Raw genomic sequence first — 72089 nt, 5'->3', positions numbered from 1 at the left:
TGTGTTTCAAGGCCTTAAAACCTCCTTTTCCTCACCTCGATTTGCGTGCATGGTCCGAACGTATATCCGGAAAGCTTTTATGTGAAAATATGAGAAATAAAAAATTTCTAGAGTTAAAATTTGAATATGGTTGACTTTGGTCAACATTTTGAGCAAACAGGCCCGGATCTGTGTCCCGACAATCCCGAGAGGTCTGCAATAAAATATGAGACTTTGGCGTATGCCCGGAAATGAATTTCGAGGTCCCAAGCCTTAGAAATCATTTTTTGAAAGAAATTATTTTTGCTGAATTATTTATGAAATAAAGAACAGAATTAATGTTTGAAACCATTGTTATCGGGCTTGTATTTTGGTTCTGGAGCCCGGTACAAACTTGTTAAACTATTTAAATGATAACTGTGAAATTTGGTGAAAATGGAGTTTATTTGATGTGATTTGGACCTCTGGTTGAAGAGTTATGAACTTTAAGTGTTCTTGATGAAAATTATGAGTTTTGAGGTTTAATTCATAGTTTTACATGTTATTTTCATGATTTGATTGCACGGGCAAGTCCGTATGATATTTTTGGGTTAGTGTGCATGTTTGGTTTGGTACCCCGATGTCACGTCCCAAACTAGGAAAGGCACGACTGGCACTCGATACTGTATTCGATCGAGTTAGCCACTAAACATACTAGCTAACTAAACTGGGGGCCCAACAGATCGGGTAGCACAACATCTAAAATACTAAGCCTGGACCATTAAGGTCATGACCTGAATAACAATAAGCCATATAAACAAAAGTAGACGAGCCAAAATAATAAAGTACTAGCTGGCCGACGAGGCCGCGATTGGAGACATACATGCCTACACACATATATGTATACATGCCAAGCCTATGGGCTGGAGACTGAAAGCTGCAAAAAGAAACCCAGAATACTGTGTCCACAATAGCCTCTAAGAGTGTCATAAGAACTGTCGGGATAAGGCCCCGGCAATACCCAAACTGTACAACAAAAGTAACCATCCTATGAAAGCTCCAGGAAGAGGTGGAGCTTACCAACTCACAGCTGAATCCCGAAATCCTAGCGGAGGGGTCGATCAGAGTCCCTACCTGGACCTGCACGTACTAAACAAAAATGCAGTGTCCCCGGGCAACGGGACATCAGTACGAATAAAAATGTACTGGTATGTAAGGCAGAAAGTAGATTCATACTTATCTGATGTAAAAAAAATAATAGAGATACCACCTGACACTGAAACTCTGATAGCCTCCATGGCCGACATCCGACCTCATAGTAATCAAATATGCATGGTATGCTCGTGTAATCGTATTTCGTGAATACATATATATTGATGCAAATGCATGACATACCCAACCAAATGCTAGCAATGGTGGTCTCTCCCTGTAGCTAACCGGTATCATATTGCCAACATGTGTCCATCTGTACAATATATAGTTTTTCGGGCAAATAGGCCTCTTACCTCCGATTATAGCTCGAAGTCCATGCATAATATGCCATGTATGATATGAACTTTGAATGCACATAATAGGCCATAACAAGAACTTAGCCAATCTTGGCTCATTGGTACTCTTATTCTCATAATCTCATAATCACCTTCGTATCGCATACAATTGTCTCGTGGAACCTTATATGTTTTTTTCTTCTATTTTTTTTTTAATAAGCTTGAAAACTTAACTCGACTTTTAGAAAGATAACTTAACTCTGAAGATGTTCATAAAAAGCTTAAGGTACTTCATTTAGTCCTTATACCTGATTTCTTAATATTTAGTAAAAGAAAGTATTTCAAAAATCAAGTATTTTAGTAGTTTAAACATAATAATTATATTTGAGATTTTTGGAAATCGACGTGTCACTTTAGAGATTTTAAAATACACTTTAACAAGGAAGAAGGACTGATCGCAAATACTAAATGCCTTTATTTTTTTAGTCACACAACCCAAAGACGAAAAGAATTCATATATATAGACATATAGTTAAGAAAGCCGACAAAATGACATATATAGATGTCGAATACCCTATTTAATCGAATGAGTGGAATATCAACCTATTAGCATCATGAAAATACTTCAGCTGATCTCAATGCCTTTCACAGAAGGTCTTTCTAGCAATAGAATAGTAAAATATCACAATTGATGTCTTAGGAATTTCCCAAAATTCGTGCTAAAAGGAAGGACGGAGCTTAGCCTTAACATACCTTTCCAATAAACGTCTGAATGCCTGTAGTTCCTTCATGAAAGTTGTTCCTTACGTCCTAATCTTTGGAAACACTATATATATACAGCTTATACACACCTATAAACAGTTCATAATTGAGTTTAAATCGGCAGATTTGCCATATGACCCTAACTTGACGAAACGTCCGTAGAACTTTGTAAAAACGATTATAAAAGAGTCCCAAGATGATTACCTTGGCAAACAAAGTATAAAGCCTGAAGAACCAGCAAGAACAACAAATTATTATCTTCCAAGAATAGCTCCAAACACAGCTAATAGAAGGGGGAAATGATTGCAAACCGTAGAGATTGTGTTTCTAGACACGGGGGCAAACTTTAACTATAGAAATCATTAAAAACACACCTTAATCACTAAAGAACACCATGAAACCTTCTCTTCAGCTTTATTACTGTTTTGGGACTAAAATAAAATATTTTGAGGTCTTAAAAGTCGAATTTGCCGACTTATACCACTTGTTTGACCCGACCCGATTTCAGCCCGGACTGTCCGCGGTAAAATAGTCATAAAGTTTTACTCCTATGTCGGTTTGATGTGAGATATTCTTAGTTGCAAACTAAACTCGTAAACCTTCGATTCAGTAGGTTGTGGGTCCCATAACTCTTTATATATTGGGAGAAATGGTCTGATACATTTGACCCAAAGTTAAGAAAATTTATTAGAGAAATTTACGATAACTTTTGCCGACCTTTATTTCGCAACTTGCTTGACTCCAAAACTTAACATGTGACCAGTGTGATATTATAATACCTCATAACACATTATTCTTAGCATATTATACACTCATAGTCTTATCCCACAGGTGCAAGTTAGCTTAAACCTTCCGAATGAGCAGGGTGCTACCCGAGCCATTTCTTTAACCACGTACCTTTGTTTAAGGGATTCCTTTGACCTAAAGCTTTAGTTTAGTTCCTTGATATTACCACACATTTTAAGTCTTATTCTCCCAATGTGCTATAACCAATCATATATACCTAATATAACCACGCCACGTTACGTATATTACGTAAGAGAAGAGAGAAAAAAACACATGGGGTCTCACACCTGAGGGATCGGGTGAGTTTTGGATAGGCCACAGAGTGAAATTTGGACTTAGGAAGTTGCAGGTTTTAGCTGGTATGTTGCAGGTCTGCAGGCTTCGCAAATCGCAAATGCGAGCTAGCAAATGTGAGAAAGCGTCGCAAATGCGATAATCGACCTGGGCTGCTTAGTCGCAAATGCGACTGTTCTATCGCAAATGTGATATATGCGAAAGGTCCCTCGCAAATGTGAAGGTGACCGAAAATTAAATTGGGTCGCAAATTCGAAGGGGTCAGTTTTCTGAGGGGTTTGCAATTGCGAACCCTAGTCGCAATTGCGACACCTGCAACCTGCAAAATCATAACTTAGACGCATTTCAGCCATTTTTCAAACCCTTTCAAAACCATAACACTCTTGGGCGATTTTTCAAAGACAAGTACTCTTCCAAATCGATTGTAAGTCATTTCTAACTTGTTTTTATTAATTTTTAACATCTTTTCTCATGATTTTAACTCAAAATCAAAGGTTTTCATGGGGGAAATTGGGTGTTTTGGGTAGAACCTAGGTTTTTCAAATTTTGGGGATTTGGACCTCGATTTGAGGTCCGATTTCAAAACAAATTGTATATTTGGGTTCGTAGGGGAATGGATAATCGGGTTTTGGTTCAAACCTCGGGTTTTGACCATGTGGGCCCGGGAGGAGATTTTTGACTTTTTGGGGAAAACTTTAGAAAACCTATTTTCATGCATTGGAATTGATTCATTTACGCATTTATTGATATAGTTAAGTAACTTGTGGCTAGATACGAGTGAATTGGTGGTGGAATCAAGAGGTAAAGCGATAGTTGAGGCTTGAATTGAGTTCGTGGCATCGAGGTAAGTATTTGGTCTAACCTTAGCGTGAGGGATTAGGAGTCGAGTCTTAATTGCTACATGTTAACTGTGGAGTACGACGTATAGGCATGGTGACGAGTATCTATACGTCGGTGTCAAGCATGCATGTGAGTCTTGTATTGTAATTTTATGACTGCGTTGTGGTTTATTCGTGCTTCATATGAGAATTATATTATTGTTCCCTTGCCGAGATGTTGTTGTGATATTATTGTACCATTGTCGAGATGTTGTTGTAATATTATTGTACCCTTGCCGGGATGTTGTTATTATATTATTATTCTCTTGCCGGGGTGTTGATGTTACATTATTGTTCCCTTGCCGGGATGTTGTTGTTATACTATTGCTCCCTTGCCGGGATTTTTTTATTATTGGTGTTGATATATGAAATGGGAGCGGGTTGCACACCTGCAATGGTAAGATATTGTGACGACCCGACCCGTCGTCTCGTGAGTTACCACCCCGTTTTCCCCATTTCCTATTTCTTTATGCTTCATTATCAGTGTTGGGTGTGAACACTTAGTCTCTTTAAGGAAGGTTTGTTTTGGAAAAGTCAACCGGACGTTGACTTATGTGTTAGAGGGCTCGGATTTGAATCTCGATGATTCGGTTAGCTTTGGGGGATGATTTGTGACTTAGGAGTGTGATCGGAAGTAATTTTGGAGGTCCGGTGTAGAATTAGGCTTGAATTGGCGAAGTTAGTATTTTGGCGAATTCCGGTTGATAGGTGAGATTTTGATACGAGAGTCGGAATAGAATTCCGAGATTTTCTGTAGCTTCGTTAGGTGATTTGGGATATGTGTGCAAAATTTCAGGTCATTCGGACGTGGTTTGGTCGGTTTTTTGATCGAAAGTGTATTTCGGAAGTTTTTAGAAAATTAGGCTTGAATTCGATGAGTTTTGGGTAATTTGATGTTGTTTGAGGTATTTTGATGATTGGAAGAGGTTTGAATAATGTTATGAATTATGTTGGCATGTTTGGTCAGGGTCCCATGAGGCTCGGATAAGTTTTGGAAGATTTTTGTCGTTTGAGCATAAGCATGTAATGATCCAAAGGTCCATTTTTAGTTCTAGAGATCAAAATTTTATTTTGAGATTTCCAGAATTTAAATAATGAATTATAGGAGTGATCTGGAAAGTTTGGTCTAATTTCATCAAGCCGCGATTGGGTTTTTTACACGAAACATGAGTTAATTGTTTAACGAGCGAAATGGGTATTGAACTGAGCAAATGAGCTCCGAATTGAGTTTCGACTGAAGGGCTATGTTCATATTATTATTTGTGACTCATACGAACAAGAATCATCAAATTCTGAGTTCGTATGATGGAGTTAGAGCCTTTTTAGTGAAACGAAAAGCTGCTGCAATTTTCTGGGCAGTTTCTGCATTTTTTGCACGTGCGAACAGTAACCGCACCTGCGTGAACAGTATCCGTGTACAGTTCCATGTACAGTAAACATGAATAGTATCTATGTATAGTACCCGTGTACAGTACATATGAACAGTACTCCGTACACAGTACCCATGAACAGTAAAATGCGTGAACAGTAACCGCAAAAATTTCTGGACAATGTATAATTCGGGCAGTCCGAGAGTTTTCTCATTTTTGGAGCTATGGAGCTCGGATTGAAGCGATTTTCACCATATGGATTGGGGTAAGTGTTCTATATCCAAAAGTGATTATATTTAATGATTTCATGGTTATTTTCATCAAGAATTAGTGAATCAAATGGAAGAAATTGGAGAAACTTTGTAAACTTTACAAAAACAAAAATTCTAGATTTGGAGGCCGAATTGTTATCGGAATTTAGTAATTTTGGTATGGTTGAACTCATGGTTGAATTGGTTGTCGGATTTTGTGAGTTTCGTCGAATTTCGAAGCGTGGGCCCGGGGGCCGTGTTTGAGCAATTTCGGGATTTCGATGTTAAATTGGATATTTTCGAGTGGGCTTCGCTCCCTTAGCATATTTTAATGATTATGTACTGATTGTGGCTAGATTTGGAGCATCCGGAGGTCGATTCGTGCGAGCGAGGCATTGCGGGCTAGATTTTGGACCGGATCGAGGTGAGTAATTGATGTAAATGATGTCCTGAGGGTTTCAAACCCCGGAATTTCACATCGTAACGCTATATTGAGGTGCCTTGTACGCCGGATAACGGGCGTGGGTTAGAGCACCATTGGGGATTGTGACTTGGTCCGTCCCGAGAGATGTTTTTACCGTATTTTCTACTTGAACTAAATTGAGAATCATCCTTACTTGGATTTAATTGTTACATTTGGGATTCTTGCAATTATTTGAATCCTTCAGGGATTGATATCACTGCTTTCGCATATTTTGCATATCATTTGACCTCAGTCCAAAGTTTTAAATACTGTTTTGCAAACTCAGCCATCTTTCAAAGATTTGAAAACTTAAATGATATTTCTAAATGATATTTCGGGCTGAGAACTACTGTTTTACAAATGCCCAAGGGGCTTATGATGATTTCTGGATTGAGCATGGATCGGGCTGCGCGCCGCAGCAGTGTTATATTGATATTGAGGCCGAGAGCCTGGTTGATTACATTGATATTGAGGTCGAGAGCCTGGTTGATTACATTGATATTGAGGCCGAGAGCCCGTGTGATTATACTGAGATTGATATGATGCCGAGGGCCTAGATTTAATGCCACGAGATGGCTTGATATTGCGCTTGGGCTGTAGGAGCCCCTCAGGAGTCTGCACACACCCCCAGTGAGCGCCGTCGACGATAAATAAATGGATGGCTCGGGCTGCACGCCGCAGTGGATACTAGAGTGTACCATCATATGCATTGCATTGCACTCATGCATTTGTTTTTATCTGTTATACCTGTCTCAGTATTTGATACTCTGACTTAATTGACTTGTTGCTTCACTATTTGTCGTTCTAAACTGCCAGTTATAGTTTACTTTGTATATTTCCATGATTTCTTATTCTCAGCCTTTATTTATGTTTATTACTCACTGGGTCGGAGTACTCACATTACTTCTTACACCTTGTGTGCAGATCTAGGTACACTACAGGCTGAGTGAGGATTTGTGTATGATTTCGGAAGGTGCAGTGTGGTTCTATGGATTATGGACTAGATGGATTGTGAAATTTCAGCTATGTTATCGGACCTATGCGAGATAGGGTAGTGTGGGATCACCCACGGGTATATTCTTGGTAAGGTCTTCTCGTGAGTTACCGCCCCGTTTTCCCCATTTCCTATTTCTTTATGCTTCATTATCAGTGTTGAGTGTGAACAAGTTGATTTGGATTGGTTTTAGTAGGAAATGAGACACTTAGTCTCTTTAAGGAAGGTTTGTTTTGGAAAAGTCAACCTGAGTGTGAACAAGTTGATTTGGATTGGTTTTAGTAGGAAATGAGACACTTAGTCTCTTTAAGGAAGGTTTGTTTTGGAAAAGTCAACCGGACGTTGACTTATGTGTTAGAGGGCTCGGATTTGAATCTCGATGATTCAATTAGCTTCGGGGGATGATTTGTGACTTAGGAGTGTGATCGGAAGTAATTTTGGAGGTCCGGTGTAGAATTAGGCTTGAATTGGCGAAGTTAGTATTTTGGCAAATTCCAGTTGATAGGTGAGATTTTGATACGAGAGTCGGAATGGAATTCCGAGAGTTGCTATAGCTTCGTTAGGTGATTTGGGATATGTGTGCAAAATTTCAGGTCATTCGGACGTGGTTTGGTCGGTTTTTTGATCGAAAGTGTATTTCGGAAGTTTTTAGAAAATTAGGGTTGAATTCGATGAGTTTTGGGTAATTTGATGTTGTTTGAGGTGTTTTGATGATTGGAAGAGGTTTTAATAATGTTATGAATTATGTTGGCATGTTTGGTCGGGGTCCCATGAGGCTCGGATAGGTTTTGGAAGAGTTTTTGGAAGATTTTTGTCGTTTGAGCATAAACATGTAATGATCCAAAGGTCCATTTTAGTTCTAGAGATCAAAATTTTATTTTGAGATTTCCAGAATTTAAATAATGAATTATAGGAGTGATCTGGAAAGTTTGGTCTAATTTCATCAAGCCGCGATTGGGTTTTTTACACGAAACATGAGTTAATTGTTTAACGAGCGAAATGGGTATTGAACTGAGCAAATGAGCTTCGAATTGAGTTTCGACTGAAGGGCTATGTTCGTATTATTATTTGTGACTCATACGAACAAGAATCATCAAATTCCGAGTTCGTATGATGGAGTTAGAGCCTTTTTAGTAAAACGAAAAGCTGCTGCAATTTTCTGGGCAGTTTCTGCATTTTTCGCACGTGCGAACAGTAACCGCACCTGCGTGAACAGTATTCGTGTACAATTCCATGTACAGTAAACATGAATAGTATCTGTGTATAGTACTCGTGTACAGTACATATGAACAGTACTCCGTACACAGTACCCATGAAAAGTAAAATGCGTGAACAGTAACCGCAAAAATGTCGGAATTCAGACTGGTTCTAGCAGAGTGGTTTATATTTCAAAGGACCAGCGGACGGTTGGGAAGGATTGCTTTCTTAATTGGGCATTCGTGATGGATGTCAGTGCAAAGGTTGCTATCATTAATTCAGTTCCGGTGTTGGGGGACTTTTTAGATGAGTTTCATATGGCTAGGCATGTCGCCGGGCGAGGTTGTTGATTTTAGTATTAATTTGGTGCCGGGCACCGGATTGTCTGGCTCCGATAGGAGTTGTAGTAGTAAAAGTCGAGCGGGATGAGTAATTGGGTGTTGCTCGGTGGATAACGTACCGGTTATGTTCTATCAGGTTTGTGTGGTGTGTGTTATTTGTTTCACCATGGGTGTAATGATTTGCTTTGGCTCCAGACATCAATCGAGCATGGTTGTCGATTTCAAGCATAGTGACTTGAGGTATTTCCTGTGGAGTAGTATTTGGATAGGAATGCGCGTTGCAGCAAAGCTGTGTGGAAACATGACATTGTGGGTCAAATTTGTGTGTCCTGTTTCTATGATGTGAGACATGGTCTCAGCCTTGTGTTGTGGCAGTACTGGTGAGTTTTAGGTACAGCTCTCTCAGTTTAGTCATTTTCATGATTTGAGTATGTTCGGACCATTTCTTATTGGTGCACGTATTATGCAAGTTGTGGCTTAGGCATGTATTGATGTGTCATGTCACCTGAGTAGTGTGTTTGGTCAGAAGAGATCGTTGAAATCATTAATGAATGCGAACAGATTCGATTTCAGTATGTGTGATGGGTAAATATTGAGGTTCAGTTCAAAATTTGCTATGGTAATTACCAGGAGAGAAATGACTTCATGAATGGCTAACATAGGAAATGGTTATGATTTATTGTGTGTTTCCTTTATCATTGGCAGTATGTGAAAGTGTTGGAATGAGGCTTTAGTTGTTAAGCAGTTTCCTATCGATATTCTATTATTATGTGCATCTACTGTGAATAGAAATTATCGTTTCGAGTGTTTGAGTTATGTGGTATATCAGATAATTGCACCTGATGTTGCAGGTATGGGTTATTACAGCTGGTTCGGGCTTATTTTGAGTATGGATGTGAAGTTCTAATCTTGTGTATGATTTCGGAAGGTACAGTGTGGTTCTATGGTTTATGGACTAGATGGATTGTGAAATTTCAGCTATGTTATCGGACCTATGCGAGATAGGGTAGTGTGGGATCACCCACGGGTATATTCTTGGTAAAGTCGTCTCGTGAGTTACCGCCCCGTTTTCCCCATTTCCTATTTCTTTATGCTTCATTATCAGTGTTGGGTGTGAACGAGTTGATTTGAATTGGTTTTAGTAGGAAATGAGACACTTAGTCTCTTTAAGGAATGTTTGTTTTGGAAAAGTCAACCGGACGTTGACTTATGTGTTAGAGGGCTCGGATTTGAATCTCGATGATTCAGTTAGCTTCGCGGGATGATTTATGACTTAGGAGTGTGATCGGAAGTAATTTTGGAGGTCCGGTGTAGAATTAGGCTTGAATTGGCGAAGTTAGTATTTTGGCAAATTCCAGTTGATAGGTGAGATTTTGATACGAGAGTCGGAATGGAATTCCGAGAGTTGCTATAGCTTCGTTAGGTGATTTGGGATATGTGTGCAAAATTTCAGGTCATTCGGACGTGGTTTGGTCGGTTTTTTGATCGAAAGTGTATTTCGGAAGTTTTTAGAAAATTAGGCTTGAATTCGATGAATTTTGGGTAATTTGATGTTGTTTAAGGTGTTTTGATGATTGGAAGAGGTTTTAATAATGTTATGAATTATGTTGGCATGTTTGGTCGGGGTCCCATGAGGCTCGGATAAGTTTTGGAAGAGTTTTTGGAAGATTTTTGTCGTTTGAGCATAAGCATGTAATGATCCAAAGGTCCATTTTTAGTTCTAGAGATCAAAATTTTATTTTGAGATTTCCAGAATTTAAATAATGAATTATAGGAGTGATCTGGAAAGTTTGGTCTAATTTCATCAAGCCGCGATTGGGTTTTTTACACGAAACATGAGTTAATTGTTTAACGAGCGAAATGGGTATTGAACTGAGCAAATGAGCTCCGAATTGAGTTTTGACTGAAGGGCTATGTTCGTATTATTATTTGTGACTCATACAAACAAGAATCATCAAATTCCGAGTTCGTATGATGGAGTTAGAGCCTTTTTAGTGAAACGAAAAGCTGCTGCAATTTTCTGGGCAGTTTCTGCATTTTTCGCACGTGCGAACAGTAACCGCACCTGCGTGAACAGTATCCGTGTACAGTTCCATGTACAGTAAACATGAATAGTATCTATGTATAGTACCCGTGTACAGTACATATGAACAGTACTCCGTACACAGTACCCATGAACAGTAAAATGCGTGAACAGTAACCGCAAAAATGCCGGAATTCAGACTGGTTGTCTTAGCGTTGAGTGATTCTGAACTATTGTGCGACGGGCAATACCGAAAATGCCACGGGTTGAGTGATGAAGTGCATTGGATTATGTTCTAGCAGAGTGGTTTATATTTCAAAGGACCAGCAGACGGTTAGGAAGGATTGCTTTCTTAATTGGGCATTCGTGATGGATGTCAGTGCAAAGGTTGCTATCATTAATTCAATTCCGGTGTTGGGGGACTTTTTAGATGAGTTCCATATGGCTAGGCATGTCGCTAGGCGAGGTTGTTGATTTCGGTATTAATTTGGTGCCAGACACCGGATCGTCTGGCTCTGATAGGAGTTGTAGTAGTGGAAGTCGAGCAGGATGAGTAATTGGGTGTTGCTCGGTGGATAATGTACCGGTTATGTTCTATCAGGTTTGTGTGGTGTGTGTTATTTGTTTCACCATGGGTGTAATGATTTGCTCTAGCTCCAGACATCAATTGAGCATGGTTGTCGATTTCAAACATAGTGACTTGAGGTGTTTCCTGTGGAGTAGTATTTGGATAGGAATGCGCGTTGCAGCAAAGCTGTGTGGAAACATGACATTGTGGGTCAAATTTGTGTGTCCTGTTTCTATGATGTGAGACATGGTCTCAGCCTTGTGTTGTGGCAGTACTGGTGAGTTTTAGGTACAGCTCTCTCAGTTTAGTCATTTTCATGATTTGAGTATGTTCGGACTGTTTCTTATTGGTGCACGTATTATGCAAGTTGTGGCTTAGGCATGTATTGATGTGTCATGTCACCTGAGTAGTGTGTTTGGTCAGAAGAGATCGTTGAAATCATTAATGAATGCGAACAGATTCGATTTCAGTATGTGTGATGGGTAAATATTGAGGTTCAGTTCAAAATTTGCTATGGTAATTACCAGGAGAGAAATGACTTCATGAATGGCTAACATAGGAAATGATTATGATTTATTGTGTGTTTCCTTTATCATTGGCAGTATGTGAAAGTGTTGGAATGAGGCTTTAGTTGTTAAGAGGTTTCCTATCGATATTCTATTATTATGTGCATCTACTGTGAATAGAAATTATCGTTTTGAGTGTTTGAGTTATGTGGTATATCAGATAATTGCACCTGATGTTGCAGGTATGGGTCGGGTTGCACGCTGCATTGGGTATATCATTGGCAGTATAGTTTACTTTGGTATATCATTGGCAGTATTTATTCACGTAATAAAGCTGCAGTGGGTATGTTGCAGATATGTGGTATATCATTGGCATTATTTATTAACGTTTCGACGATAAATAAATGGATGGCTCGGGTTGCACGCTGTAGTGGGTACTAGAGTGTACCATCATATGCATTGCATTGCACTCATGCATTTGTTTATATCTGTTATACCTGTCTCAGTATTTGGTACTCTGACTTAATTGACTTGTTGCTTCACTATTTGTTGTTCTAAACTGCCAGTTATAGTTTACTTTGTATTTTTCCTTTATTTCTTATTCTCAGCCTTTATTTATGTTTATTACTCACTGGTTCGGAGTACTCACATTACTCCCTGCACCTTGTGTGCAAATCCAGGTACACTACAGGCTGAGTGAGGATTTGTTTAGCTGAGCAGCAGTATCCGGGAGTATCGAGGTAGCTGCATGGCGTTCGCAGCCTTGATCTCTCCCATCTATCTCTATCTTTTATTCCGTATTTTTCCTAGACAGACTTGTAATAGGTGGATATTCTGTATTAGAGGCTCATATTCGTGACACCGGATTCTATTGGGCTATGGTGTGGTATTTTAATTGAACTTTCGCAAATTTTATTATTAATTATACACTTGAATGAAATGACTTAGTAAATTCTGTGTGATATTTATCTATAATCTGAATAAGAATTTGGGATAATGTTGTTGAATGGTGGGCTTGCCTAGTAGTGTGTTGGGCGCCATCATGACCGGGGTTGGGGTCGTGACAGATATGAAATGGGAACGGGTTGCACGCCTACAATGGTAATATATGAAATGGGAGCGGGTTGCATGCTTGCAATGGTAATATATGGAATGGGAGCGGGTTGCACGCCTGTAACGGTAATATATGAAATGGGAGCGGGTAGCACGCCTGCAACGGTACTATATGAAATGGGATCGGGTTGCACGCCTGCAACGGTATTACATGTGTACTTATTTTCCTTATTTCCTTATCTTTTGCTGGTAATTGATTTATGGTATTCCTTACATTTTTCTATTGTTATTCTGTTGTTATCTGTTACTCCCCGCAGCATGTTTCCCCCGCCCAACTTTAGTTGTAATTATTTGCTTTTATTTTCGTTGTATATGATTTAACTGCACAAGTTTATTTGGTAATCTGGTCCTAGCCTCGTCACTACTTCGCCGAGGTTAGGTTAGGCACTTACCAGCACATGGGGTCGGTTTTGCTAATACTACACTCTACACTGTGTGCAAATACTGATACAGGAGTGTTTGGACCGCATCGAGGGTGCTGTCTTCAGTCCATTCAAGCGACCCGAGGTAGTCCTGCAGGTGTCCGCTGGCCTTGGCGTCCGCGGGCCTTGGCATCTCCTCCTATATTTTCTCTTTCTGTTTTTACTTATTCAAAGACAGACTTATGTATTTCATTTAGACCTTATTTGTAGTATTCTTAGACAGTCCATGACTTGTGACACCAAATTCTGGGTAGTATTGTACTTCAAATTATGTAGCAGTGTTTGGTTGAATTATTAAGTTTTTGTCTTCCGCATTTCTGGTTATTTAATTTATTTTGCTGTTTAATCACTTATTATTTTAAATTGTTGAACATGTTTAATAAAAAGGGTAATGATTTTATAATATTCGGCTTGCCTAGCTTCCATGAGTAGGCGTCATCACGACTCCCGACGGTGGAAAATCCGGGTCGTGACAAGTTGGTATCAGAGCTCTAGGTTACATAGGTCTCACAATTCACGGACAAGCTTAGTAGAGTCTAAGGGACCGGTAGGGAGACGTCTGTATTTATCCCCCCGAGGCTACAGAGTTAGGAAAAAACTTCACATCTATTTTTTCCTGTCATGCGGTCTGGTTTCTCAATGCTAATTGAATTTCTACTTTGTTCTTTTGCAGATGGTGAGAACATGCGCTTCCTCATCGACTGATCAGCAGCCCGAGCCCCCAGCAGCAGCTCCCACAAGGGACAGAGTGTGAGGCCGAGGCCGTGCTAGAGGCCGAGGTAAGGGCAGAGCTCAGCCCAAAGCAGCAGCACCAACGGCGGAGCCTCAGGTTGAGTTTGATGATGAGGTTCCGGCCCAGGCAGTTCCGGTGGGCCCAGTTTAGGTCCAAGAGGGGTTCATTGCTATCTCAGTACTCTAGGATGCTCTGGTCCATCTAGTGGGCCTTATGGAGAGTGTCACCCAGGCAGGCTTACTTCCTGTAGCACCAGCCGTCTCTCAGGCTGGAGGAGGAGCCCAGAATCCTGCTACTCGAACTCCGGAGTAGATGGCTCCCCAGTTTCAGACTCCAACAGCTCAGCCAGTTGGAGTAGTTCATCCGGGTGTGCTAGCTCAGACCGGTGATGGAGCAGCTATGTCTGCCGATGCCTTGTGGAGATTGAACAGGTTCACCAAGACTACCACTTTCAGCGGTGCATCTTCTGAGGATCCCCAGGATTATTTGGACAGCTGTCATGAGGTTCTCAGGAACATGGGAATAGTGGAGACCAATGGGGTCGACTTTGCTACTTTTCACTTATCTGGATCCACCAAGACTTGGTAGAGGGATTATTGTTTGGCTAGACCAGTTGGGTCACTAGCTTTGACTTGGGATCAGTTTTCTCAGCTGTTTTTGGAGAAGTTTCTTCCTGTCACTTAGAGGGAGATATATCGGAGGCAGTTTGAGCATCTTCAGCAGGGTTCTATGACTGTGACTCAGTACGAGACCAAGTTTATCGATTTGGCCCATCATGATCTTCTTATACTTCCCACTTAGAGAGAGAGAGAGTGAGGAGGTTCATTGAGGGACTCATTCAGCCTATTCGACTTCAGATGGCTAAGGAGATGGAGAGTGAGATTTCTTTTCAGGAGGCAGCCAATGTGGCAAGGAGAGTTGAGATGGTTCTATCGCAGGGAGGTGGTCAGGGGTCTAACAAGAGGCCTCGTCATTCAGGCAGATTCAGTGGCGCCTCATCTGGAGGCAGGGATTCATATGGTAGAGGCCATCCTCCTAGGCCTTTTCAGTCAGCACTTCAGGTTTCTCACGGTGCTTCAGGTGGCCATGGTTCTCATATGCAGTATTCTGATCAGCAGTCCTATAGTGCCCACCAGCTCCTATCAGTGCGCCGCCTCTTTAGAGTCTTCAGGGTCGTCAGCCCCAGCAGTCGAGGGCTTGTTTTACTTGTGGTAACATGAGGCACATTTCTAGATATTGCCCTCGAGCACCGAGCAGTTCTCAGCACCAGGGTTCCCGTGATATGGTTCAGGCACAGAGTGTTCCACCGCCCGCCCAGCCAGCTAGAGGTGGGGGTAGAGGTGCTAGAGGTGGAGGTAGAGGTATTAGAGGTGGAGCTCAGGCCGCTGGAGGTGGAGGCCAGCCAACAGCAGGCCATCCCAGAGATGTAGTTCAGAGTGGTGGGGCCCAGCCCCAATGTTATGCTCTTCCAGCCAGACCTGAGGCTGAGGCTTCCGATGCAGTTATCACGGGTACTATTTTGGTTTATAGTATAGATGATTCAGTTCTATTAGATCCAGGATCTACGTACTCCTATGTGTCATCTTATTTTGCACTGTATCTGGTCATGCCTAGTGATTCCTTGAGTGCTCTGGTATATGTGTCTACACCAGTGGGTGATTCTATTGTGGTAGATCCTGTCCATCATTCATGTATAGTTGTGATTGGGGGTTTGGAGACTTATTGAGAGTCATCCACTATGACCTGGTCCCGTCATATTGGGGATGGACTGGTTATCACCATACCATGCTATCTTGGACTGTCATGCCAAGACTGTGACCTTAGCCTTGTCGGGTTTGTCTCGTTTAGAGTGGAGAGGACTACTGATCATTCTACCCGTAGTGTTATCTCATATATGAAGGCTCGGTGTATGGTCGAGAAGGGGTGTTTGGCTTATTTGGCATATGTTCGTGATTCTAGTGCCGAGGATCCTTCTATTGCTTCTGTGCTTATTGTTCGTGAGTTTCCTGAGGTATTTCCTTCAGACCTGTGGGGTATTCCACCTAACAGGGATATTGACTTCTGCATTGATTTGGCTCCGGGCACTCAACCCATTTCTATTCTACCGTATCGTATGGCCCCGCCTGAGTTTAAAGAATTGAAGGAGCAATTGCAAGACTTGCTTGAGAAGGGCTTCATTAGACCTAGTGTCTCGCCTTGGGGTGCGCCGGTATTGTTTGTTAAGAAAAAGGATGGATTGATGCGAATGTGTATAGACTACCGGTAGTTGAACAAGGTTACAATCAAGAATAAGTATCCATTGTCAAGGATTGATGATTTGTTTGATCAGCTTTAGGGTGCCAAGGTATTTTGAAGATTGACTTGAGATCTGGCTACCATTAGTTGAGGATTAGGGCATCCGATGTCCCTAAGACAGCTTTCCGTACTTTGTATGGGATTATGAGTTCTTGGTGATGTCATTCGGGTTGACAAACGCCTCAACAGCTTTTACTGATTTGATGAACCGAGTGTTTATGCCTTACTTGGATTCGTTCGTGATAGTCTTCATTGATGATATTTTGATCTACTCCCGCAACCAGGAGGAGCATGAGCAGCATCTGAGAGTGGTCCTCTAGACTTTGAGAGACAGTCAGTTGTATGCCAAGTTTTTGAAGTGTGAGTTCTGGTTGAGTTCAGTTGCATTCTTGGGTCACGTTGTATCAGTAGAGGGTATTCAGGTAGATCCGAAGAAGATAGAGGCAGTCGAGAACTAGCCTAGACCAGCATCAGCTACAGAGATCCGGAGTTTCTTGGGTTTGGCAGGCTATTATCATCTGTTTGTGGAGGGGTTCTCATCTATTGTAGCCCCGATGACCAAGTTGACCCAGAAGGGTGCCTAGTTCAGGTGGTCAGACAAGTGTGAGGTGAGCTTTCAGAAGCTCAAGATAGCTTTGATTACGGCACCGGTATTGGTGTTACCCACATGTTCATGGCCATATACAGTTTATTGTGATACATCACGTATTGGACTTGGTACGGTGTTAATGCAGGATGGAAAGGTTATTGCATATGCTTCGCGTCAGTTGAAGATTCATGAGAAGAATTATCCAGTTCATGATTTGGAGTTAGCAGCCATTGTTCACGCATTGAAGATTTGGAGGCATTATCTATATGGCGTGTCATGTGAGGTGTTCATGGATCACAAGAGTTTGCAATACTTGTTCAAGTAGAAGGAGATAAATTTGAGGCAGAGGAGGTGGTTGGAGCTATTGAAGGACTATGATATCACCATCTTATATCATCCGGGAAAGGCCAATGTAGTGGTCGATGCTTTGAGTAGTAAGTCAGCCAGTATGGGCAGTATTGCTTATATTCCGGTTGGGGAGAGACCGCTTGCTTTGGATGTTCAGGCTTTGGAAAAATAGTTTATGAGGTTGGATGTTTCAGAACCCAGCTGTATGTTAGCTTGTGCAATCGCTTGTTCTTCTTTACTAGAGCGTATCCGAGATCGGTAGTATGATGATCCTCATATGTGTGTCCTTAGAGACACGGTGCAACACGGAGGTGCCAAGCAGGTTACATTAGGAGATGATGGAGTTTTGAGGCTGTAGGGTCGAGTTTGTGTGCCTAATGTGGATGGGCTCCAGGAGTTGATTTTAGAGGAGGCTCACAGTTCCCGGTACTCTATTCATCCGGGCGCCGCTAAGATGTATCAGGATTTGCGGCAGCATTATTGGTGGAGGAGGATGAAAAAGGACATTGTTGCATATGTGGCTCGGTGTTTGAATTGTCAACAGGTTAAGTATGAGCATCAGAGGCATAGTGGTCTATTCCAGAAGATTGAGATTCCTGAGTGGAAGTGGGAGCATATCACTATGGACTTCGTTGTTGGACTCCCACAGACTCAGAGGAAGTTCGATGCGGTGTGGATTATTGTTGATAGGCTGACCAAGTCAGCACATTTCATTCTTGTGGCAGTCACCTATTCTTCCGAGAGGTTAGCTGAGATCAATATCCGGGAGATTGTTCGTCTTAATGGTGTTCCCGTGTCTATCATTTTGGACCGAGGTACACTAAGGCTGTATTGTGGTCCGGGCCTAACGGTCCCGGGCTTTGGCGGTACCGGGCCTAACGGTCCCAATGGGTGGAACCGGCCCACTGTGGTCCTAAGCCCACATGGTCCCGGGCTAAATGGGTTGGGCCCACGGGCCTAAACGAGCTTTTTCGTTCCGCGCTATTTTTTTTAAAATTTTTTTATCTAAAGCAATTTCTTGTAAACTATATATGTATATATTAATATAAATTACTTATATATATATATATATATATATATATATATATATATATATATATATATATATATAGTATGTATATATAATTATATATTGCCTTATATAATATATAGCTTGGATATAATCCCAGTAAGTAAAATTCATGGGTGATTTATTAAGGCCGAATTTACTGGTCGTGTGGTCTTCCGCCAACCTTTAAATATACTCAAGCAGCTGATCTGGATGGCCATGCGGATTACCGCCAGCCAATTAGATCCTGGTGCAAATGGTATCAGAGCCTAGGAATTGTTTATAGTAAATATGTTGTGAAACGGTCAACAAAGATATGAAGCTTTTGGAATGGATCTGGGAGAAACAAGTACTAAAAGTACTAGACTTGAAGAGGTAGATATACCTCAAAACCTTGATTTGTTAAATAAATGGACGATTCCTAAAGTTTCTATAAAAACCATTTATAATTATGGTTGGTTTGATAAACTTTCTTCAAAACAATTGATAAAAACTGATTTTGCTTCAAAATTTCCTGATGTTATTACTGACAGGACTCAATTACAAAGATTTTTGGGAAGTTTGAATTATATATCTCATTTCCACAAAAGTTTATCTCGTGATCTAGCCCATCTGTATGACAGGCTGAAAAAGGAAATATAGATGATCTTGCTGAAAGTCAAATCTATTATAATATATATACTATATCAAATTTAAACACAAAATAAATTGCAAAGAAATATTCAAGGGAATGTCTTATAATTTTTATTATTACGACATTAACAAAAAATGGCAATATCTTTCTTAGTCTTCCTCCCCCCAATGGAATGAGCACAACAAGGTACTAATACCACCATTAAAAGGAAAACAAAAACTAAGGAAGATGTGCCAAAATACAAGTTACATATTAGTCTATGTATTATCTCTAACAAATCTCATAAATCTTTCAACAGTAACCATTTTTGCCATCCTTTATAACCAAATACAGAATAATATCACTCTTTACGGTTGCGCGAGGCCATCCTTTATAAGTAGGATTAAAAACTCTTCTAATATAATGCACAAAATGAGGGTTATAAGGAAAACTCTAGGGTAAACACATAACAGTAACCATTTTTGCCAATTCTTCACGATCTTTATTTGGATCATAATATAAAATGCCACCGGTAACAGTGTTAATTCCCGGTTGAACTAGATTTGACCATGTACTAGGGTTAACCGTACTATCTACACTTGTCCCCTCTTGCGCAGCTTTCATTTGTAAATATCTAGCTTTATCTCTAGAGTGTGACTTTATGTGTCTAGTCAAACTACCCGTACCGCTACGGTCTCCAATAAATTTATGAGCCATCAAAGACCCACAAGTTTTACACTTAGCCTTATTTTGTTCTCTTAGTTGAGTAAAAAAAGTGCCAAACAAGAGATGTTTCGGGCCGTTTAGAAGGTTGTCTATTAAAAGTAGGGGTTACTACAGGAGGGTCAAGTGGGGCATCAGTTGGGTTATTAACAGGACTAGTAGGTGTATCATCTAAATCCGGTTGCGTTTCATCTAAATCATCATTTTCTTCTACATTTTCAAAGATAGTTTGATTAGGATAAAGAGCATTCATAACTTCTTCATTTAATTGTTGACATGGTGCAACATCATGGCAAAATTAACTATCGAAAAATTGAAAACAAGGGTTATCACTATCAAGAATAACAGGTGGAGGAGGATGGGTAACAGGTCTGGGTCGGGGAGCCAAGGGAAGAGTAGTAGCTTGGCGACTAGATTCACCAATTTTAGATTTTTCCTTACCCTTACCACCAAATATTTTTTTCAAAGAAAAGTCCATATTAATTATAATTATACTAAATAAAATAAACAAAACTATAATATTAAAACTTAAGAGTTGGAACGAGTTTACCGAATTGACGAACAACTTCTTGAAAATTGAATATCGTTGAAGACTTGAATACTTCAATTCACCAACTTCACAATTTTTCACGAAATTGCAATAATAAAGTAAGCAACTATAGAAGAAAATTAGAGAGAGATTGATAAATTTGTGAGTAAAAATAAAAGAATGAAGGGGTATTTATAGTTGAGAATAGGAAAAAATTGCAATTATAAAAAGTTTGGGGTTAAAACAAAGTTTGGGGACCAAATGGCTATTTTTTAAACTTCCCAACAACTGAAATTAAGGGCTAACTGCTACTTTTTTAATTCCTAGCCGTTGGTATTTTTTAAAAAAAATAAATTTAAAAAAATTACCGTTTGGCCCGTTAGGCCCGGTTGAACCGACCCAAGCCCACCTGCCGGTCCCGGGCTAAACGGTCCCGAGCTCGCGGTCTATTTGTGTAGGACCGGCCCACAGTGGGGCTCAAAGACCGTTTGAGACCGACCTGTTTGATATATGCAGATGCGTTACTCCCTTATAATTGCAAAATCTCACTTTAATTTGAATTGTTGAAGGTCTTGTGTTTCTTATATGATATATGTAGATGCATAATTAAATGACTCAAAGCAACGTGATGAGACTCTAAAGAGTCATGAGACTTAAGTTTGAGATATCTTATACATGGATATGGGGCCCACTTTATGTGGTGGCTTAACCACATATCCTTAATCATTAGTCTTGGCACCTACTCAATAATGACTTAAGACTCATATATATATATATATATGGGTGGATTGCTGCCATGATGTTTACTCATTCTTAACCAATTAACCACCAACATCTTAATTAATTGTTAATTTTCCACTAAAATCAATAATTACCCGATTATCCACATAATTAATAATTATCTCAAATTATTTAAAATACTACTTGTGAGCATGTTATTTTTGTCCTATATGAATTACTCCTAAAGAATCCAAGAAAATAGATTTTTTCTAATTATTTGCCGTTTTATATGAATTTTGTAGGATTTTTTGTTAATTGTTTGCATTTTGTGCACGTTTATTTTTTATTAAAGTAATAAAAATTCCAAAAATACCATGCATTGCATTTAGGTTTTGTTTTTATATTTTAAGGATTAATTAGTTAATTATTTGTTTCATTAAAAATGAAAATCACAAAAAATAACTCATTGTGCATTTTTACCTTTTAATTTTTAGATTAATGATTTTTCTCTTCTAATTTAGGATCATAGTAATTTTATAATTTTTGTAATTAGATATCTGATTTAATTTTACCACTTTTAGACTAATTTAGAAATTTAATATAGGATTTTTAAATTAAAGAAAAAGAAAGGAAAAAACAAAAGAAAAGGGAATTAGTTGATTAATTGAAAAGAGGATTCATTTTCGAATTTGGGCCATTTCTTAAGCCTAAACCCATTCCCAAACACATCCCAACCCAGGCCCAAACCAGCCTTACCCGATCCAGGTCCCTTCATTAAAACCAAACGACATTGTTTTGCTTCGCTTCATCACAACTGTTGATCTCGTGTGATCCAATGGCTGTGAAGTAGGTGTTGTTCACGTATAAGAGAGTCTGAAACCCCTTCCCCCATACCCTTCAAACCCCTCTCATTCTCAGCTTCTCCAATCAAACCTCAAACCCTAGCCACCCTAAAAAAACCTCACTGTCTCTGCCGCCCACCACCACCGGAAATCGCTGGCAGTTCCGGTGCTCTAAACACACCCAAATTAACATCCTTTAACACTTGTTCCCTCCTCTTCCTAAATTCATCATCCTTGTCCCCAAAAACACTTTCAAATCCCTCGAATTTCAAATTTGAGTTTCAATCCCAAAAACCCTAACTTCCCCAAATCAACCCAAAACTTCACCATGCAATCTCCTCCTCCTCCTCTCCCCAAATATCCCCATAGTTCCTTTCGAATCAGCCCCAATCCCGTTGAATCTTAAATCTAAGATTCTGCAAAAACCCTAAGTTTCCCTTTCTTCTTTTTCTCGGTCAGTGTTTGGAACATGTGAACCTAAAATGCCCATTAGCCGACTGTTCTTGACAAAGAACAGTCGATTAATGGATGAAACAAGTTCATATCCTCCCCTTTGAAGTTTGGAGAAGTTCTTAACTGCTCAAGTTTTGAAACAAGCTTAGGTAAATTTCTTTCTCTTTTCCCTGTTTGTTCTTCTTCTGTATGTTTAATTATTTTTTATTCTGGCCGCATGATTTAGTTTTGCAATTTTAGGTTTTCTTTCCTTTTGTTCACAGCTCTTTAGTTTCGTTTGGTTGTTTTGTTTATTAGATTAATTAAAACATGATGGAATCTCAGTATTCAAAGTTTATCTTTAATGGCATAAATTTAGTTTAATTAGGATTCATTTTTAGGCTTGACACACGAAACGATTCTGCTGTTCCTTTTGTGTTTTTGTCCTATGTTCCTTGCTTGTTTTAGGTTAATTTTCTAGTTCGTCTTTACTATTCCATTCTAATTTTGGATTGAATACAGTGTAGGTTCATTAAGTTAATTATTTTGTTTCATGTTTATTGCCATGTTTGTTTCTTTATTTGCCCTATGTGTTTGTTTAAATTCAGTTCTTGTTTAGTTTTAATTAGGTAAACACTTCTATTTACTGATTGATTTAGTTTCTAGGTTTAGATTGCAGCCTCATGATTCTGTTAGGCATTTTTATCTGAATTTTTTATCCCTTATGGTTTTGTATTATTTGCCTTAGTTTGTAAAACAATAGGAACTTATAGGGACCTAATTGAACTAAACGAAACTTAGGACAAAGCTAAAATAGTCAGTAATTAGAAGGGTAAAAATGGATTTTTACATAGGGTAATATCATAATGTTCTAAACTTTGCACAGTTGTCCCCATCCTTAGCATAAAATGTTGATATTGGATAAGGAAAAGGACAGACAGCTGTAAAAGATGTTGTACTATTCTGATTTTCAGAATTTTTAGGTTAGGATATTCTTTTTTTATGCTTTTTTATGCACTTTATAAAAGGAAAACATTTCCTCACTCACACACAGATTCAGCATCATTTTCTGCACTCAAAAATTCTGAAAAAATATATACAGATATTAGTCATTTTTTGAAAAATCCCTACTGATTCTGAAAAATACCAAGATTAGATACAAAAACACTCCAAAAATGGGTTTCTCTTAGCTGTGGATGTTTTTCCGGAAAACACTGGTTCTTTTAGCTGTGGTTTGCTGGTTGAAACTGGTTGGTTTTCTTGTTGATTTCTGGTTGGAACTTCTGAGTTAGCTTTTGTCTGATTGCTGTGGATTTAAGCTCTGAATCAGCCTTGTTTATTGACCTTTATTTGGTCCTCTTTATTGTTGTGTTTTGGATCATTTTTAGGTATGTAATCACATCCCTTTATTGAAATGAATCTTCTTGTTCAAATCTGAAGTTTAGTATTCATGCCTGCTTTCTGTTAAGTCCTTGTGATATGCTAAGAAGTGGCCCTTGTGTTAACTATCTTATTGCCTGCTTTTCTCTCAAGTATGATTGTTCAGCAAACCCTATTAACTTTGTTTGTTTTCACCTTGATTCATTCATCATATGACTAAGTTTGTTTCCTTTACCTTTCTTTTTTTTGGTAAAACTGATTTCTATGTGAACTTAGAGTAGGATCATGGGTTGGAAGCCTTTGTTTGTTGGTGAGGCTGACCTTAAACATGGTCAGACTCATGAACAACATTGCTTTTCCTTTTACTCATTCTTGCATTGGGTTATTTAAGTTTGATTTGATAATACAATAGGCCCATACATTTGAAGGCATTTTTTGTGAATCTAACCTTTCACATGGTCAGATCCATGAAAATCTAAGCTGAAACAAAAGCCTGTTGAGCAGTGAGAAGCTTCGGGGTTGGAATTAATGCTAGCCTGCAAGATACAGCTTTATAGCTGATTTCTTGCAGGTTGGAGTTGTTTGTGAAAGATTTTGTAATAGCTGGAGACTCCAAGTTAGGAGGAAAAGTCTACTCTTTACCTTAACTCTTTTTTAGACACATAATTGTATTCAAGGAAATTATGTAAATTCATGGACTCTCAGTAGTAGAAATGGACTGTTATAATGATTTTTTAAAATTCAGTTTTTGTTTAATTTAGTATAGGGTTATAGCAGTTGGACCCTTTTCTTTTTCTGTAATAGACGTTATTATTGTATTGTGTAACGGTTTGGGACATGGCATGAGTTGAGCCAGACTTGCAACAAGGTCCGACATGTGATTCATTTGAGCAAGTCTGGGCCTAGGCAAATGGGCCTGGGCGTTGAACCCAGTAGAGTGACTTTAATTGTGAATTTTTCTTTGAAAAATTATAGTATAAAAACATGTTATTATGCTATGTTCTGCGTTTAATTATTAACTAGCATTGTTGTTTGATCCTTACTGATTTTACTTAACAAGCAATTGAGTATAATTATGATGAATAGGCATATTTGGATAATTGTAAAAGTGGATAGTCCCAGCTAGGAAATATGTAGTAACTGGGCCTGCCTGATAATGGCCCAATCCAACACTCTATTAAAATTCCAACAGGGGCAAGAACCCTGGAGTTCTTTTTCTGTTGGGCCAAGTTTTGAGCCCAACTGCAGCTCTTCAAAGCTGAACGTTTTCCTGACTTAATCAAGTGACAAGCGCCAAACCCAAACCCTTTTTTCCAAAAGAAATAATTTAAAAGACTAGCCTTCCCACACTTCAAGTTAAGAGGTTCTTAGTTTGAACCTCAAATTAGGATTTAAATACAAGTATCCTTAGTCTTAATTAAATGAAATGCAACACCTTTTGTTAAAATAATAATTCAAGGTGTGCCATACTCACATTAATACTAACTAGTGTAGAAAATATCTTGAACACTCGTAGCTTGCTTTAGGTGCGACTTAGACTATTATTGTGATTATATGTCCGTTCGCGTAATGTAATTGCAAATTTAACTCTAAAAAGACTCGAGGGATGCGTTCACTCAACTTCAATCAATTTTTCTTAAATAAATTAACAAAGCGTCATTAATTGTGGACACGTTCGCATGACATGATTTTTGACGCGCCAAAAGAAAAGAGTATGCGTATGCGTAACTCAATTCTTTAATTACAAATAAATCAAGTGATCAAAAGCGGTAAAAAAATAAATGCACATAGGTCCTAAAAATGGATAGTTAAACAATTTAAGCCAAGTTATAATCACTAAGCGACCGTGCTAGAACCACGGAATTCGGGAATGCCTAAAACCTTCTCCCGAGTTAACAGAATTCCTTGCTTAGAATTTCTGGTTCGCAAACTTTTAAATAAAGTCGAAATCTCCCTCGATTTGGGATTTAAAATAAATCGGTGACTTGGGACACCAAATAAACTATTCCAAGTGGCGACTCTGATAAATTAAATAATCCCATTTCGAATAATGTCACTTTAATTGGAAAAACTCTCATATACCCTTTCGGGTGGTAAAAACGGGTGTGACACTACTCACTTTTAACACACCTTACTATCATGGTCATATGGTATCTTGTATGGCACTAGTCCATAAATATCGGGTATTGTAGCTTGGATCGTATTTTATCTCAAAATATCAAACTTCGACAAAATTCATTTTCACCGATTTGCTTACCCTCTCACCTTCACGAATTTACTTATCATTTGTTTGAAATAGCATAATGTTTATAATCTCAAAATAATCTCATTCACGAACATCCATCAATTTACTTATGGCGTACTTTTACGTACAAAAATATGGGATGTAACATCATTCACCCTTTTGGAACATTCGTCCTCGAATGTTGACTGATGCAATTATCATGTTCATAACCTATGTCTTCCGAATACTTTAATACCCTCCTTGCCATCTAGGCAACTATTCTGTGAATAAATCCAAAGGTCAGGGCATTCCCTCCTTTAGACCTCTTTCTCACACCATGACTTGTGGTCGGAATCCTTCCAATCTTGTAACTGTTTCTACCTTTCATCATGCAACTTGTACGACTCTGACCATGTAAGTGCGCCTATGCGACTCTTCTCTTCTTTTCCCTCAAGTTGTTAGCCAAACTCTAGGCCTCACTTTATGAGCATATACAGAGCTTGATAAGATGTCCCTCTGGGCATCTATCGGTATTCTGAAATTCTTCACTTGGTATTTTGTCGAATTTACGAACATTGCTATATCTTGTTTCATAGACCCGATAATCTATTCGTATGACTTTACTACATCTAGGTAGGTCATACTATGCTACAACTCTCACTATGATTGATCGTTACTGAGGTCTGCTACCAAACTCCAGGTTACTCTTTCGCTGCTTATCATAGATGTATAAATCCAAGCCCTTCAATGCTTCCTTATTATTGTTCATCTAAAGGATGGAATCCTTTTTCCCTCTCATACGTTGGAACCTTATTCATCTATTGTTGATTCACCTCAATATTGATCTACAATCTACTACTGATAAGTTGAAACCTCTTACGTAACCACTAGGGCTCACGTTGCATCGTGGAACATTTGAAGTGATTTTCCTGATCCACCTGGGGCGATATGATACTATGCTTACATAATTGTATTTCATAGCATTCCAACGTGATTCATCTTATGGGGTATTCTAATCCCTGTCGTCCAATAAATCTTTTCTTTTTCTCTTTTTTTTCTTCAAATCATTACTCAAATGAAGGCCCAAACGTCATCCTTTATCTGTCACAATTACACCCTCATTCTATTACCAGGGTAGCATTCCATCTCTTCTAAATGCTACTAGCTTAGATTCCTTTGAGTTCATTCAGGCTATACTGAGATTTCTATAACTTAGAGAAACTATCATCTCTCTCATTTTCATGGGCTTAATCCTGAGGAATTATCCATTCTCATCACCTTTTCACTCGCCCTTTCTTATCCTTACTCTTGTCTTCCTAAAACCTTGTCGCTTTATCATACTTTAGCTAGCAACCTACACATATTCATTAATACTACTCCCAACCTTCCTTCAACTTGCTTGCACCATAGATTTCCTTATGTTATTCTGGAACATCAAGCGAGACATCACATAGTCTCCAACTTTTCTTTACTCTCTTGACAAGATCTCTCGGTACCTAAAAACCATAGGCTGGAAGATATGCCACTAACGATGCTGCTATCATTCCTGGATACTAAATCCCTACGCTTCTAGCCTTCTATCCGAAGTATGGACTATTCACAACCTTCTGCATTTGAGTATCTCGTACGTTGTTCACCTTACCTTACTTACCTTAAAATCTTGCATCACATCTTCTATCTCTTTCATGACCTTCCTTCCACATAGGTATAACTCACATCCACAACTTGATGGGAGCTTTATACTGACTTCTTATGAGTCTGGTACTTTTCTAACTAGCTTTATCGTAGGGTTGTTATAGAATATGGCTATTGTACAATCTCTATTATACCTCTAATATTAACAGTGATCCTGCAATGTTCTCAATCACAATTTTTGTAATTTGCTGAGGCTAATAATCAGACCCTGATTTACTTGGTTGAAACTTTTTAGTTTCCTCTTCTTTCTGATCAGCCTTCATGTAGGCTTAAGCTATCTTCCGATCTGCGGCCCATGGTTGTAGTTATTACTTTAGCTTTTCTTAGGCGCTATGGAACATTCATGACACAATCTTCTAACAATTTAATCCTTTGTTTATGCCCTGGGCTCAATTCTTTCTTTTAACTTATACCGGAGTCTTCTACTGATGTATGATTGTCAACCTATATGTTGCATGGATAATAAACTCTGAAATCTTGAGTGAATTCATAACGTAACTAACTTTGAATCCTTGATCGAATAATTCCTTATGTTCCTTCTCAGCTTTCTTTAAACGTAATCTATTACTTTTCCTGATCTTCCTGCGTGCATACTTAGCTTATCTTAGTTCCCACGCATGCCGGAATTTTCGTGCAACTCATATGATCTCGAATATTACTTTTGATTTTACTTCCCGTTCATTAGCCACGATAGGTGCCACTTTCTTATGGAGTGGATATAATGTTGTTGTGAGACCATTGTTGCAAGACCATTTCCTCTTTAGGTCATTGTGCTTAGGTTGAAGCATTCTTCCTTATTTCCTTAGCTAGTCTTTTATTGTAGTACTAAGGGGAAACCCTCCAACTTTTGTAAAGCTATGAGTTTATTACATCGTATTCCCGATAGAATTCTTGATGTTCGTACTTGCCTATAATTACACTTAGTTACTTACCTCCATATTTATGTGCTCATACGGTTGCTTCTGAAATGATATTTTGACTGTATTCCAAGTAGCACTGTCTTTTATTTTCGTAACACTTATACAACCAACTCCTATCTGAATATTTCTCAAGGATCACGATATCATATCTGCGAGACTGAATTCCCATGTTGGGGTTCACTATGTTTATCTTGCACGATCTGTTGATTTGTCTGTATCTTCTTGTCTAGCCATAACTAGGCTCTTCCTGAATTAACTACTAACTACTCGTTGGCCCATTCTCATATCAATATTCCGCGTAATCTTTCTTGGGTTGTTTCCTTTGTTCTTCACTTACGTCACGTACTGGCTCCTTATTTATCAATAACATTTCGGGCAGGAACCCTCACTTCCTCTTATTGATGTCATGTTTGCATAAAAGTTCTAGAATCGTAGCCTATCTATAGGCTTTGAATAAGTGCAATCTCATCCCATTTTCATTTTTGTCGCATTCTTCCTTTATCATTCCATAATTACTAGAACCACTTAATTCTGACTTAATGCCACATCACTCCATATTCCCCCCTTTAGGGGAGTACTAAGAGTTAGGGCTACGGCAATTTACCTATAGATGTTTTACCTTTTCATCTTTGGCATTCTTTCACATCATCGGTGACCCTTACTCACCTTGCGGTAATCCTTCTGTACCAAAGATAATAAAATTTCTTACTCGCGAGGGTGGCACTTAGTATAATTGGTGCATACAGTCCTTAAGCTTAACTTTGCTGACATTGCTTACTTTAGGGAAGCGTCTTCCTGAATGATGATTCTTTGAATTTCTCATGAACCTTCTTCTGTTATCCATCTATTATTGCCGGAATGCAATCTGAAATTCTTATGATGTCGATCACTATCAAACCACTCAGTCCTTAATTCATGTTTAGTTTATCTTGTTCACCAATCCATACTAATTTCTATTGCTCTGGGGTCTAACTTTTCCTTCTAGTAGTTGTGTTGGAGTCACGAACTTATTTCTCGAAATGAGGATATGACTTTATGGCCTATACTCTTTTGTTGTCTCAAGGCCTGTCACCTCTCGTCTTTTCCTTCACTTGATTGTAGACTCTGTAATACTTTCATCTTTTTTATCTACTGTTGTCATCCATGTATCATATCTTACTCATAATGATTCATTAACTCTCTTCTTATTTTCCGCTAACTTCTATGCCTATCACTTTATTCTAAAAACTCGAACAAGACATTCTTTTGCTCTTAGCTCCCCTTGCTCCATCCAGTGGCTATTCAGGTTGCCTAACATTCTTTCTCTACTAGGGACGGGAGCTATACCAAGATAATATTTATCCCTTCCAGGCTTCCAGTGCCTATCTTTGTAGTACCCATATCTAGCTGTATTATTTTAGAGTGCACCATCTGGGTGTCTCACAAGGAGATCTATTAGCACATTTGCAATATCCTTCGAAAATGTCAAATAACGCAAATAATTCATCCACCATTTTGGGTCATTCTAACCCCAGTCGGATCCTGATATCTCATCCTTCTCTTGAACCATATCTATTTGCTCCCATATGGCATAACTAAGATCAAAGTCGCCAATTGTACATACCTCTGTTACTGTTGAATGTAACTCAAAAAGGCTTATATTTCTCTGCCTGAATTGTAAATACTGATAATCTTCATTAACTGGGCGTCTCTTACCCTTCTTCATCTTGCTTCTTTTACTTGTTGAAATTTGTATCTATCTTCTGAATCTCTCATTGCGTTTCACCATAGGGGTGTACTTGTCTTAAGGCTCCTTATCAAGAAGCTTACACGTCTTTGTACATACATGATCTGCTGAAGACCTTACCTTTACTCATTGTAAGCATCATTCAAAAATCGATTTCCTCTGACTCAGCTCTTCCACAGCTGTATCTCTTACCAACCGTCTTCCCGAATGTAGGTATCATCTTATTACGAATAAAATAGAATTTAGGAGTCTGAATTCTTATAAGTGAGTTCTATCACACAATCTAGAGTAAGAAAAAAGAGTAACAACCCTTAATGCTATGTAGCCTCCTGCTTATAAGTGTGGTGCACAACACGCCTATAAACAAGACTCTACTAGACACGGCTTGTAGACTCCCTAGGACATAACTGCTCTGATACTACTTTTGTCATGATCCAAATCGGTACCTTATTTAACCGAGTAGCAACATAACGTATCTTTCTTATTACATCATCATAGATAAGCGGGCCAGAAGGCGCATCATGATATAACCAGAGTAAACACGAGGGAATACCCGACATGGAACGACCCAACATGATATAGAAACTTATACATGTGACATACGAGCCTATAAGGCCAATGTGATCCATTATATACTTTAAATGTAAGCCGACAAGGTCCTACAAGTATCTGTATACATGACATCTGTCTACAAGACTCTAAGAGTATATACTTATCATAAAGGTCAGGACAGGGCCCCACCATACCAAACAATACACGTCTAAATCATACTGACCAAACAAGTAACTCCGGATCAAATGGAGCGCACCAACATCTTTTGCTGAGTTGATAGCCTACTTGGAGGACTCTCGACCTGTCTGTCAGAACCTGCGGGCATGAAATGCAGCGTCCCCATGTAAAAGGGGCGTCAGTACAAATAATGTACCGAGTATGTAAGAAATGAAAATCAGTAAATAATAGGCATGAGAGAAACATAGAGTAAAAGACTCGACATGTAAGCCTGAATAACTCTGTAAATCATGAAATACTCATAGTGCCATGTATATGCGTATGAATGTCATGTCTTGCATAGGTACATGTATTCATAACATCATCAAGCCTCTGAGGGTATCCCATCATATCTTCTCGGCCACTATAGGCAAAATTATTAACGTATACCAGCTGATCAGGTGGTGGTGCCTATATAATGCCGTAAATTTTTTCCATATCCTATATACATATAATATACATATATACGCGTATATAACGCCATCTGGTCATGGGTCAATATAAATTAATGCAATGCATGAGAAGTAAGTCAATAAAATCTTTCGGAGTGTCACAAGACCATTATGCTTCCGATTAAAATCATGAAATAGACTTTATGAACTTACGTATTTTCTAAGACCCATGAACAGACGATAGAATAATAAGACTTATGGCAAATCAAGAATATAAGCACCTTTAACATTTCTACGAATATAGTCATTTATGAAAGTTGTGCATTTGCTCGTTTCGTTTGTGTCGTATGGATTATGCCAAAAAGAATGAAGGGATAGCCTTAACATAACCTGAGTCGATTCTCTTGACAATCCATCTAACATACGTTAATTGCGACAAAACATGTGATGGCAAAATCGGAGTATGGAATAATCCGTATGATATTCTTGAGAAAGATTGTACTGTACTCCCTTATAATTGCAAAATCTCACTTTGATTTGAATTGTTGAAGGTCTTGTGTTGCTTATATGATATATGCAGATGCATATTAAATGACTCAAAGCAACGTGATGAGACTCTTAAGGGTCATGAGACTTAAGTTTGAGATATCTTATATATGGATGTGGGCCCCACTTTATGTGGTGGCTTAACCACATATCCTTAATCTTTAGTCTTTCCACCTACTCAATAATGACTTTGGGTGACTTGTTGTGACGTTGATGTTTACCCATTCTTAACCAATTAACCCCCAACACCTTAATTAATTGTTAATTTCCCACTAAAATCAATAATTATTCGATTATCCACATAATTAAGAATTATCTCAAATTACTTAAAATACTATTCACTTTTAACACACCTTATACACCTTACTATCATGGTCATGTGGTACCTTGTATGGAACTAGTCCATAAATACCAGGTATTGTAGCTTGGATCGTATTTTATCTCAAATGGTCAAACTTCGACAAAATTCATTTTCTTCAATTTTCTTACCCTCTCACCTTTACGAATTTACTTATCATTTGTTTGAAATAGCATAATGCTTATAATCTCAAAATAATCTCATTCCCGAACATCCATCAATTTACTTATGGTGTACTTTTACGTACGAAAACATGGGGTGTAACACTGTCGTTGCATTCGCTTGCCTCAGAGTCAGCTTCTGAAGTTTTACTTAGTTACTGTTTACTTCTACTCCAAGCAGTGATGTATTTGATATTCTAGTTAATCTTAGAAAAGTTTATGACTTGTACTACCGGTTTTGGGATATTGTACATCTATTGACGGTTGTTGGTTATGTGTAGAAATTTCTAGTTCATGTTTAATAATTCATTGGTTAAAATCTATCATTAATTCAGTAAGTGTTAGACTTACCTAGTCCTACAGATTAGGTGTCATCACGACTCCTAAGGGGGTATTTTGGATCGTGACATTAACGTGGTAATTTTGAGCAATACTGCGTGGGCAGGATCCTAAACTGTTAATTACTGATCAAGACAACTCAGTCAAAGCAGCCATTAAAGAAGCATGAGTTTATCGAATTTTTCAGCAGGTGTGTATAATTAAGCCACCAACTAAAGAACAATTTGATTTACAATGGTGGAAGTTGCTCAGTAGATTTTAACCACAAGATAATGAATGAATTAATGCACTGAGAACCGTAAAATTAAAGTTGTTTTAATGTGAGGCTTTTTTTTCTGGAATATCAATAACTCCAAGATCTAAGAGCGTAAACTCGTTGTTTGACTAGTAAGTATACATACGAAAGAGTCAGTCTTAAATACTTTGTGAGACAATACGAAATGATTTTGCAAAAATGGGAAGAGTGCATCATGGGTCATCCAAAAGATATTCAAAGCAAGGAACTACTTTGAAGCTGCTGGATTTATAGAGGAGGATGTACAGAAGATGGAAGAATGATCAGATAAACAAATATACAAAGTCATGCAAGGAGAGTTTTCAAAGATGACATGGAGGAAATATGCAACAATCAGTGATTGCCCAAGTGGATATTCATACTAAGGCTGGCACTACAACAGAGGCTTGCTACAAAAGAAAGATTAGCGAGGTGGGGGATCATTTATGAGGAAACATGCTCGCTATGCCAAAGAGAGAATGAAACAGTACAACATCTGTTCTTTGATTTTGAGATATCAGGAGCTAATATGGCAGAACCTACTAAAGTGGCAAGGTATATAGAGAACAAAGAAAGCTTGGCAGGAGGAGTTGACATGGCTGGAACAGTTTGGCAAAGGAAAGGGTGGAGGTGCAGTTGTATGCAGAATGACCCTAGCAGCTACAGTATACCATATTTGGCAAGAAAGAAACAATGTGATATTTCAGAAGAAGAAGAGATCAACCAATGCTATTCTACGATTGAATACATGTCAGGGCCACAATATTTTCCTGATTAGATCGAATCATGTCTAAACTAATTCCCCCGATTAGATCAAATCATGTCTAAACTAAATTGGTACCCTGATATAGGCTAGAAGAAATGGTAGCAATAGAGGGTTAGTAGTAAAGACGGTAAGTAACTCCTAGCTAGGGCTTCATGTCCAGTAGGAGTTGCGCTTAAAGTTCTTTAGTTGCAGATTGTAAGACTTGTAAAAATCTTGGTAAATAAAATACTTTTAATTACCCAAAAAAAAAAAAAAAAAAAAAAAAACAGGAGCAAACTTTGATACATTGCACAAACAGAAGCATACTATAGACACTATGCGAAGTGCAAAATATCAAAGCCATTTTTAAGACACTTCCCAATATAAAAGATGACTCTAACGATGGTAATAATGGCATAAATAAGCGAACAGTTGCAGCACAGAAACTGAAAATACCAATAAATAATTATATTGAAAACACTGCGAATAATAATTGCATATGCTTGTTACATCAAATATCTAGCTTCTGCATTATGTCAAAACAACCGGTACCCATTTTCACCGGCAACCCTAGGCAAATTCTGGAGGATGGTGTCTCCAAGTTGTCAGTCAAACCATGAGACGCTGCTTCAACTATGAATTTGGATGCCGTTTCAAAAGACATTTTAAGGAACGGTGACAAAGACTCGGATATGCTTCCATGTCTGCTCATTGGCTGGTATCCACCCGTATGAGTCATGTAGTCAGCTATTAGGCTCAAATGTCGGAAATCAATCTCAACCCCATATATTCCAAAAACAGTCTTAACCTCTCGTATGATTGCTGCCCGGGCAGCTTCAACTCCATAAGTATTCAACATAGAGCGAATATTATTTGTGTATATTCGATTAACATCAAGGTCATCTTGCATTTCCCAAAAGGTACCAAAATCCACTCCAGCTGCTTTTAGGGCCCAATAAGCAGAATCAGTGTCTTGGCTTTGATTCTTTGTTTGCTTTTCATCCCACATCACAGTATTTTCACTAACATCATACTTGACCATTCTGCATTGGTCGATTTTACCGGCGTTCTTAATATACACTTTCTTTGCAGTCTTTTGGGCAACCTGCATGAGTTAGAAATTTAGAAGCTATCTAAGTGCAGCGCCATGTAGAGCACTTTGTAAATGAAGGGTATTATGGACCACAAAAGTTCAAGGCAAATAATTTGCCAAGAGGTGCGGAATGATCAGACAGAAAATAACATTTGCACAATGAAGCTCCAGTTGATCAACTCATGAGTCTACTCAACATATGTAAGAGCATAAAAAGAAGGGTATTCAATGTCTTTCTTTAGGTAATAACTGAGAGAATAACAAAATTGCTTGAAGATACCTGAGCTAACAAGATATGAGGTTCATTGACGAATCTAAAGTGGACCTCAAAATGCAGTCCCTCCACAGCAATAAAGACAGACCTGTCTGAATCCTTTTTGCTACGTGTTTCCTTCTTTTTCTTCTGTTGGACAGTTGTTTTGGTCTTCGACTTAGCTGTTTTGATATTTGATTCCTCAGAGTACAATTTAGATGTTTGCTCTTCATTGCCATGGTCTCCAGTTTCCTCTTCATCCCTATTTCCAATCTCATGTGCTTGGTCACTTTTCTCATCTTCAACTTCAGCAGTGGTCTCAGCTTCACTAGCTTCATCTTCAGGACCATCATCATAATCCATCTCATCAGTGGTTTGCTGTTTTCTTTTTTGTGCATCTGAACTAAGATCTTCTTCAGTTCTTTCGTCCTCAGCTTCATCATCATCATCCAGCATATGTTCTTCATATCTGGTGCTGGAAGCATTTTCTTCAGTCTCATGTGAAGCCACTGAGTCTGAGCTTGACTTGAAGTTCTTTATACCATTAATTTTAGAGAGCAAGGCCAAATGACTTTCTATTGCATCCTCCAACTCCCTTAAGAACACATATTTTAGGGTATAATCACAATCTTCTGATGACACAAACTCGTGCTCTTTCAGCTTAACTGTGAGCTTGTAAAGTTGAGAAACTTGATGGTTGTATATTGACAGTGGCAAAAGATTAACTTCCATACTCTCAATCATATCAGCGACAGTGATCTTCTTCACTTCGGCCAAAAGAGACTGGGCATCATCCCTGATGATCACTTAAAACTTTTAGATTTTGCAGCAGATTTCAAGAAAGTGTCAACAAGAAAGACTACATAGAATCATATTATCCATGAGAAAATGCAGTGTCTTTATATTGTCAATGTGGACTAGAGAACTATCAGCTCAAAGGGTTTCCAATCCAAAGACATACTTTACCCATCTCCAAACAACGAAGAGATCAATTCAACTTACTTTGATTTCCAGCCAAGGAAGGGGCACGTCATGATGGGAGTCTTAATAGCATCAGAGGCAGTCATCAGAATCTCCTGAAGACGTGGAATTCCAAGAGTGACATTCATTTCTCCACGGCCGGCAAGATGAAAAGTGTTCAATCTGAAAATGAGAACAGCATTTAATACTTTAAGGTTGCATTTGGATAAATGAATTTCAAAACAGTGTGTATCTGAAAACACTACCACTGTGATCTTCAATATTTAGGCAAAACACATGTTCCAACAAGATACCATTATCAATGAATCCCTGGAGATGCAAGCACAATATCTAAAATGTTTCGTCTATGACTCAGTGCATTCAGTATTTTTTATTTCCATCTCACTTCGCCTTTGTGATATCAATTTTAACTAATTTTCACCAGAATTCATTCACAGCAGCAGTACTTTTGCACACAATTTCAATTTGCCAGTAATTGGCAAGTAAGCGAAATAATTGGGATGGCTGGGTGGAATTTTCAAAAAGTTGGATGACCAAGCTTCTAGACAGACTTTAATAGCTGGCAATATGAAATTCTGTAACTAGAGAAAATCAAATTTCACCAATACTGAAGTACAAAATCCTCAAACATCATGAGAAGCATTTTAATATCAGACTAGATCGGATCAAAGCAGGCCACAATAATTCAAGCAAGTGTATCTGAAATGCATCAATCCAACTGGACATAGAGTCATAGAAAGCAGAAATTTGAAATATTGGACCAGCAGAATGGTCACTGATTGAAAACAAGAAAAACAGGCACACCCATAGAGACACAGCCTCATTGTTTCTCATCGAAAAACAGGCACACCCAAGGCATTAACATGCAGAAAGAACAATTAAGCCGCTAAACAAGCTGGACATTCAGGGAAAGAAAAGATAAGAAAAAGAGGTTTGAAGCAGTGAAATACTAAATACCCATATAATTATTCTTCCATACACCTTTCTCCAGCTCTGATTATCTATTGGAGCAGTACAAACAAATAATTCAGTCACTATATTAATCCTGTAGCTTCTAAAACTGACAGAAGCACTAAAGTCAGCAAATAATATTGTCTAATTTAGACCCAGTTAGAATTATTTCAAGTTCATCTACATTACATTCTACGAATAACATACATATTTGTACCAGTGGTTTGTAAAGATGCTACCAGGTTTCCCTCTTCTGCATCTTGTTACTTTCATTTTCTTTCGTGTGAATGTTATAATGGGAGTGTTTAATTAATGCACTTCACCGCCTTTAATATTTTAGCAAATAGTAGTTGAAGTACAACCACAGTAACTTATTCCACAGACAGTACGTTACAAGAGCAATATTGGAGCAAAATGCCTGAAGTTCAAGTATAGATTGTTACAGTAACATGACATTTTGCCTTAATTTCATTTTATTTGCATCATATGTTAGCATTTCCAATAGGAGATATCAATTTCTGTTGTCATTTCCATCTCATCATGCCTCATGGTTCAAAAGTACTTAATAATAACAGAGTAAATAACCTATGTAGAGAAGAAAAGAGAAGCATATTGACTTACGTCATCTGGGTTGACGGTTCACCTACAGACTGACCAGCAAGGACACCAACTGGCTCTCCTGAATCTGCCAAACTTGAGAAGTATTTTTGTCCCACTAATTCTAGAAAGTCCACCTCCTCCTTTTTCAGTTGCTTCGATATCTCTTCCTTCTTCACTCGCTTCTCTAGTTTCTTCTCTAACTTTTTTGTTTTTTTCCCCCAGAATTGCTTCACTTTTTCTTCCAGGCCATCAGGCAACCTTTCAATATAGGAATTGAGCTTCCGTCCTTGCCGCAACTTTTGGCAAATAGTTTCTTGATTCTAAATATCAATAAATGGATAAATGAGTCATTTAATAATTCTGTCAATGACAAACTTCAATTATTACATGCTAAATACACAATTCATCCCAGCAGGTTTCGAGCTTGAATAAGTCGCACTAGTTTGTATTGATCCTTTCTTTATATTCACTGTAGTATCTTAATGTACACTTTACTCAAATATCTTAGGTAATTATATTTATGCTTATTAAAAACTTACGAAATGTTAACATCCATAATATACAACTTTGTTCAATAGAGTAACTGAATAAGTCCTTAAGAATTGTTTACATCTTCATCCAGTTTCGTAGGTACTCCACTGTTGCATAAAGTAAAATTCCAAAAATTCTAACTTTGAGAACTGTTAAAGAATTAATAATATCAAGATACTAAAACAAAAATGACTAAATGATGTATAATACACAGCATTTGACATGAATTTTTACAACAACTAAATACAAATAATCAAAAGTGTGATGCATCGTTAAAGTTAATAAACTATTAGTATAATGGAAAAAAAATTGGATTATCTGTATGGCAAATCTTACACAATCAGCACACATTTTATTAGTCAATAAAGGAATTCGAAATCCAGTTCTTACATCTTTCAGTGCTTTGAAGTTTTTGAGAAAACTTGTTCGATGTACATCAACACCGTCTTCTCCATAATAAAATTGGATAATTGAACCATCTGCATCACGGACAGTATAATCATAACAGACTTTAAGAGATTCCAGATTTTTTATCAAGCACCTTTGTAGATATCCACTGCGAGATGTTTTGACAGCAGTATCAACTAATCTGTACATAAGGAGCCAACAGTGAGGCAAGTAAATGCAAATATGACCAACAGAACAGTGATTGATAGAGAACATGGTAATGGTTATCCATAAACACTAAATAAAGAGATATAGGTAGTCTCCAACCTTTTCCTCAGTAGCGGAAAGAGAATGGAATAAAGAAGTATTCTAAGCTATGGGTGTTAATAAATAAAAAGTCAAGCCACCATTCAATAACTAGATTATTCATATGCTTCAACAAAACATTAGAAGTAGCATACATAATGCCAAATCCTTAGAGAACCTAGGTAAGAGCTAGCTTTTGGGGTTGAGGTGGAAGTCAGATATGGCAAATACCCTAACCCAAGGATGCAGAAGTAGTAGTAGTAGGCGCACATGAATAAATCATAAAGATGAAGTTTGAGTTGTCCCACATCGGTGGGATTTGAGGTCCTTGGTTTCCTTATATAGCTTTGGGCAATCCTCGCCACAAGAGCTAGCTTTTGGGGTTGAGTAAGGCCCAAGGTTCATTTCTTTATCATAGGCTTGAAAAAGGATTTTGGAAATAGAATTTCACTTGGCAGTTCTACAAATAGAATTTATCGCTCAGCAATTATTAAATGACTCATTTATCCATAAACCCTCACCATATATGGGAGTTGATCCACATTTTATGTACAGTTCATTTACAAGGCACTTAATTTTTTTCAGCTCATCACTCTTTAGAGTAATCTTCCCAGTGACTTTTACTGCGCTTGGTGTAGCAGAGGAATATAGAGCCCTCATCCTGACTCCCCCTACCTACTGTACAAAAAGGCCTGGTTTCATTTTCTTAAATTACATAGCAAAGGTTCCTCTCAAATGAGAGCCTGAGCATACAATGGCTACATTTTTCTCGACCCAAGTGGGTAGAAGCCACAATGACAAAATCAAGAGGGAACAAATCATATATTTACCCTTCACGACCAGCCATGCAATGAAAGTAGTACTCCTGGGGACGAAGTCCAGAAAGAAATCGATCACTGACATAGCCTCCTGCCCTAGAAGCAAAATCCCATGGTGGAAAACAGGGCAATGTCTTTCCAGAAACCATTCGTGGCACTCGTTTTCCTTCCAACTCTTGTTGGCCCAGATAAGAGGAAATTTGTTGAAAATTAACCTAAAGAAATGATACAGAATCCATCAGTACTCAGCAAGGACAATGTGAAAATGACAGTTACGATAAAGCTGAACTAACAGTGTAGGCAAAATGATATGGAAATTTTTCTGGTCAACAATCGTGAGCCGTGCAAAACCATAGATTATCCTAAACAAACCCTACCCATCCTAATCATATACATAATTCTAATAGCACACCAGACGAAGATACACAAGTCTGCAGCTGCATGCTTTCCTGTGCAGTGGCATGCAGCAGACATAAAAATGTGTACAATCATAAAGTCTAGCATAACAATATCCAAAACATAAAAGCGTGCACAGCTACAAATTTAGTAGGAAAGCAGACGACCCATCAAAACCTATGTGAAAGCTAAAGGAAAACAAAAGCACTTAAATGATAGTGTTAACCATTTACTTTAAGCTTCAAAACAAAGTGTTTCCGGTTACGAACTTTTAGGTCGTGCCAAACAACATGTGACTCTTTCCTTATTAATTGCACCTTTTTTGTTGTATCAGAGAGCTTATGTGGATCATTACCCATTCCAGTACTTAATATCTAAACCCAGGCAAATCATAAACATTTTCACTCGAAAGCAATCAGGAAGATCATGAACAATTAGATCTCCTCAAAGTATTTTTATCTATTCAAATGTGGAAGGTAGTTCACTATCAGTTCTATGACATTGACAATTTCTTATAAGACCTAATCTAACCTTTTCAATTTTATAACAAGACACAAACATACAGTTGTTTACACGAGCTCCTAAATCTATTAAGGAATTCTGCGACAGTGTAACAGGCAAGCTTCTCCAGAACACGGATCTACTTTCACGTAACATTTTATGAAAACCATAACCGATTTAAGCAGAACAAGCAGCTATTACATGAATAGAGTAAGACAAAAAGTATTTGACCACTCAAGCAATACGGCAGCAGCAAAGCAAAAAGTCACCTTTTTTTGGATACGCAAAGAAGTCACCTTTACTTTCCCAAGCTTTTCTTTTAGGTTCAACAACAGGTTCCAAAGAAAAGGATTTTGGACACTTACAGCCAAACAATATAAAATCATGCATCAAGAGTTTTTACCCGTACTCACTCTTTCACTTAAAATACCACACACATAAGCAGGATGTAACAGGGACAATATAGAAAATAATTAGAAGGAACTAAAAGTTTGTCAAGAAATATAATCTACAATTAGTCATAGAAACCGCATGTGTTGAAATTAAGTTAAAAACTTATTGAGAACTTTTCTAAGAACTTTATGCATATGATGAGACAGTAACACAGAACCAGCCTTAAAGTACGAGTGTGGTGAACTTTCCTATAATTAAATAGCACGATTTCAAAAATTTACCAACTTACCGTACTCCCCTTTGCCCCAGTAATGGTCATAAGGGCAATGCAGTTTCTGGGAAAAGGTTTCAGCAATCCCTTTAGCAGCAACTCTTTATTAAATTGTGAGCCTTTATTTGCCAGTTTATTTTTCATCTTCATATCTAAGGCTGCTGTGGCAGCTTCTTTATTGCCGCTTATGGCTTTCTCAATTTCTAGTTGGAGCTCCAAAGGGCCTGCATGCCAAATTACCAACGCGCAACAGTCATTTGATAAGCACATGCCAAGGAAGACTTCAATAGCAAATAATGGTACATAACCCTCCCTCCCCCTTTGTGTGTGTGCGCAATAAAAAAAAGAAATGAAACTGTTACAAAGAAAGCCATGCACCGCTTTGAATCTAGTTAGTGAAAAGTCAATTTATTGCCTCCAACTCACACATCAAAGATAGCTATAAAGTAAGGTGTGTGTGTGTATCTCTCTATCTCTCTCTCTCTCTCCCTCCCTCCCTCTCCCTCTCCCTCTCTCTTTCTGTGTGTGTGTGTATGCAATAAAAAAAAAAGAAATGAAACTGTTACAAAGAAAGCCATGCATAGCTTTGATAAGGCAATATGTTTCTCATCGGTTGCCACACAATTTCTTAGCTTAATGAAGATAGAATAACACTTAAAACCTCAAAGAGCTTCATGACATGCTCACCTATTTCTCCAGGCTTGAACTTCACAAAATCACAATGAGCGTCCTCTCCAACATCCCCTCCTTCAAGTTCCTCCTTCCTCCGAATATCGTAATGTGGTAAGATGACAAGATCATCAATACCACAAGTGAACCCATGAAGCTGAAGAGAATGAGTAAATTTAGATGAAAGATTTACCCAAGCATGCATGAAAAACAAAACAAACGAGTCAGGAGAAAGAAATAACTAAAACAACATAGCGAACCTGCAAGAAAATAGTAAATAAACGACTCAGAGCAGAAAGTAAAATCCCTGCTCTGTTGGCCCCATAAAGCTCCTGAATTGTATGAACTAAACCAAATTTTCCAAACTGAGCCTTGTCAATTACACCACGCACAAGCTCATTTTTCCAAATTAAGAACTTATTTTCAGCGGTTCTATCTTCTTCTTCTTCTCTTGACTGATACTCAGCTAGGCGACTCTGGCTAAGGAAATACGGATATGGAATTTTCCCTTTGTTTTTCACGGTACAAGGTGGACTACCCTTTGTCAGATGATTTAGTAATGCAGTGATGACCTACAAATAAGAAGCTAAAATGATCAGTTCACTACGAAGTTGACTTTTATGATTACTCTCAATTCATGTTGGAAGTTTCAAAATGAGTGCATAATGAGCTTGTTTTTGCTAGTCTTCACCTGCTTCCCTGTCCAAAGAGGCTTTGGTTTCCAGACAGCAGGCAAGATAGTTTGTACAACACCTTCAGAATCTACTACAGAAACTTTATTTGAATGATTTCCAGAAGTTGAACCGGGCCCAGCAGCAAACACACCAGATCCATACAGAAGCTGGTTGAACTCTTGAAGGGTTAAAAAAGTATTCTTCATGGTAAGAAGGACTGCACCTACAATATGATCCTGGAGAAATGAATACAAGTCAAAGAACTATTAAGAGAAATACAGAATAAACAGACAACAAGAACGAATCATAAAAATTTCTGGTGACAATGTCCAGTTTGGTTACTCAAACCTGAATCAGGCCTCTAACTGTATCTCCCTTAGTCGGAACAATGTACTGTTCGTTAGCATTTACAATGTTATATGCTTCAGCACGAGAAATTTCATCTTGTGGAAAGTGGACATTCATTTCATCACCGTCAAAATCGGCATTATAGGTACTGAAGCAATACAACAACAGATTAGTCCTGGAAAGGAAATTTTGTACTATTACAAACATGGAAAAAACTGATAAGAGTTCCAACCTGCAATTAGCATAGTGCATGCGAAGAGTTTTTTCTCCTTTCAGTACACGGACAACATGAGCCATTATACTGGGCTTGTGTAGCGTAGGCTGCCATCAATTTTTTCCAGTTAGACCATGTGCAGCTATAAAACAACGCGTAACAAGGCAACACAAAGCAGTTATGGATACCCTTTTTATTGATCACTGTCGCGAATATTTTTGTTTATGCAAGTGAAGCACCAAAGAGAACCAAACAATTATGTACCAAAAACTAGCACCAGCTCATTTTGCCCGCAAAAGGTTAACACAGCGCAGTTATGGGTACATATTCCATTTATCACTGTCGTCAATATTTTGTTTATGCAAGTGAAGCAACAAAGAGAAGAACCAAACAATTATACCAAAACTAGAAAGAGCTCATTTTAACCCACAAAAGGTATTCAACACTGGTCACCACATCAACATAAGTGGACCCAAGTCACACATTACTGCTTCAGATATGTGAGATCCAAAAAGGAACCACAAGTATTCAGGATGCCCTTTGAATCCTCCAGGTAATTTAAGTGGTGCATTTAATAGGCTGATAGAACAGCTTGTCCAGAATACCTACCCCAAGAACATGACAACTAATGCAACCCTTTTTAGGCAAGTAATTTTGATCTACTACATTAATATTCTATCGCAAGCACTACAGTACTGCTACTATGAGGGTACTACAGTACCGCTACTAGGAGGGCAATGGGAGGTTACTCATCTAGCTTAACTCAATATAATATGCAGAAAAGGGGGATTACACTTTGCTACAGATGCTACATATGTGAGAATGCTTTGGAATCTGTCAATCACCTCTTTTACATTGCAATCTTACATGGCAGAATTTTCCTCAACATCTTTGGAGCCAGTGGGTTATACCTGGGGATATTCAGCAAACTCTAAGCAGTTGGAGTGGGCAGTTCATTGCAAAGAGTTGCAGCTTTGGAGCAGTTCCTATATGCATATTTTGGAGTATTTGTCTTGATCAAAATTGCAGATGCTTTAGTAAGAAGAAAGAGTTTATGTCCTCTGTACATCTAAGAGTCTTTTCTTATGGTGTAAAAAGAAAATGGTCGCTGATTTTGCTTTTGTCTGAGCTTATGTACATCTTCAACCTATAGAAGGAACAAAATTTCCTTGTACTACTTCAGTGCCTCCTTCGTACATATTTAATAAAACTTTTACCCTCTTCACAGAGAAAAAAAACAACACAGAAAACTGTTTATTATGGAAGGGCAACAGCAAATTCACAGTTAAGATTGCTTATTCTTTATCATCTTCTACAAAGAAAAAGTTGGCCCTGGAAGCATATTTGGAAAGTCTGAATACCATTTAAAGTGGCATGTTTTCCTGGTTGGTAACTAAACAGGCTTATCTGACCCAGGAAATCTGTAAAGGAGGGCAACTAAGCTCCAGATGTTTTTTTATGTCATGCAAATACAGAGAATAACAGCAATCTTTTTTTACATTGTAGAGTTACAGACTGGCAGCTTTTTGCTACACTGATTCACTTCAAATCGGTTACGCCTAAGATTACATATGACCTTCTTATGTGTTGGAATAATGTGGGAAGTAATGTTAGGCAGAAGAAGTGGTGGAAAACAATCCCAGCATGTATATGATGGACTGTGCGGGAGGAAAGGAATGCAAGGTAAAGAAAACTATGTAGAGGCAGCTGAAACTCTATGGGGTATTTTTGTACGCGGGATAAGATGGGATAAAGTATGGTACTAAATTTATACCATGTTTGGTTGATGGTATAAATTTATCCCAGGATAAAATTATACCATCAACCAAACATGGTATAAACTTAGTCCCAGACTTAATCCTGTCCCACCTTATCCCATCAAACTTGGTAAATTATTTTATCCCACCTCCCAGGTGGGATAATTTAGTCTGCGTACCAAACGACCCAATTAGAATTCTTAGTACCCTAGTATGAAGAGCAAGCTCATATTTTTGCTTTTTAAAACTGTAAATATGGCTCCAGCACAGCCTCTGTGTTGACTATTAATATATTGTTACCTTTCTAAGAAAAATGAACAAGAAACAAAGGGAAGGACCACACGTTTATTGTAATTTTGCTTCGTTTGTGCTATGAATAAATTAATAATAAAAGCTTAGATACCATTACATTTAATGAACTAAACTACTGAAATTGTTCCTTTGCATCTAAACCCAGCAATCACATAGTTATCTCAATCAAATTTGATATCCTTGTATGATCCATGTTATAGCTAGCAAGAGTTATAGTGGCATATCTGTTAGAACTACTTTTTCCTTAATTACATCACATCATAGTTGTCGATGACTAATCTGTTAAACAACAGGTTATTTTGTTAATTTGAAAATAGTAATTGCACCTCTAGAAGGAAGCGTAAAATACTGCATACAATTGGCTCCGCAAACTGAAGCAAAAAGCTCTACCTGCCGATTCACAAGAACAATATCCCCATCTTGCAAGTGCCGGTAAACAACTTTGCCTTCAAATTCATATTCATCGTTCCTCCCAGACTGAGTCACTGCCCCCCTTGAAGAAGGCAATTTTCTAGATATTGCCATACGGATCTTTTTGATATTTTTACCATTGCCTGACGGCAGTTTCACAGTAGATATTCTATCAGCAAAAGAGAGAGCCCCAGGATGGTTTTCAGGCCCATTGATGATAGAATCTCTCATTTTACCAGCATTCCAAGGCGTGACCCGCTGATGAAAGAATGAGATATCAGCACAGAACGAGCAAGTACAGGTAATGCTAAAAGTTAAGCATTCAGCTCGAATATAAAAATAAGATGTTCTGAATGCTATTCTGCTTTTTTACTCTTTAGTCGTTTTTATTTTTCATTTTCTTGTTTTCAGGTAATTAATATAGCCAAATTGAACTACATGATTATAGCCTCGCTATTGTCGTTCTCCAAAAAAGTATAACTCGCTATTGAACAATACAGGCAAAGGGGATATATTTGCTCTAACTGGTTCATTATTCAACCCATGTAAATCGAATATGAATACTATAAAAATCCTAGACACCAAAAAAATTTAGATCCATCTAAGCAGCTTAGAAGAATCTCGGACATATTTAAGCAAAGACAATGTTTTCCATGGTTCCACTGTATGAAGCTTCACTGACATTTATCTTTACAAAGAATCAAATATACCAGAAATTAACAATTGGAAACCTTTCACTCGGTTGTTATCAACCCTTCCGCTCAACTAAAAGCATACATTGCAGGCGCTTCAATTTTCGAGCCAGCATTTTAAAAAACACAACCTAATACCCCCCCCCCCTTTCATTTATGATATACAAGCATGACCTTCGAAGACTTCTTCTTGGTCCTGCCAAATAATGTTAATTCTTCGTAATTTTTTTTTTGGGAGAAAGGTAACAATAAAGTTAATCTCTTAGTTAATAACACCAGCTTTAGTAGCTATCTTTCCTGTTACAAGTGCATCTTAATTAAACTAGGGCACATAATCAAGGATGCACAGAATATCTTAATAGATTCAAATCTGTTTGACAAGAAAATATTGTTGGTATAGGATCCAACACTATCCCCAGACAATATCCTTGTCTTTGATTGCTTTTTGGTGCACCCATGAGATCCCTACTTGTGTAGATGATTGGGTCTCTTTCATAGAGAATCATGTTTTGTTGTAGAATCTGTACCTTTTGATATACCTCTTGTTACGGGAATTTTCCAGTTGTTCATAATATCATTTGTCTTATCAAAAAAAAAAAATCTTTAGTTGGTTTCCAATTGTTTTAGGGAAATAACACACTCTCTAGTTCCGTATTAGTTTAAGAGAAAAATGTAGTTCATCTTATTTATATATTTTGATAAGGTAAAAAATGTAGTTCATCTTATAGCCTTAATGTACACTAGTCCTTCTACCGCCCTCTACTCCTTTGCTCCAAAAATATCAGTACCACCAAACTGCCTTTAACCTCATATGAGCCACTCGGGAACATTGGTTTTGATTTCACGTACTGTGGTAGCAAGATTAAAGTGTGCATGTAAGAGCTTGAGAAAGTTTTGCACAGGGTTAGAGGATGCAAGCCTACTGGGTATATTTTCTTTAATTTAGCCAAGACCATCAAGAAAAGGAATTTGAATACATTTTAGTTAAAGAACTGAGCATGATAATATAAAAGATAATTCAGAACTTTCGCAGAATATGATGAGAACTGCAAATAATTTAAAAAAAAAAACACAAAGAAAAAAGAGATTAAATCTATTTAATATGGTGTGAGCAGAAAGTTGAAAGTTGAATTTCTTGTTTTTTTAACTTTCTTGATAGATAGGGAACAGTAGAAACAGCACAGGAATTCTAAAATAAGTAAAATTGGTACATTAATCAATACCTCAGGATAGGTTAGTCTTAAAGCAAAATATGGTGGAACTCCAATTTCATTGACAGATAAATACGGATCCGGAGATATAACTGATCGGCAGGCAAAATTGACTCTCTTCCCCATCATTTTCTGGCGGAAGATACCTTCTTTCTTTTCCAACAACTGACATATGCCCACACCAACATCTTTTTGACCTGGACCTGCCATTTAAAATAGAAGATGCTGCTAATCAGCCAAGAAAATGATTGTTGTCGGACCAACAGATCAGCAGCAATAGCAAATAAACTACAAATCAGCAGCAATAGCAAATAAACACTATAACACCATCACGCAGACAACAACGCATAGAAAATTAAATGTTGTTTTCAAGGAACACATGTAGACCCTTGATTTATTTAGAGATTAAATACCATGCCACATACATGCAAATCTACAGAAAAATAAACCAACTAAAATTCAGATAACAGGGATTCTCAGCTGCGGTCAAGTCTCAAGTCCATTTCTATTTGGATGGTTGTAGACCTAGCAAAGATGTTCCCTCTAAAGATTAAACTTTTAGATGAAACGGTCACATAATTTAACATGATATCTAGGCAAAAGTCCTGGGATCAAGTCTCATTGTCACCCATTAGCAAAAATATTTCACGTGCTTGGTACTAGAAAAAACAATTTAAACCCGTACATAAGGGGGGGTGTTGAAGACCTAAAATAAAGCAATAAGCGTGTCCCATCTCTAAAAATTTAAACTTTTAAATTGAATATAGACGGGTTATCAACAAACTGACAATTTTCCTACTTATGGTGGTCAACACAAGTGAACGCGACCTCTACAATTTTGCAGGACAAATCAGGATATGCCATCATAGTTCCCTAACTGCATCACTTAAGGCGCTTACAAAATGCAAACCTAGTTTTCCTCTTCCAACCTACAAATGGCAGCTGGGTCTGTCAGGCCGTTCTCTGACAGGTTTGGGTAAGATATCTGTTTAGTGATCCCTATATAATCTTGGGAATAGTCTGGTAAAAGAAGAAGTAACTTTGGGATGTGACCACCGTTGATAATACTCCGGATAGTATATGTAATAGAGTATATATGTGTGTGTGTGTATGCTAGTTATTAGTATAGTTGTAACTTTTAAGGAGCACATGTCCAAGTCTTCTGTGCATCATGGTACTTCCTTGGTGCTCTTATGAATAAAATAAAATTCCAAATTCACAAAAACGGAACTTTTAAAGAGCACTTAGTACAACTTAAGTTTGTCGTGTAGGGATCTTGTTGATATTACAAATTTTTTCTCATTGATTATCAATTAAGGATTTCAAAACCTACTGAAAATTTATTAATATTTGAAGAATGGCCATGAGATTTATGTTTACACCCATCCATTATATGCCAACTAAGTTTTCAACTGAGGTTGGAAACCTAAAGTTCCCAAAATTTAGAACGTCGCCAGTTCAAGAGCCTGAAAGATCCAGATGACAAGTATAAGCCATGAATCTTCCAGATCCAGAAGCGATGGGCAAGTCAAAGTTAAACTAAATACTGCCTTCCGATGGTTCTAGAAAGAGTACTAACTAACCAGGAAACACCCCAGTCAAACAATTTCAAAAGCAGTGTCTTTAAAAGTGAAAAGCTCAAAAAGTAACATGGTCCAAGGGTCTTGAAGCGAAAAAGCGAGAATTGAGGTGCACGCTTCTTTAAAGTGAAGCGCGCAATTTACATAAAAACGGAAAGTACCAAACATGTATGAATTTAGTAATACACTAATCAAATTATCAATTAAAATGACTAATTTCAACATCTCATACACACTAATGTTGATATTAATCCAATTCCTCAAAGTTGAGATTCAAAGAATAAATCGTTTCTCGTTGGGATTACTTTGCGTGTCATTTTGAAGTGCATGCTTATCTAAAGTGCATGGCTTCGCCCATGAAGCGATGACCCTCAGTTTTCATCGCTTCATTGCTTTAAGCAATGGCTTTTATAACACCATCTAAAAGTAGCACTGGTAGCACAAAAGAGAAGAATAAACTCACCAGCAGCTGTTTTGCTATCAAACAGGATGTTTACAGATTGTTGAAGATCCATCAAGCGGTTAATGATCTTAGACCTTCCAGCCTGGTTGCTATGGGCATTTCCCAAAGCTATATTTGACTGAAGGACCTTGCCAAGAAGAACAGTATGTGGATGTTCCATAACCTGAAGAAACATCAAAACTTAAATGTAAGTTAACAAGGGATATAATTAGAAGGAGAAAAATTCACAAACCTCCCCTGAGGTTTTGGCAAGCACACAGCAAAGGTTAATTTACAATTAAGTCGTGTTATGAGTCATTGATAGAAGGACTTCCCTAGAAGAACAGTGGCCTACAAAAAGATATGGAAGTCAAATGCACCAACTAAAGTTGCTGTTTTCTCATGGATTATAGCCCACAACAGCTGTCTGACACAGGACAAACTACAGAGGAGGGGATTTCGACTATGTAATAGGTGTTCTTTAATAAGGTAACGTATATTGAAATGAGCGAGCAAAATGCTGGAAAAGAAATACAGGCAAAAGCTGAAAATACTACAAAGAATGTAAATGTAAAAATAAAATCAAGCATGGCTTCAGGCTCTTAACACATTTGGCATAGCCATGCTACACCAAAAACTAAGCAAGAATACACAATTCTGCTCGAGCTTAAGTATATTGCCATTCTTGTCTTTAAAAATTCTAGCGTTCCGTTCCTTCCAAATTACCCGGCAGATAGCTGCAGGAATAGTGTTCCACATGGGGAAGGAGGACTTAGCATTTCCTCCTCTCTGCCAAGCCATCAAAAAACCCAGAAGAGAGCTAGGCATGCACCAGTTCAAGCCCATGATGGAAAAAACTAGGTTCCAAAGTTGGCTAGAGACACTGCAATGTAAGAACAAGTGGTTAATGTTCTCCGCATCTTCTTTACAGAGAATGCATCTATTGCAAAGGTGTAGGCCTCTCGTTTGACAGTTGTCGAGAGTGAGGCACTTGCCATTAGCTGCTATCCAGATAAAGCATTTGACCTTGTAGGGCTTGCTTCTCCAGATAGTTTTCCAATTCCAAGAGATGTTGGGAGGGGAAAGAACAGTAAGTGAGAGGTAACAGCCTTTAACTGAAAAAATTCCCTTGGAGTCGAGTCCAGTTGACATAGTCAGGTATGAAGACAAAAGAGGGATCATTGTTAAGAAGTTGAACCAACTGAATGTAGCTTTCAATTTCCCAGTCGTTAAGATTCCTTCTAAAAGTGATGGGCCGGTCATTAGATTGCCTGAAAGCTGAGATAACAGCTTCCTGAAGGGATGAGAGTCAACCATCTCTTTCTGCTTTGCCCAGTAACAAACAACCCATGGCTCTTCTTCTGAACATCTGGATTACAATGGATAATGCGAGAAAATTTGGATGGGGAAAGACTGACAAGGAACAGGAAAAGTTAAGGAGGATAGTACCAGCTTGCATCAAGCGCAGCATATGGAATCAGAGAAACCCAAGATGTATTGAAGGACGGAAGGAAAAACCAATTCTATCACAAAGATCAAGTATAACTGCATTTTTCTGCTTTTTGTAAACGGAGGATTATGTAAAAGAGGCAAAGTCCATTAAACTTTATCACTATTGTGAAGAGATGGACCTTCGGCCTAACTCAATCCCAAGAGCTAGATCGATGCCATGTGAAGAAATGAAAATTGGACCTAACTCAATCCCAAAAACAAACTCATGAGGTGAGGATTGCCTAAGATCATATAGTGAGACAATTAACTCATCTGTCAACCAACATGGAAAACTTAACAACGATATGTATAGATGATGAGAAAAGTACTCTGTTCTTTTTCTTCTGTTTCTGCTGAACTAATCTCAGCATACATCGTAGTGCTGAAACTAATTTACTGAAAATTCACCATTTCAAAAAAAGATCAATTATTTCCTCAAAGACGTATGGAAGTTAGTCCAATGCAGAGAATGCAACTTTTTGGACCTAGATAAAGTGTACTATGAGCTGTAAAAGGGCCAGAAACGTAAAGGTTTTTTATAGGTTTATAGCAAAATCTTTTGCTGCCATCAGAAAAAAGCAACACAAATCAATTGTTGTGGATGGAATGGCAGACTGGTGAAGTGGATATGATGTCTCAGGCAGACCTCCATTTCAGCTGACAAAGAAGCTCAAAATGCTAAAAGGGGAATTAAGGTGTGGAAGAGGGAGATGAATATGTGAGAAGATGGATAATTCAAAAAAAACTGTAGGCATGGGGACAAGAGGGTAGATGTGAATATGTGAAAGCTTATGAACGAGTTGAGGAGAGAAAAATAAAGCTAGCATACCTCCATAAATAGAAACATAAAGCTACAGCTAACATCTACAGTATCAACCAAAAGTAGTGGACAAGACAGAAAAATATTCAATGATTTTGCAAGATTAATTTCATTACTGCTGCTTAAGTACGGGATAAAGATAGAGGAGAGAGATTCAAGTAACCGTGAGATAAAGACCTAATGTGAAATATCCTTTTCAAGAATCTGTTCATGATATAGCAAATTTGAAGAGCACAACTTCTTGCAGTACATGATTCGTAGCCAGACTACAAAAAGCATAAATACAAACTTAAGAAATTTTGGAAAGGTGTTCAAAATGCTTACTGAATCACCCCCTTTGGCTGGAGGGCGGAACCTGATTGGAGGTACAAGAATGGAATCCAAAAAGAACATAGAGGGCCCAGCCACCTTGCTAGGTGTATTAAGGTGCTGACCCTGAATATTACAGAAGAATGCACAAAGACGAGCTTCGTTTTCCCATAAATGCTCTATAATTTTCCTGACCTGTCAATTATAACATAAAAAGATTGCTAAAGAGAGCACCAAATGTATATAACAACTAAGGTATTATTATCATCATAATAATTATGCCAAGGACTATAAGCTAGAATATTGTAACTACTAGCTTATGGCTCACGGTGGAAGCCATACCTGAGATGGTAAATGAGCTACTGAAAATAAGTCTTTCTGCTGCATCACAATATACTCCTCATCCCCTTGCCTTCCACGTGCCATAGAATTTTCTAATCTATCCGAGGAAGCCATAGATAAGCTGGTTTCAGCTTCCCCTAATGGCTCGGTGGCATTTACCACCTCAGGGGAAAGATTTTCCTCACTTCCACCAGTGCGCTGCAGATTGAACATTTGACTTTTTTTGATATAATTGAAAATAATTTGCTTACTTGAAATATCCTGCAGAAAACCAATTGAGCAGAAAGCAGCAGTTTAATACTTCATAACTGCAAGGTAATCTGTATGCCTGTAGAAGTAGTGCTGCTATTTATTTAATTCGAGAAAACATTTCACAAAATAAATAAAAAATCATAGCAACTAATAGGCAAACTCCAGAAATTAACAGAAAATGTTGAGGATATATGATGGCTGCATCTGAACATGATCCCATGAGATCATGTTGAAAGCAGGTATTTCTGAAAACATTGTCTACAACAAACATAACAAGAGTTCCCAGACAACCCAATCAAGAGTATCTTCCCTTGTGGAAGTTCCACAGTAGGACAAATTTAAGAAAGGGTAGCTATAGAAAACACAAACATGTGAACTGTTACGCGGCGCCTTCCTGATGTTCTTTGGAAGGGCAACGTAAGGCTAAGCAACCGATGTCAGTGCGGTTGCTGTCCGCCAATGAGGTCTCCTCCGCACGCTAGACTAGATTGTCAGTGCTGTGCGGGAAAACCAATGTCACGAGCAATTGCAAAAGCTGAGAGAGAATTGAGTTTTGAATGATGATGATGATTTTATTGATGAATGAAAGTTGATGACAAAAGATGCGGTGTCGAGGGGGAGAGACACCAGTACAGAAAATTGATTGCTTGAAAACGTTTGATTGCTTGATCCCCCTAATAATGCTTAAAAAAAAATAAACCAAAGTTACATGACTTGTCCTAATAAAGTTGTAGAAGCACACTGAATGAAAATGATGTAAACTAGCCTATAATTACAATGAAAAGGACTTAGTTTATTACAATGTAGAAACAAGTCCGATGGCAGCAACTTTGTCTTGCGGGTCAGGGTCTGCGCGCGCGGTGCTGTTGGCGCGCGCGACACTTGTTGTATTTGCCTGAGGCTGGGCGCTGGTGCTTGGCATCAGGGTCTGTGTGCGAGGTGCTGCTGGAATGGGCCTGCAGTTGGGCGCTGGCGAGGCATCAGGATCTGCACGCGCGGCATTGTCAGTGCGCGCGGCGCTGTTTTCATTGGCCAGCCGCTGGGCGCTGGCGAGAGGAATCGGTGGGGCGACAGAGGCGCATGCGCGCTTGTCACTTGGCGCAGCCAAGACCACGAGGCCGACTATGGCGCTAGGCATTGTGAGGCTTGCTAGGCCGCCATGGGACGCGCCAAGGGGTCATGGGGCGTGTCTGGAAAGCAGCCCATGACATTCTCCCCCACCTGAGTTGGCGCCATCCTCGGAGCCTTATGATGATGATTGTTTTGGTGGTTGATGGTTGGGAGGTCTGCGCCCCTCTGTTATTTGAGCTTGATGTGGTAGCGATGCAATGATTTCATGCGGCCGACATGGAAGACTGGATGGATCTTCCACCAGGATAGAGTTTTCACCTGGTACGTGGACTTCCCAATGCGTTTTTCAATGGGCAGGGGCCCGATGTATTTTTGTGGCAGGCGAGGGTCATGGGTCCTCTCTGCAAACAAGTATCGCTTTGGGATGCATAGCATTACTTTGTCCCCTGCTTGATGTTGGGCAAAGCAAAGATTTTGTTCGGTGAACCTTTTTGCCCGCTCTTGGGCTTTGACGAGATAGCTCCGCACTATCCCCATGTTGCGCTCCCATTCGCTCGAGAACTTGGCAGCTCGAGGAGATTTCGGCATGGCCGATGCATTCACCGTGTGCGGGAGAAGTGGTTGTTGTCCGGTAACAATTTCAAAAGGGCTTTTGTTTGTATGATGGCTCTTTTGAGAATTGAAACACAGTTGAACAGCATCTAAGAGCTTCACCCAATGCTTCTGTGATCCGGTTGCAAAGTTGCGGAGATATTCCTCCAGCATGTCATCGAACCGGTCTGTCTGGCCATCCAATGGCGGATGGATGTTTGAGTTGTGACTCAATGTTGACCCAAAGCACCTGAAGAGATGGGTCCAAAAGTTGCTAGTGAAGCGTGAGTCGGGTCTACTAACAATGTCTTTGGGCAGGCCCCAACGTTTGACAATGTGCGAGAAGAAGAGTCGAGCTGTATCTTCTGTTGAGATGTTTTGTGGGGCTGCTATGAAAGTTGCATAGTTTGAAAACTGATCTATGACAACCAAGATGGATGCAAGATTACCGACTTGGGGCAATCCCGTGATGAGTGATCCGACTTGTCCTTGTGGCATGGCTGACAAGTCTTCACACGCTGAGGAGCGTCACCAATCTTTTGAGGCCGATGACATGATGGCTGATTGTTGCTGCGAAGGGTAGCCAGAACCAGGGGTTCATGTTTGTTGACTACCTTCTCCAACTGCATGGCCGAGATGTTTCCAGCGGCCATCTTTATGGGAATGCATGGTATGGTGCAGGGCTTGGCCCCGTTTTCTCCCAACATCAGGAGCATGTTGGCATATGGTACCGGTATGGTGTTGGTTTGCCTCATGAACTCCAAACCCACTATGATGTCGAAGTCATCTATGATTGCAATGCGCAGGTTGATGCTTCCTTTATATGGGCCAAGTTTTACTAGGACATTTGTAGTTGTTCCACCCAATGTCTAGGGTGGCGAGTTGATAGCCTTGACGCGGCTTTTGCTCTTTTGCACAACTAGACTCAAGCGCTCTACCTGAGTTGAAGACAAGTAGTTGTGGGTAGCACCCGTGTCTATCAATGCGTGAAGGGGCTTGCCATTCACTTTCAATTCGACGAACATTAGGGTCATCGCTTGTTTAGGAGGCCTCTCGTCCATCTTTTCCTTCCCTTTCTTGGTGATTGGGACTGAGATTTTCTTAGGAGGACATGCACTGGTCCCCGCTAAGGCATGTGGGATTGCGCCAACTATGGGTGTTCACGGTTTGACGGAAAATCGATCCAAACCGAAAATCGAACCAAACCGATTAAGTAAACCGATATTTTTCTTGATTTGGATTGATTTTGGTTTTAAATTTTAAAAACTGATAATATTTGGTTTATTTTAAAAAACCAAAAATAAACCGAACCAAACCGACTAATTATATACAAAATTTAATAATTATTTATATACAATATAATATCTTTTTGTAAATAATTTTAAATATTTTATGCATTTTAATTGTTATTTTGAATTTTGGTTTATCCTTTTATATCTTAAAAGATTGCCTAAGCCCAAAACAATAGGACTCGACCAATTTTCTTTTCATTAAGAGACTCTAATTCTCTAACCCTCCGCACATACTTTTGCCTAACAGAATAGTTAAAAAAAAAACACCACAAGAGTAAAGAAAGCAAATTCAAATTGCAAGACAACAATGACTAAAGCTTGAGAAAGCAAACTTTTAGTTTGTTTTTTGTTCATTCTTTTCATATAAACATGTAAATAAACTTTCAGTTCTGAAAGAAATATATAAAAAAGCATAAATTTAGCAAATTATTTTCAGATTGTTGTCTAGCGTTGTTTTACTATTATCGACTTATCATTAGCTTACTAAGAACCGAAAAATCGAACCAAACCGAACCAAACCAACAACAATCAAACCGATGGTTTATATTTAATTTGGTTTGGTTTTGGTTTTAAAATTTTAAAAACCAATTAAATTGGTTTGGTTTTGGTTTTAATCAAAAACCGACCAAACCGAACCGTGAACACCCCTAGAGCCAACAATTGCATTGAAGGCACCTACCCGCTCTTCTTCTGATGTGTCTGATTCATCTGACTCATCCTCAACAGTTTGATGAGCATTGATCTTTATGTTTGGGCATTCATTGTTCCAATGTGCCCCACCGCAATGACGGCATTCTGAGGGAGGCTTTCTCCCCTGATTGTTGTTGATGGATGCAGCACCGTTGTTGCTGGAGGGAGGAGTCTTGGTTTTGGATGCACTCCAATCTCCCCCACTTTTACTTGGGCCACCATTGCTGGGATGGTTCCCGTTGAATCCCCCTCGACAGGCGGCTGGGGTCTGTCGTTCTGAGTTCCCAAGTGATAATCGCCAAGGCATTCTGCAGCTTGAATGGCCTTGGGCAGGGTGTCTACCTGTTGTCTTTGTAGTTCCATACGGGCATGAGGTTTCAAACCTACTATGAATGCGAAGAGTTTGTCTTTGTCCCCCATGTCGCGTATGTTTAGCATGAGTGCAGAGAATTCGCGCACGTACTCCCGCACTGATCTGGTGTGGCGGAGCTCCCATAGCTTTCTCCTTGCGTTGTATTCCACATTTTCGGGGAAGAATTGCAGGCGTATGGCTGCCTTCAGCTCATCCCATGTCTAGAGAGTATCTTCATCGGCCCTGATGGCTTCGTATTTGACCCGCCACCAAAGTTTGGCATCGCCCTGAAGATCCATGGCAGCAGTTGCTACCTTTTTGGATTCTTCCAAATGGCCCATGGCATCGAAGTATTGTTCGATGTCGAAGATGAAGTTTTCCACTTCTTTAGCATCCCGGGATCCGCCGTATGGCTTTGGCTCCGGTATCTTAAGTTTTTGTGGAATGGGGGTGAGGTTTGCTGCACCCCTAATGTGGTTGTCGCCTCCTCGAAGTAGGCTTTGTAGGGCAGCATTGACAACGTTGAGTTGGCCTGTCAAGTTGTCTATGGTTTGCTGCATGGCAGTTAGTCTGTCTGCCTCTTGTTCCCGGTGGGCGAAATTGTCGGCACGCTCCAGTTGGAGGTCCTCAAAGTTTCCATGAATATTGGCAGTTTCAATGGCTGCCGTTTGCCGATCATCCTCAGAGTCACGATTGATGTTTGCAATGTCATTTTCCGCCTACCGCATTCTGCGGTCCAGGTCGTCCAACCTTTGCACTAGGTTGTTGTTTTGATCAGGCACCGTATCTACGATGGGTCGTAATCGGTCAACCGTCTCTTCTAGGGATGCTTAGGCGCTCCCCATGATTCACCATGGTCAGAAATTGTGGTAATGGCAATGCGTTCCCTCGTCCGATGTCGAGCCTGGCTCTGATACCAACTGTTATGCGGCGCCTTCCTGATGTTCTTTGGAAGGGCAACGTAAGGCTAAACAACCGATGTCAGTGCGGTTGTTGTCCGCTAATGAGGTCCCCTCCGCACGCTAGACTAGATTGTCAGTGCCGTGCGGGAAAACCAATGTCACGAGCAATTGCGGAAGCTGAGAGAGAATTGAGTTTTGAATGATGATGATGATTTTATTGATGAATGAAAGCTGATTACAAAAGATGCGGTGTCGAGGGGGAGAGACACCAGTACAGAAAATTGATTGCTTGAAAATGTTTGATTGCTTGATCCCCTTAATAATGCTTAAAAAAATAAACCAAAGTTACATGACTTGTCCTAATAAAGCTGTAGAAGCACACTGAATAGAAATGATGTAAACTAGCCTATAATTACAATGAAAAGGACTTAGTTTATTACAATGTAGAAACAAGTCCGATGGCAGCAACTTTGTCTTGCGGGTTAGGGTCTGCGCGCGCGGTGCTGTTAGCGCGCGCGACACTTGTTGTGTTTGCCTGAGGCTGGGCGCTGGTGCTTGGCATCAGGGTCTGTGCGCGAGGCGCTGCCAGAATGGGCCTGCAGCTGGGCGCTGGCGAGGCATCAGGATCTGCGCGCGCGGCGCTGTTTTCATTGGCCAGCCGTTGGGCACTGGCGAGAGGCATCGGTGGGGCGACAGAGGCGCATGCGCGCTTGTCACTTGGCGCAGCCAAGACCACGTGGCCGACCATGGCGCTAGGCATTGTGAGGCTTGCTAGGCCGCCATGGGGCGCGGCCAAGGGGTCATGGGGCGTGTCTGGAAAGCAGCCCATGACAGAACTCATGCTCAACCAGAATGATAGCAGGATGGACAATAGTACTTTGAAAGTTCACAATCAAAAAAGTAAAGTACTAGTAGAAATGGAGAAATAGTCACAATTAGAACATGTTAATAACAAAAGTTTATCCAAATAAAAAAGCCCCCAGGGCTTCAGTCTGGTGGCAAGAGAGCAGCTTGTGATTTGTGGGTTGGGCACACGTCCCAGGTGTGAACCATGCCGCAAACAAAAGCCTGGTATTTAAGTGGAGAAGGGTAAAAGGACGGGCTTATTATCCACCGAGTGTTCAAACTGCGCGTCACTGGTCCTTGGGATTTCTTGATTATCAAGAAAAAGTTTATCCAAATAGAGAATGTTAAGTTGAACATGTTATAGGAAGCTGCAATTATGGAAACTTGCAGGACGGCTAAAGCAACACTTGCAGATATAAACAAATAAATTATGCAATATAGACTGAGAAAAAGAACAGTTGTCAAGCTATTTAGTTCTTCACCTATTGAACACGGTTTTCTTTTTTTTTTTCTGTTTGTTGTACTTTCACTGGGGAGGCTGATAGCTTTACCAGGGAAAGAGGACTTATGTTCTGGGTTTGAATAAACACCTCTTTGACCACCACTAGATTAACATCTCACCAGTCATGCTCTCGAGGTTAACAACCTTTTTCAAATCAGTAAAAGGTAAAATTTTATTAAAAGAACTGTCAGCCAGTACCAAGATGATACTGCAGCGTTACAAAATTAGCCGACTGGAAGCAGATCCCTCAAACCTGAAGGGAATCTAGGAAATCCAGCATTATATCAACTGAAAAATCAAAAGAGGCACTACACCATAACTTTAGATTCCGAATACATCTATTTTTAACAAAACTGATATTCTCCTTGGTTCCTTTAAAGCACCTATAATTTCTTTCAAATCGAGTCATACTTACCACACAACCAAGTCGCCTTCTGCTTTTTCCTAAAAGGTTGTCCTTGTCAGCTGCATAAAGCTTGCTTGATGTTGGCAGGTATCACCTGGTGAATCCCCATACAAGTTCAAGAACATACACCATATTTGCCAAACAAACCTGATATGCAATAGTAGATGATTCACTATCTCCCATTTTTCTACAAAAGTAGCACCAGCTGCAAAGATTAAATCCCCTTCTTTGCAAATTTTCCTGCCTCAAACATGCTTCATGTGTTGCAATCCACCCAAAGCAAGAAACTTTGCTTGGAGCCTTGGTTTCCAAATAACTTTCAAAGGCCACACACCATCATTTCCAGACAATTTCTTCAACAACAGCTTACAACAGGAGCTCGCAGAGAAAATTCCATCCTTCTTTCCTAACAAGAAAAGTGAATCCCTTGCGAACTATCTACCACAATACCTTCTGCAGCATTTAGTAGAAGTCCAACTCTTTCTATTTCACATTCACAAAAAATCCTTCTAAGAATTTGGACCATTTCTTGATTTGTGTGTCATCCTTGCACAGGGGCCATGCTAATCTTAAGTTCTTAACAGCCTAGTGTACATGTAATAAAGCTTTTATGAAACTATTCATATCTTCAATTGGTTTCTCCCAAGGCAAAGAGGTGGGAAAATGGTATTGACTTAAGGAGTATTTATTTGAAGAGCTGAGAGATATAGAATTAGGAACGGAATGCTGGCTTGAAGAGGTAAGAGAGATTGTATTTCTCTACCACATGTTTACTTGAAAAGGAGTAAATAATGGTGTGGCCCAACAGTATATCAGGCAAGAACGAAGAGTAGACGATCATGGGAGATCAGAGTTTGAATCAACCGAGGCAAACAAGTTATTTCCTTCCATCTACTTAAACTAAACTTTAATGGGCGGAGTTACTCGATACTTTTCCAGGTGGAAGGATGCAGCACGCGTTGGACAGTCAAGGTACACGCAAGGTGACCTAGAAACTAACGCCATCCCCCAAAAGAGAAAAAAATTGGTAATTCTTCCGCAGAACCATGAATGGCTACACACTACGAATTTCCCATATGTACCTACGTGCTGGATTTGTTTCAGAGCACTGTCGGCAATAAAATGATATGGCATGCTATTTTTTAGAAAATGATACGTAAAGCTTAGGACAAAAAGCATCTATTCTATAACACAATCAATACTTCATTTGGTAATATCAGAAACTCATACAACATGACATCCAAGAAATCTGAACAATGCATCTTTTTTAAAGGGAATCTGAACGACGCATTAAAGAGACCAATGTGATGCAATGAGACATACCATATGAAACCGTCCAAAACTCGGTTTATTGATCTTTGGATTTTTAGTTTCACAATTGCTACATTTCTCAGATTTCGTCTTGAGAATTCTATCGATAACTGCCATAGCTTCAGTAAACTGGAAATTGTCCCAAGATGGCCTCTTATTGTACTCAGAACGATCTTGCAATTTCAAATCATCCGTTGTACATGACATATGGCTCCCTTCACTTTCCTCCCGATCAGCAGAGTTATCAGGAGAGAGAACATCCATGGTTTTGGGCCCAATAACGTCACCCTTTGCGATTAACTCTAATTCAGAGACACACTTTTCAACCTAACTCAGAAAAGAAACGTAGATTATTAGTAAGGAAAATATATGGCAAAACAAGTGCTAAAGGGAAGAACTAATAATACTTTCATAAAAAGACTTACCTCTTCTTTTGATGCCCTAAAATGAAAGCAATAAAAGCATGTTCTTTGCAGAAGATTGTGCAGCATATTGAAAAGCAGGGGATTGAAGACCGGCGAAACAAGTTCAATATGGCCACAGTGACCAGGGCAGTGAACTGTACCTTGACCACATGACTTACATCTGAACAGGTCATTACATAGCGAAATCAACAGAAAGACATAACAAAGAAAAAGCATCCAACAGAACAAGAACAAATTATTTTTTTTTTAGAGGGTAACGTTTTTTGTATATGCATATATTAACTGGACCAAGGTACTACAGTCCAAAAAATTGAGCATAACAAGCTACAAACATTTTCCATGCGCAAATATATTTCTCAAATATATTAACTTAATCAAAAGACAAAGAGTACTATAATTATCAAAATCAAATCATTACACCAGCACTCTAGCATAGTGTGGCACTCAATAGAAATTACACTTCCCAATCAAATTTGGGTTTCCATGGAAGGAAATCCAAATAGTTAACAGGTGCTATATGTGTAAAGAGGAGGCAGAAACTATCAATCATCTATTCCTACGCTACGGAGCTGCCACACAGTTGTGGCAATTATTCTTGAACATTTTGGGAAGTAAATGGGTGATGTCAAGCACTACTCCTGAGTTACTGTCTTGCTGGAATAGAAAGGGGCTATCAAAGTAAATGAAGAAAGATTGGAATACAATAACAGCAGCTATTTGGTGGCACATATGGAAAGAGAGGAAGGACAGGAGAACTCATTCTTGAAGATCAAATCAGACTGCATGTTGTCGATATTTTTTGGGTGTAAATATGATTGGATAGATGATAGTGAAACCCTGCTAGAATTCATAGATTCTTTTGTATGGACAAATAGGGTTTCTTTTTTCTCTCTTTGGTTATTTTCTGGGATGTAACAACAGCACTCACTCGTCTTTTGATATCTATAATACCTTACCATTTCTCAAAAAAAAGTTAAACAGCGTCTAAAACTACTGCATGGGCAATAAAATTTATCCTCCTCTACTAGTAAAGAATTGCAATTGCATTTGCAGTAAAAAGATTATCTAGTAGTGAAAAGTAGGTGCAACTCCTGGCGGTGTTTACTGTGAACTCTTATTATAGAGAACTTATTAAATCTGTCTCAGAGATAGAGACAGTGTGGCCTTGGACCATGTTTATGACTATTTTTGCTGTACAAAGTGTTATTCCTGAGAAGTTCAGAGAATTGCTAGAGTGTTGGAAGTCAATATATGACGGGAAGTATAAGAAGAAGATCTGGATTACTATTCCATTGTGCATTGCATGGACAATTTGGATAGAGAGAAATATAAGACGCTTTGAGGGCAAAAGTGAGCAGCTTCAAGTGGTGAAGTTTAGATGCATTCAAAATTTGTATTATTGGAAGAATGGGAAAAGTGTATTTAATTTCCAGGATTTGCTAGACTTGTTAGATTTTATAGAGATGTGATGTTTCAAATCTAGATTTTATGTACTTGATGCAGTATTTTCTTGATACTGCTATTTCATAAAAAATTTACTTTATCAAAAAAAAAAAAAAAAAAAAAAGCGCAACTCCTGGTGGTTCTGAAAAGGCTGGCGGTATAGGTATCTGAACACCTATCCAAGCCATCCCACTATCATCACCAGGTAGGGTAACTTTTAGAAACCAAAACAGCAATTACTTAACAACCACAAAAACCTCCAAATCTTAGAGGACAAATCTACAAACCCATTACTTGGACAGAGTCAAGGAATACAGTTTCCGAAGAAAGTATCTTGAAACCCAAATTGCCTGGACAGGAAACTAGGTATGTACCGTGCTATTGTTTACCATTCTCAAGCATCCTCACTAGGGCATATGCTCTTGAAAATTACATACCAAAGAATATTTTGCTACATCTAGACAATGAGAAATAGTAAGTCCCCTAACATCTAGTTCATCCAAAAAAGGTACACAGGTATGACTTCTAAATAGAACATAATTCAACATATAAAGCAGCATTTTCTGAGTAATGCAATCAGTTACCTATGGCCTACACCATTAAGAACATAAGCTTGTCCAAGTCTATAACTGTGTGCTACTGGATGAAGGAGAATTTGACAAAACATCTCTCCTAAAGGGAAGCAAGGCAATTGAACTGCATAAAAGCCATGCAAATTACTTCTATCTTATGGCAACCATCAACCTTTGAAGTATACATTTAAATATGAATATATCAACTAAAGTTGGAGGCCTTCCTTCAAAGCTCACTATCCGAGAATCATAGACATGAAGAAAGAATGGGTTGAAAGGCTTTTCTCCGCGGAGCAAGCTGAGGAAGTCATTAAAGGATGTGAAGGAGAGAAGACAAGCGCGGATGGCTTTAATATGGCTTTCTAAAAACATTGCTGTTTCATGAACTGATGCGACTGAGACTATTAACTTCTTTCATCAGACTGGAGTATTTGTTGAGAGATTCAATGCCTCCTTAATAGGATTGATCCCAAAAAAGGAAGGAATTGATCAGTTAAAGAACTTTAGACCTATTAGCTTGATGGGGAGCTTTTACAAAATCATAGCTAAATTACTGACCAAAAGATTGAAGAAAGTAATCCCTAAATTAGTGACTGACACACAGGTGGCTTTTGAGAAACGTAGATAATCACTGGCGTGGTTCTCATTGCCATGAATGCCTAACACTTGAGGGGAGACGCTGATATTATGTGCAAATTAGGCATTGAAGAAGCCTTCGACCATGTAAATTGGTCGTTTCTGTTGAAGATTTTGAAAGGATTTGGTGAAAAATGGGTTAGATGGACTATTTTTTGCATTTCAACATTAAGGATTCCAGTGATTATAAATGGAGCCCCGGAAGATTTCTTCCCTTCCTATAGGGGGCTAAGGCAGGAAAAACCCTTAATCACCGTTCCCTCTTTATTTTGGTGATGGAAGGACAAGTATATTGTGCAACGCAATGTCTTTGGGTTGGATTAGAGGCTTCAGAGTGGGCTTGGATACACAAAGGATGGTATCACTCACATACAATATGTGGATGACACCCTTACACTCTGTGATGCTGAGGAAAGACATTCAAGGTTGAGGAAAGACATTCAAGGTACCTAAGGGTGATGCTCTTACTTTTTTAGGCTGTTTCAAGATTGAGGGTTTATACAGCGAAAAGCTTTCTGTTCCCTGTCAACTTAATTTGGGATGCCAAGTGGGAAACCTCCTCACTACATACCTTGGAATGCCTCTAGGGTGACTATGTATAACCAGTATAAGGCTCACTCTGTATGGCATAGCATTATTGATAGGTTTAAGAAGAGTTTGGCAATATGAAAAATGCAATATCTACTCATTGCAGGTAGAGTGACTCCGATTAATAGTGTACGTGATGCACTCCCTTCCTATATGATGCCATTGTTTCCAATCATAAGCAAGGTAATGCTTGCCTAAGACAAATTGAGAAGGAACTTCTTATGGAAGGCAACAAAGAAAGGAGGTCCTTCCACCTCATAAAGTGGGACATAGGACAAGATAAGAGGAGGGCCTCGGAATCGGAAACTTGAAACTTCACAATAATAGGTTGCTGCTAAAGTGGCTATGGAGATATAGCAAGGAGGACAGTAATCAATGGTGAAATGTCATCTCTTGTAAGTAGGGGAGAAATAGAGTCTGATGCACTCAGCTGTGAGTTCCCCTCATGAAGTTGGGGTATGGATTTATGGTTACTTTTTAAGGTCAATACAGAGATTAAAGAGGGACTGAAGGAGTACAAGATTTTGGTAGAATGCATGGATGGGTCCACACCCTTAAAATTAGATTTCCTGACTTATTTAACTTGGCTGTGGATGCAGCGGCAATTAGTCAATGTAGAAGTGGAGACGCATGGAACCTTAACTTCAGGAGACAGTGTTTCGACCAGGTAGTGGACAGATTATCTCTGCATCCAAGAATTAGAATAGGTGCGCCGGAATTTGGAGGAGGCTGACTCACTCACCTGGAAACAGCAGAATAGGGGTTATTCTCCCTCAGCTTATGCTACAAGTTGCTAAACAGTGGGACAAACAACTAAAACGAGTGGCCCTGGAAAACGATATGGAAAACAGGAGCTCATATAAAATTAGATTCGGCTGCCCCTGAGTCAAGAGATTCTTCTCCCTAAGTCACATTCTTGCAATCACAGAACCAATTTTCCTATCACAGAAAGATAGCTTGCTTTATGTAGGTAGCAGCCTATGAGCTTGCCATACCCAAAATAATTTCCAGATAAAGGGATAACTTCATCAAAAAAATCCAGAAAAAAAGGGAGATCTTCGTGCAACAGATGCTTTTTGTGCAACACAGAAGAGGAGACCAACAATCATTTGTTCCTACATTGCAGTGTTACGAGGCAGTCATCGGGCTGTTCTTCAATATTTTTGGACACCATTGGATTATGTCACAGTCAATCAGAGAACCATTGGATGATTGGTGGAAATGCAGCCTTCATAGGTACTTAATAAGTATTGGACGACTATTCCAGCATGAGTCTGCTAGGTATTGGTGGGAAGAAAAGGATTTAAGGAGCTTTTATGACAGAGCTAGATTAGTCCAGATTCTAAGATATAGATGTTTAGGCCTGTTAGCATCTTCCTGTAAGCTACAAGATGTGTCTGATGAGAACAGCAAGGTTGATTTTGTTGACTCATCACAGGAGCACAAGGGGAGCCCCTTTGCCTTTTTTTTTTATATAGGGGAGCCTCCCATTTTTGTGATGTCCAGCACAAATTTTGTGCTCAGCTGCTTTCTGTTAATAGTATTTAACTACTGATCAAAATATATATACACACATCAATTGACCTATTAAAACAAATGTCAACTTATGATTAATACTAACAAAATTTACAGAAACTTACATCAATTTATTTATCTAAACAAATATCAATTTATGATTCAAGGTAACAAAATTTACAGAAGCTTACTGAGATCTCTCACTAAGGGGACCCATTGCTGGATCGTAAAGCCCACCAGGCAGTGGTCCGCCTAATGTATCAAGCAAGTTAGGGCTTGTGACTTTTACAACACTATGCTTACGAACTTCTTCATCCGTCATAAAACTGAAGTGAACCGCCTCAACGGCCTCTGATGCACCCTATAAAAGCAGCAACCGTTCTTGTTACATAACCACAAAAGAATATACATCCAAAATACATGTAGCCTAAAGTATTTTTCAGACAAAGCAGGTAATGTTACTGATAGTATACTATCACCCTATTTGCACTTTGGGAATTAGTGGGAGATTATAAGTATAACAAATTAGTTACATGGAGCATTTACATGAAGCTAACATGTTTCAAACAGTAGAGCTAAGTGGTCAATAAAGTTGGGACGAACCATGGAAGACCAAGATTTGAATTAAAAAACTAGGTAATTTCTTCTCATCTGCCAAATTCTTGGTGAATAGAGGGAAGGTGAGAGGAGCAACTACCAGGTGTAGGTAGGGGTAAGTTGACCGGACACCATATTATCAAAAAATAAACAAATAATAAATATTACATAAGTGGTGGAGCTAGCTCGGAGAAAGAGGGTTCATTCAAATCCCTTTTTCTGAAACTTATACCGTGCAAATAGGTTAAAAATTAGTTTTTTGAGTTATATATAAGCTGTTGAATCCACTGAGGAAAAATTATAAGTAATAAAGTAGCAAAGAAGGTTCAAAAATCCTTTAGGTCATGACTTCAAATTCTTGGTGTGACATATTTCGAATCCTTTTTATATAAGATCCTGGCTCCACCACTGGTATACACAGCTCGTAACTTCAAATTCACTAAAAATTATGTTTAATCGTTGAAAAATCATTAAGAAAAAAGGATACTTAAGCATAAAGATACCATTGATTCTGCCGGAGAAAGAAAAATATGAGGAGAGGTTCGGCAAAAAAATCAAAAGTTTGAAAATAAAAAGAGATACCTGAGCCATCTTCAAATTCCAGTTGGAACAGATTAAACTTCAGTATTCAATCCCAACTTAGGGCAAATTTAAGCTTGTGTATATTTGAGCTGGAAGGGGTGAAGCAATACTTGTATGAGAAAAACAACTAAACCCACGTCTCTCCCCGCCGTAGAGGGAGGGAAATTGACGGATGTTTTTTTGTACTTTTATTTGGCTTGGAGGCTGTGGAGGAAGTTTTGAAGAAAAAAGGGGTTTAAGACGAAGGGTTTAGTAGCAACTAGCAACAGTAGTATTAGTATTTCCTTTGCTGCTTTAATAAATAAAAATAAAAACCTATTTCCACTTGTCCAGTCCTCACTCGTTTTCTTTGTTCTTTGTCCTTTTTCCTTTTTCTTAAATTTTCATTTAAATTTAATGAATCCTTTTATTTGTTGAAATATTTTGTACTTCTTACCTTCCTAAAAAAATGACATATATACCTTCGAAAAATCAAAAGAAAAAGAAAATCTCATTGCAAGAAAATACTTTTACTACCATATCGAAGAAAAGAAAATATAAATAGAAAAAGAGTAGATAAAATAATATCTCATGCTCAAATAAAAATACCTTAATAAAGATCTAATATATTTTATTTACTAAAAATTATTTGTTACTTTTTAGTGATCTCTCGTGGAAACGATTTATATAACTAAAATAATATTGATAATGAACTACGAAACAAAATATTTTGTTATAGAAACAATATTTGTTTCCTGAAATAGAAAATAATTCATGATGTGGAGAAATAGGTCTGCTTATGATTTGAAAAAAAATTACTCAATTGATGAGTGTGAAAAATTTTGTCCTATGTTGACACCAAATAGATGAATACTAGACGTTTCTACTTGCATATATAAATTTTGTTGTCATTTAACTAACATTTAATGGTATATTTTCTCACATTATTTTGTGAATTGTAAGGTCCAGTGCAGAAAATGGGTGCAAGTGATTTTGTTTGTTTGGGTATATAAAATATTTCAACTTTTTTTACCAAACTCATAAGCGGCCTCTTCCTTACACTTGTCTGATTCTTTTTTTTTTAAGTGATTTATTTCGGTTGGTCTTAATAGTTCTACATAGCTCAGATTTACTGTAATTTATTTGTTTAAGTCAATTACTAAATTTTCTCATCTATTAATTTCTTGTTAAACTTATTGTATACGGCTAAAATCGGAGAGTCCGATTTTAGGATTATTATGACACTCATAAGCCCGTCTCCAGAAGGCTCGAGGCACAACTCGATGTTCGATTCTGAGGGTTCCCTATGTTCGACCTCGGGGTAGTGCAAATCAGTGGCTATGAGGGGCAAGCGGGAAATTCCCAAGGCACGTGGTTAGAGCTGACCAGGTCTACTAAACTAGTACAAATCCGTACCATAACATTAAATGGTTGTACCAGCCGTTTATCTTTGTAATAAATGCACCTGGACTATGTTGGGATTCCCCCTCCTAAACGACCCTTATCATTTTGTAAGATATATGATATTCAATACAAGAACAAGAACATTCTTTGCTCTCTAATTTAAATATTTTGCGTTGTCTTTCCTTTGATTTATCGCTTACATTTATTGTATTTCATTGATTGTTCCTCATTTATTACTCATCATTGATTATAAAGAGCCATCATTGAAACCTTTGGAACTGTTAGTCCTTCATCGACCATCTCCAGTCGAGCTCGTTCGCTCAACCTTGAGGCCTAGCTTAGGCCAGTCCGAGACCCCGATTCGCAAAGGAGAGGAGAGGAACATTCGAAGTTAAGAAGCAGAACAGAAGAGCTCTTGCAATAGAAGAGCTATTTTGCAGCAGTCAAATTAGGTAAACCCATTTATTTTTTAATAATCTATCTCATTTAATTCTCATATTGTCACGACCACAACCCCGGTCATGATGGCGCCCAACATACTGCTAGGCAAGTCCGACCATTCAACAACATTATCCCAAATTCTTATTCAGATTATAGATAAATATCACAGAGAATTTACTAAGTCATCACTTTCAAGTGTATAATTAATAATAAAATCTGCGGAAATTCAACTAAAATACCACACCATAGCCCAATAGAATCCGGTGTCACGAATATGAGCCTCTAATACAGAATATCCACCTATTACAAGTCTGTCTAGAAAAAAAATGCGGAATAAAAGATAGAGATAGAGGGGAGAGATCAAGGCTGTGAACGCCATGCACGTACCTCAATACTCCCGGATACTGCCTGCTCAGCTAAACAATTCCTCACTTAGCCTGTGGTGTACCTGGATTTGCACGCAAGGTGCAGGGAGTAATGTGAGTACTCCAACCCAGTGAGTAATAAACATAAATAAAGGTTGAGAATAAGAAATCGTGGAAAAATACAAAGTAAACTATAACTGGCAGTTTAGAACAACAAATAGTGAAGCAACAAATCAATTAAATCAGAGTACCAAATACTGAGACAGGTATAACCGATAAAAACAAATGCATGAGTGCAATGCAATGCATATGATGGTACACTCTAGTACCCACTGCGACGTGCAGCCCGAGCCATCCATTTATTTATCGTCGACGGCGCTCACTGGGGGTGTGTGCAGACTCCGGAGGGGCTCCTACAGCCAAACGCAATATCAAGCCATCTCGTGGCATCAAATCTAGGTCCTCGGCCTCATATCAATCTCAGTATAATCACCCAGGCTCTCGGCCTCAATATCAATGTAATCAACTAGGCTCTTGGCCTCAATATCAATATAACACTACTGCGGCGCGCAGCCCGATCCATGCTCAGTCCAGAAATCATCATAAGCCCCTTGGGCATTTGTAAAACAGTACTTCTCAGTCCGAAATATCATTTAGAAATATTATTTAAGTTTTCAAATCTTAGAAAGATGGCTGAGTTTGCAAAACAATATTTAAAACCTTGGACTGAAGTCAAATGATATGCAAAATATGCGAAAGCAGTGATATCAATCTCTGAAGGATTCAAATAATTGGCAAGAAGCCCAAATGTAACAATTAAATCCAAGTAAGGATGATTCTCAATTTAGTTCAAGTAGAAAACACGGTAAAAACATCTCTCGGGACGGACCAAGTCACAATCCCCAACGGTGCTCTACCCCACGCCCGTTATCCGGCGTGCAAGTCACCTCAATATAGCGTTACGATGTGAAATTCCGGGGTTTCAAACCCTCAGGACATCATTTACATCAATTACTCACCTCAAACCGGCTACTTCTTTAGCTCACGACGCCTTTGCCCCTCGAATTGGCCTCCACGTGCGTCGAATCTTTCCAAAATCAGAACGAATATGTCATAATATGATAAGGGAACAAAGCCCAATCAAAACAATCGAAAAATACCAAAATTCTCGAAATTAGCAAAAACCCGAGCAAAATACTACTCCACTATGCCTTTTCCTCTCAAATCGACCTCCGAATGCCTCGAATCTAGCCACAATAATTCGATTCAATCAATAAAAATTATAGGAATTAATTACATATGGAATTCTACACTTTCCATTAAAAATCCGAGATTGCACTCAAAATTCGCCAGTGGGGCCCGCGTCTCGGAATCCGGCGAAACTTATAAAATCCGACAACCCATTCCGATACGAGTTCAACCATACCAAAATTATCAAATTCCGACAACAACTCGACCTCCAAATCTTAATTTTTTTATTTTTTGGAAGATTTTGCAAAAATCTTGATTTCTTCCATTTAAATCTGAATTAAACGATGAAAATACCATGGATATATGTAATATAAACACTTTCAAGTATAGGACACTTACTTGAGTTGAAATCGTGAAGAACACCTCAAAATCGCCCAAGAACCGAGCTCCAAAAATCCCAAAACGAAAATGAAGAAATCGGCATTTTTGGTCCTTAAGTTTCTGTCCGTCCGTCACTAAAAGTCCACGAGAGACAGCTTTACCAGTCATATTCAATCGATCATAACTTTCTGTACAAATGTCCGAATGACAAATGGTTTAAATTTCTGGAAACTAGAATACATGGGCTACAACTTTCATGTTTTATACATTTTCCGATTCCATATATATTTCGAGATATAAGCTTCCAAATTAGCCTCCTCGCATCAGAAATTTCTGGGAAATTTCAAAACAGCCAAGATGCTCATATAACGTCATTCCTATGCGGATTCTCAACACATAGCAATTTCTCAAGCCGTCTCACAACTCACACGGCACAATACATTACTACGCGAAATATCTGACAACGCAACATCAACCTAACTACTCCTCCATGAGGACCGCGTTACTAAAATGCACACATCTGGCCTGATATAGAGCCATTATTCACATTAAATCTATCCACCAACTGCAAGCTGATTCTGATCACACTGAACTAGTCTGATAACCTTTTAAATGTCCATAATAACTCCTATTTTTCTCATAACACACAAGAACAACCATCACAATCGGAGTAATCCTCCCCAGTTTACAACCCAATAAGCCACGTGCCCTCCAGGCATGAATCTTCAATTTAACGACACCATCACAAACTTCATACTTGGTTTACACCTTTAATCAATCAAGAGATCACATGCCACACTTATATAATCTTCCCGTGGGACACACTCCCACAACCTACCACAACAATATCTGGAGCGTACCTCCAAACCACCGGTCGCACTAACGCTAAAGAGCGATCAAGAATTATTAACCGGACGCAAAACCCTTTTTACAAAACACCGATCTTAGGTGACGCTGAAGACAATGCCAACTTACCGTAAACATCGAAACTTATCTCTTGCTCATCCGAGCTCATGACATCTTGTCAAAAATTTTCCTTCACTCGTGCCATTCTCGGCCCAATTTCCACAACCAGAACTAATTCACCAGCATGCATCAAATCAGAACTAACATAGTACATAACCGCACAATCCGCTAACCAATAGCAAGCTCCCCAACTTGGCTCGAAGCCATAGATCACAACACACTA

General features: G+C 38.7%; 1 protein-coding gene and 1 pseudogene across 1 annotated transcript; both read right to left on the bottom strand.

The window, feature by feature from the left end:
• Positions 1 to 34260: 34260 nt before the first annotated feature.
• On the bottom strand, positions 34261 to 67409 carry LOC107806552 (DNA-directed RNA polymerase I subunit 1). The gene is made up of 21 exons (XM_075253891.1): positions 67140 to 67409; positions 66152 to 66321; positions 61207 to 61366; positions 60794 to 61108; positions 52567 to 52827; positions 52240 to 52419; positions 49626 to 49788; positions 47595 to 47785; positions 45659 to 45937; positions 43218 to 43306; positions 42986 to 43133; positions 42655 to 42873; positions 42224 to 42535; positions 41982 to 42120; positions 41313 to 41518; positions 39746 to 39948; positions 38613 to 38811; positions 37713 to 38011; positions 36162 to 36302; positions 35187 to 35955; positions 34261 to 34918 (listed from the first exon to the last, which is right to left on the bottom strand). Exons 1-21 carry the CDS (start codon positions 67146 to 67148, stop codon positions 34325 to 34327), a joined length of 5046 nt encoding a protein of 1681 aa, XP_075109992.1. The 5' UTR covers positions 67149 to 67409; the 3' UTR covers positions 34261 to 34324.
• On the bottom strand, positions 59982 to 60042 carry LOC142181424 (U6 spliceosomal RNA; annotated as a pseudogene).
• Positions 67410 to 72089: the final 4680 nt, after the last annotated feature.

Source organism: Nicotiana tabacum, chromosome 5, assembly GCF_000715075.1.
Source record: "Nicotiana tabacum cultivar K326 chromosome 5, ASM71507v2, whole genome shotgun sequence".
Lineage (NCBI taxonomy): Eukaryota > Viridiplantae > Streptophyta > Magnoliopsida > Solanales > Solanaceae > Nicotiana > Nicotiana tabacum.
This window is presented reverse-complemented; position numbering and strand designations above follow the sequence as displayed.

Coding starts and splice junctions, on each gene's coding strand:
- LOC107806552 (XM_075253891.1), bottom strand. Junction 43,307..45,658: donor TTGTTCTTGTGAATCGGCAG/GTAGAGCTTTTT, acceptor AATTGATGGCAG/CCTACGCTACACAAGCCCAG. Junction 42,121..42,223: donor TATTTACTATTTTCTTGCAG/GTTCGCTATGTT, acceptor CATTCTCTTCAG/CTTCATGGGTTCACTTGTGG.